A 68782-nucleotide genomic window follows, 5' to 3' on the forward strand; every position below is an offset into this window, starting at 1 on the left:
CAGGGGCAAACTGTGAAATCATGATGTTGGATGAAAGAGTCAAGCTAGTGTAAACGTTCCTTTGTTAAGCTCCTTTGTAATAGAAAAATCCTAATTGTATTTCGATATAGTATCACACTTTTACTTGTAAAGTTTCAACGTGTGTTTCAAAGTGTTTATTCATGTCTCTCTCGTGTATTTGTCGGTAAATGTACGTTTGATGGGTTTACATGAACTTTACTTGTATCCGTTGGGGATTCGAACGAGTGCGGGATTTGATCGAGAAAAGAAAAGTTTTGGCGGGAAACTGTTCATCGAATCCGGCTAGTTCTTGGCCAGATACTTGGCCGGATTGGTAGGAAAAGTTGAAAAAAATTTGATTTCGCTACTGCCTTGAATCCGGCCGGATTGTGACGTGACAGTCATTTTTCATTTTCTTTTCTTCCGTTTTCATTTCGTTTCGTGCTTGTGGGAGCGTACTTTCGACATATCATGGCACCGTGCGTTCTGGAAATCTTGTATTCGGCTTAGTAGTCCTGACGAGAGTTGGGTAGGCAGTCCGCTAACCCCTTTGGTTCGCCCTAGGGGAAGATGGGGCTGTCACAGTATGAATGTAGGCCAACTGTATTTTTTCTTGCAATGGTTGAATTGGACTTTTCACTGGCACCCTTATCCAAAATGTCGGGTAAGTTAGACAATTTTGGATAAAGGAATAATTTTTTAACATGTTTACCAATGACTTAAACCCGTGACATGTTTCAATACCGAAACATTAGATGGCTACTAACGTCTCCAATTGTGACATATTTGAACGTTGAATGACAACCAATGACTCCACTCGTGAACACTTATATATTTGGAGCTCCAATCCCAAATCACCAATATTTGAGCATTGGGAATTTTAAACCCAATCTCATAGCTAGTTAATCGAATTGAATCGGTAAAGATTTGGTCGAGAAGATTGACGAACCATGGGTACTTGTTTTGATGTGCAGGTCCGGTACAGGGGGATGATTGTAGAAACGGGATTGAAAATAAATAGTGGTCTACGGACATTATAATTAGTTAATGGAGTGTCAACGGAACCTGGACATGCTGTTGTGGAATCTACTCCTGAGAGTAGACTATATCTTTTGACATGCATGTGTTCTTTACTGTACATTATTGCATGATCTACTGTACATTATGTCATGATCTATATGAATATGACTTGCTTTTTGATATCTTGTAAATTGTATCATGCCAGCTAATTTACTTGCATTCTTTTTTGAAATCTCACTGGTCGTAAAACTTATAGCCAAGTTTTTTGCCAAATTTATCTGCTACAAGTTTTTTAAAAATTTTAACTACAGTAATCTCAAAAAACTTTTCAAAGTTTTTAAACTATACATTTCAAAATATTCAAAAAAAAAAAACTTCAATTTTTTTTAAAAAAACTACTACAGTAAGTTACAGTAAAGTTTTAGACAAACACCCAAAAAACTCACATTCCAAATGGGGCCTATATCATTAGTTTATTTTTCTTACAAGAGTTGAGATTCGGAACGAATAAATTTGAACTAACGTGTACTAATCCTCTTATACATGTACTTTTGGTAGACAAATTGTATTTTTGATCTTTAATGTTGTATCTTACGTTTCACTTTTTGGTTAAAATTAAACTTAAATTATTGGTTGAATTGTAGAATTCTGATGTTAATTTGGAGGATTGAACGGTTATTGAAAATTTATTGTAATAAATGTAGTGAATCTTGACGAGAGTTGGCAGGCGGTCTGTGACGCCCCGAAAGAATGAGTGTGAGAACCCGGAAATTTTTTAATTTTCTAGGGTTTATTTTATTTAATCGCCCGCCTTTTCTACATTTTCTTTATTAGAAAAATTCCCCAGAAAAAGTTTATGAGCAAAGATAGTTTTAAAATGATTTTTCTAGTATCGGTTAGTTTTTGAGAAATTAAGAGCGTATTTTGAACGTGGGACCCGCAAGTGCGGTAAATGCATTATATTTTTGACAACTTGTTGGAATTTTGTATTAAGTGATATTATTTTACAAAGTGTTAAGATATTTGTATTGGAGAGACAAAAATATAAGTTTTAAACCTAAAGGTGACAAGTGTCACCATCTAATTTACTCTTGACTTTGACCATTGAACTTTACCTTTACCTTTACCAAATAAATACCAAAAATTGGCCAAAATCATCTTCATTTTCTTACCTCTCTTGGCCGACTTTCTTGCTCAAAAAAAGAAAGAAAAGCTCTCAATTTTCTAGTCTCCAATCTTGGCCAATCTTTCAATTAAACCGATTAATCTTCCAATTACTCCATAAAACCTTTTAGTTTGGTGGAGTTGAGCTTGGTTGTGAAGTTGTTTGGAAAGTTAAGGTGACTAGTTGCTCTCTTTCTTGTGTTGCTAAGGTGAGTTGTGAAGGACCCCTCTCCTTCCTCTAATGATGTTCAATTCATGATTGGTGGTGGTATAAGATGCACTTTTATGGATTATATCTTGATTTTTGGTTGAATTGGTAAAGTTTTATAATTATTGGGGATTTTTCTGTTTTCATATGGATATGATTATGTGGTCATGTATGATGATTGGAAATGGTATATAATGATTCTAGAAGGTGGAAAAAGTGGATAATTGCAAACAATTTCTGTTTTGGAAGAAATTTTGGAAAGTTAGGGTTTATGATTGTGCGTTTTGCCCGAATTTATAACTCATAGATAGAGGTCGAATTGGCCTTGGATTAAAACATGAAAGTTGTAGGGAATGACATTTTAGAGGTGCCTACAAAATTTCAGATCAATCGGAGTAGTGTAGAATGAGAAAAATCAAAATTACTATTGTTGTTCTGGTTTTACCGGAATGTAAGAATTGCGCCTGTAATTGGTTGTTTTGGCTGGAATTGCTTCCGAATTGGTTGTTGAGATCTTCTGATGAAATTTATCCTTGTTTCTTAGCTTTCAGATGGTTTTGGAATTTCTGGATTTGGACTTGGATAGCCTGATTTATGATGTTTCCTCTAGAATGCGTTCTGTGAATTTGTTTTTGTGATTCTGGTATAGTATCTTGCATTTTTGACCTGGTTACACTCGAAACTGGGTTGAGTGACCTTCTGCAATATTGTAGCCCTATCTCTTAGCTTCGAAACGGTGGGTCTTACACTTTCATCCGACAATCGTAGCGCCTTTGGTACCATTACCGCAAAATGACGTCAAAACTATTTTTCTGGTTTTGAGCTTAACTTTCATTTCCGGACTTTTCCCTAGCTTGACTTGTACTAGTACTACTTGGAGCTTGCTGAATGGCTATTGGATGAACTTGTTGTTGTGTGTGTGTACCTTTGGGTTGGAATGAGGAAATAATGAAGCCATGATGGCTGGAAAAGTTAGCAAATTCAGGGGAAGTGCTGTCCGAACTTTGAAGGGATTTGTTTGCATTGAGTTTGTGATCTAAGACTTGGATTTGAGCAAGGCAATGTTATATGATGGATGATTTCTGAGCCGTGGAGGTGAGTGACCCTAAACTATTTCCAAAGTACTTGTGAAACGTTTCTTGCATTATTTACTTTCGAACTGTTTCCAAATTTACTTTTGAACTGTTTCCAAAGTTACTTTTGAACTGTTTTCTTGCATATCATGCGTGCTTATATGAGAGTGTTCCTTGTTTGATATATTTTCTTGACTTATTGGCTTGTTATTATGGATTGATAATGTGTTAAGTGCTTTCAATGATTGTTAAAATGAGTTTTCTGGGTGAGTGTGTACTTTATCGCACTCGACCTAAATAAATGTGAAATTTTCATGCTTAATGATTAAATGCTACTTGCGCATGAATGTAAGCCTTTTGGGCTGAACTGGCCATTGCCCCTTGTTACCGGTCGTCTCGAGCCAGAAGCGGACTCGGTCGGGCGATTAGGGACCTGGGTGAACGTTTGGTATACTCGAGTATTACCTTTGTAGGTTGGTGGAGGTTGGTGGAGCCTGGACGACGTCCGGGAAAGGTTGAATGAAAAAATGCAATTTCAAATGAAAAAAAAAAGGAAATGACAGGAGAACGAACGTATCCTTTTCATGAATGTTACTATCGCTTTCCATTGTTCATGTTTCTTGAATTATTGATACTCCATATTTAATATTTTGTAAATGTTGTAATTGTTTCTAGACTTATCATTTGATTTATGACATCATTGAAATGAACTATTGTTAAACCGATTTGATTACTGATTTTACCGGTTACTCGCTGAGCTTCTAGCTCACCCCAAAAATATTTTATTCCCCTCCACAGGGCTCAAAGCGAAGGAAGGACTTGTTGTGCTTATTCACATGTCTGGATGGCTTATATCTTGTACAGTTTGGATTTGGAATCATTTTATGTATAGTTGGGAATTGTTTCCGCTTCGCTTATGACATGTAATTTTTGGAGAATTTGATGTATATTGGAGATTTATATTGTAATATTTGAGGTTTATTCTTGTAATTCATTTGAGGACTATAGTGAACGACTGAGTCCCGGCGAGAGTTGGGCAGGCGGCCCGCCGAACCCTCAGGTTCGCCTTAGGGGGAGGTGGGGCTGTCACACGTGATGCGAGACGGATCTAGACGAACACCAAGTTGGGATGATTGACGGAACTTTGACCCTTCTAGAATCATAAGCCACGAACTAAGGAGATTCCTTAACCCTAGACTAGCAAATTTAGTGAACCAAAAGTATAGATAGAAGAACGCCACAATCAAGGAGACTACTTGATTGATAAGTTCGATGAACAATTTGAGATTAATTCTCAAGTATTCAAAGAGGCTCTCTTGGAAAGAGAAAAGTGAAAACTCACAATTTTATTGATCTTCCTAAACTCCTATGAAGGTCTCTTGCCTTGGCTATATATAGCCATACAACTTGAAAACCTAAAGTGACTTGAAAACCCTAACTCGGCTAGGCTAGGCCTTTGGCCCGATTCCACTACTCAAATCCACTATCTAATGGTCAGCTTATAATCGATCCAATGAAGGCTTTAAGCTGGCCCAGCATAACCCAATAAAAGCTAATTAACCAACTTAAGTTATAGTGAGCCTAGACTCTATAAATCGGATCCAACTCAACATGAGGTCTTGGACCGAATTTATTCCTAGCAAATAAAATAGAAATCTAGAAAATAAACTACTAACTATTACTAAAAGATTCAATCTCTTGCAGCCCAAAACATGGCCCATAAGCAGCCCATATTTCGTATCATTACCCTCCTCTTAAAAAAAGATTTGTCCTCAAATCGTGTTTGAAAATGAATGGTACTACAAGAGTTGGCAGTATGAAACTTCAAATCTCCACATATTGGCTCTCTTAGAATGGATGATACTTGCATACGTCGTGATTATTGTAATTCGCTACACATGTCTCTTGGTTAGCTTGAAAATGCTCACAATCCGCCATGGGAAACTCAAGGCTTTACTCCAACCACTCCAAAGCTCTCTAATCAGCATTGTGTCATGAATGGTCGAATTTGGACCTACACAATAAATCACACGATTAGAATTTGTAGGTATAAAATCACTTGACAGCTTACCATTCACATTCACAAGATAAGGATCTTCATAGTGATGCTCAATCAAGTTAGAAAAGTCTCGGACATGATTGTGCAAAGTTATAAAATTCATTGCAAGTTGTTGTGGGTATGGCCTATCTTGCACAAATGGAACAAGATCGAGATAGGTAGCTTTTGAACCCTCAAATTGAAGAATAAAACCAGGTTGTAAGGAATCAGAATTTAGACCAATGAGGAAAGGATTGTCACCAACAAAATAAGAAGGAAATTTATAACAAGTTTCAAGTGTAGAAACTCCCTTTGAAACTTCATTATTCCTCCCAACAAGCAAATCAGGCTCATGGTTGACGTTGAACATCAGTGGATGACAAAGAGAGACAACACTTAAGGTGCAAACTCCATGAAAAGTTTGATATTCACCAATGGATTTAGGCATAGAACATGCCAAGATCAACTCAATTTTTCCTTGCTTAACCTGCATAAAAGTAGAAACACTAAACAAAGTAGAGTCAAGATCGTTAGAAAAAACATATGATCTCACATCCTTTCTCACAATCAGCTTACTCTTAGAATTTTTAATCTCTTTTTCATGCTCAGTAGCTGACTTTTTCCTCTCATTATTCTCAACCTCTTTCTCCTTTTCAACTCCCTCGAATTTTACCTCTTCAGTCACAATTCTCTCCTCCAGCTCTTTCTTCATACTATAACGCTCATGCTCACTCTTCATGTATGCTAGATCAATACAAAGTTGCTTAGAGTTAAGCGACACAAGCCTGGTACGACGGCCATTAAATGTGAAGGAATACTTATTAGTATATCCATCATATTTGACTTCTCGATTAAACATCCACCATTGTCCCAACAGCACATGCGTCACTTGAATGGGAACCACATCACACAACACCTCATCCACGTATTGACCAATACGAAAAGGAACAAGTGTGTGCTTAGTAATCCAAATATCACCACTATCACTTTGCAACTTGTAAGGTCGAAGATGATCAATGGTTGGAAGATTCAATTTCTCAACCAAGACAGTACTTGCGAGATTAACTTCACAACGCTTATCAATGGCTAAGCTGCAAACTTTATCCTTGATATGGCAACGTGTATAAAACCAATCATTTTTTTGAGCTTTGATGATTTCCAATTGCTCAGTTATCTCACGCAATGCCACAGTATTTACTCCTTTAGGCACAAGATGGTGAAGCTCCAGTTGAGTATTCATTTGTCTCATACTTTTATTACCTGTAAAACTCAACAAAAATTAGTAGAACAGTCCTCACTCGCTCCCTTACGTGTTTCGCTCACTCTCGTGTTTTGCTCAAGTGTTTAAAAACACTCTAATGATCTCACCATTCACTTTCAAATCCCTTGATTGTTTCCTTTGAAGAAATCAGAAATTTTCTCAAAGCAGTTCAATCGAACCTTAATCAAATAGTATCCAATTGTACCAAAGGAACAAGAAGCAAGAGTAGAAACGGAAAGCTCAAGTAATGAATTCGATAAGGAATGGAATGTCCAAGTACAATGATGGAGTTTCCCAAGTGTTTACTTAGTTTCCTAATTGATTTTGGGAACCAAGTTAGGTGTTGGATTTATTTGAAAAATTCCTTATAGTCGGCTAACCAAATCAGAATTGTTACCAAAAAATTTCCAAATTTCGTACCCCTTAACCTTCCTCAAAATCGGCTATACCAAATCAGGGTTATTTCCAAAAATTTTCCAGATTTCCTTCTCCTTATGCCTTTCCTAAAGTCGGCTGGTCAACCAAGTGTAAAACAGATTTTGGTAGCTTCCTATTCTACCCGAAACTATCCTCCAAAAAATTCCAGAATTTCCTCTTCTTAAATCCCTCTCAAAGTCGGCTAGAACTTCCTAAAAAATTGTCCAGATTTGGTAGCTTCTAAATTTTTCAGAATTTCCTCTTCTTAAAGCCGATCCTTACCCCCCAAAATTTTCGTCCCTTACTCTCCCTCAACAAACATACAATTCGGCCCCCCTCCTCTTTGCTCCACACAAGGACAGTTTTGACTCTTGGTCCTAAGCAATGGCGTCACAAGATAATGCAAGTGATGTTACACAAGAATTCCCCAAGCGGCTTGCCCAAGAAACCTCCAAGAAATTTTCTCCTAAAACAAGAAAGCCATGTATGGATGCAAGAGCGTACAAGAAACTTTTTGTACGAAGGGAGGTACAAGTCTTCAAGAATCAAGATGATCAAGAATCTCAAAAATCTCAACGGGTGATACAAGTGATCAAGGCTCAAGGTGCTCCAGATTTTCAAGAGGAGGTTGGTCAAAACTTTTGAGTAGTCTTTTCTTGATGTAATTTTCTGGTTTGTTGGAACAATTGCAACAAGACAGAATTTGGCAAATAAAAGTGCGGCTTCCTTCTTTGTTGTTTGCTACCCGAATGCCTTTTCTCTTTTCCTTTTTCTGTTTTTGTTTTTGTTTTTGTTTTTGTTTTTGACTCTAAGAACACACAATTACTCGGCTATTTTTGGGTAAAAATTTCAGAATCTAATGTCAATCCAATGTTCTCCTTCAATCCTCTAATAATTATCAAGACATGTATCAAAGTTTCAAGACTTCAAGATTAGTTTCAAGAAACTCAAGAAACCCTAGATTATGGTAGTCCCTCTCCAAGATTCCAACCCCAAACAAGTTTAACCACAAAAATCAGTTTAGGAAATTAATGAAAACAACTTGGTGGAATAAACTAAAGTTTGGACAGATTTGGCAAGAAACTTGCGCCCAAGGAAACCCTAGTTGCAAGTGAAAACCCTAGCCGTCGCGACAAATTTTTTTTTTTTTTTTTTAATATTCAAACAGAATATGCAATGCACACAACTCAGTTACACTTGAAGACAGGCTTCAAGACAGAATCACACAACAAGTAATGCACGAAGTGGCTGCGAAGCAAAAGAAAACAAAGAGCTACGCAACAAGAACAAACAAAGGCGGACAGAATTTTATTTTATTTTGTAAAAATAATGGGACTTGACACAAAGAGAGACACAACCAGTTTTGCAAGATAAAATTTACTAGAAAGCTTACGAACAAACTCAACAGGATATACTTGATGTCGTCGACTAGCTCTGGATACCAACTGATGCGAGACGGATCTAGATGAACACCAAGTTGGGATGATTGGCGGAACTTTGACCCTTCTAGAATCACAAGCCACGAACTAAGGAGATTCCTTAACCCAAGACTAGCAAATTTAGTGAACCAAAAGTATAGATAGAAGAACGCCACAATCAAGGAGACTACTTGATTGATAAGTTCGATGAACAACTTGAGATTAATTCTCAAGTATTCAAAGAGGCTCTCTTGGAAAGAGAAAAGTGAAAACTCACAATTTTATTGATCTTCCTAAACTCCTATGAAGGTCTCTTGCCTTGGCTATATATAGCCATACAACTTGAAAACCTAAAGTGACTTGAAAACCCTAACTCGGCTAGGTTAGGCCTTTGGCCCGATTCCACTACTCAAATCCACTATCTAATGGTCAGCTTATAATCGATCCAATGAAGGCTTTAAGCTGGCCCAGCATAACCCAATAAAAGCTAATTAACCAACTTAAGTTATAGTGAGTCTAGACTCTATAAATCGGATCCAACTCAACATGAGGTCTTGGACCGAATTTATTCCTAGCAAATAAAATAGAAATCTAGAAAATAAACTACTAACTATTACTAAAAGATTCAATCTCTTGCAGCCCAAAACATGGCCCATAAGCGGCCCATATTTCGTATCATTAGAAATTTGTAAGCACAAATTTTGTTGCCTAAAATAAAAGACAAGAAAACTTGCACAAATATCAAATTTATTAAATCAAATAATAAGCGGGTTACAATCTCTGAAAATTCTTGAATCAAAGAAATTAATCCCCTGATTCTTTTCTTCGAATAGCTTCAATTGAAGGGCCGAAAAGACTTGTTCTCCAATCGAAAGGGTGTTTCCTACAACTTCGGCGTAGAAAACGATTGATTTGATGAAGGCGTCAAACACTTGGAACTTCGAGTCTTCAACACCGATAGCAGGAGGATTTGTTTGACTTGATTTGGACTTGGATTTGAGGAAGAAAGCTCTTGAGGGAATTTGACAGAGTTTCTCCGAATGTTAGGGATTTTTCTATATCTTTGTCTTGAGAGAAGACCTTTATTTATAGCCAAATGTGTAGGCTAAGTCTTCAAGAAAACCCTCCAGAATCTTCCTGCATTTTGGGTAACTTGTCCCTTAAGAAACCCATTTTACTTGGGCTTAAATAACGGGCCCATCTAAATAGTCCACTGTGAACTAATAAATTAATTAATTCACTCCAATTCAAATGGACTTTATAGATTTGATTTGATTTAATAGCCCATATAATATTGGCCCAACTTGACGGTCCAAAACATAATGGACTTCTGTAATTTAACTTAATTTAGTCAAGATCGATTTAATTTAAATAAATCTTAACTAAAATGAATTAAATAAATTTTCTTTGTCTACAAATGCCCCCACTTCAAGGCTCAATTGAAGCTTGCTTGTCAAGGATTGCAATTGAGACTTGAAGTACTTGATTTTTTTATTTATTTATTTTTTTATATAAAAGAAAGCCAATTCATTTGCCAATTTGAGCTTGGATCAATACATGCAATTCAAGATCATATTTATGATCAAAAGTCCCCACGGACCATGTGTCATATGAGGTCTATGGCGAGGTGCAATGCATAGGATCATTCCCTATACCATCACAATGAATTTTGTTGCTTCAATTGCAATTAGTCTCGGACATGTACTTGGGAATTGTCAAAACCAATTGTATTGCTCGAATTGCTGCTCTGTTGGTCTTTGGAATTCCATTGGAGACTAGTCCAAGTGACTACCATTAACTTAAAGCTGCAATACATTCAAACGTTCCAATCGGTTTTATTCCGACAAGAATGGTCCCATGTCCCTTGAAGACTTTGCTCCATAGACATTCTTCACCTGGAAGTTCCAATAGGCGCCATTAATTTAATTTCACTTTCAGCAACTTCAATGTAGCCTTATTTGCACTAGGAATCCTTCTATGACCATTGCACCGCCTAAACATTTAATAATCAAAGCATGGCTACCAATTTGTTCGGTGGAAACTTCCCATTCAATACTTATCATGAAACTTCCATTTTAGAGAGCCGAAACGTGGTGCAAAGATTAGGAAATGTCTTCACACTTTGGCACTCAAAATTACATGCGGCAGACTTGCTAAATCATATTGATAATCTCCAATTTGCATCTCAAGCTGCTAACTACCAAATCTTGTCCGTGGCACCTGGCAATATGGAATTTGCTAAGTTTCAACACTTCCTAAATCGCAAATGTATTCCCAAAACCAATGTTGGTAACTTCTGAATGCCGAATTTCGAGAGCTTCCCAAATGGACTTCCAGCTTTTGAAATTATTCTTGGGAACCAAATTCATGTGATTCCAAAAAATTAAATGATAATCACTGAATTTAGTAGCTGCCCAAAACTTAAAACTTCCTAAACTGATTCATTTGAGCGCCTTGTAGAGCTCCACAAGACATTCTTTCTCTTTTTTTTTTCTTGAAGCTGAGCAATTTGGAATTCCTTTGGCATTGCTTCTTTTGGAAATTGGATCCAAGTTGCTAAAATTCTCGTGGTGTGGCTTTGTACTCAAGTTGATTTGGGCATAGAATAATGATTCCCGTGGCTTCAACTTTTAAGGAATCATAAGACCACTTCCCTTTTGGCTTGCAGTTGATTCCATGAAACTAAGAAAACCACTTTCAATCATTTCCATCTTCCATGATGCAACAAACCAGTAATCGTCCAAATCGAGGCTTGTGAGGAAACGGTACCAAAATCCAAATTAGGCAATACAGGTTCAAACCATTTGATCTTTTGAAGTTGATATGTAACTTCCACATTAGCTACTGGACCCGTATTTCCAAGTTGCATGATTTCTAAGATAACCAGAACTTGCCAAATCTTGAATGAAGCATCAGTAGGAAGCTTGCTTAATACTCCAATTACTATAAGCAATCACATGCACGAGCTTCCTCATATTTTAAGCGTAGCCCTTTTTTTGGAAATCAAACCCAAGCTTTTGCAATTCCACTGGACGACTTCGGAGATGGAGCAAAAGAAGTAATGCTCCACTTTCTTAAATCGCTCAAACGTTTAAAGGAACCAGCCATGTTTGGAAATAAGGAAAGGAAACATCCAATTGAGTGTCAAAAAAAATTATATTTTTTTCAAAAGTGGAATCGATTTCCCCTGCTCCTTAGCTCCCAAAACCTTTATATACAGAACCTCTGCGTGCCCAAGATTTTCAAAACTAATAGTAATCTCCGGCCTTTCCCAGAGAGAACGATCGGCCAGTTCAGGTAACAATCAATCTTGCCTTCACTTTAATTTGTCCTCAACCTTGCTGAAATTTGTATGTTGCCATGCTACCTTTAGTTGCTTGTCGACTAAAGTCAGTGAAGCTAAGCACAAAGGATTGCATGTGTTACAACTATTTGGCCAGTGGTTTCTTCATGTTGCAATTTATTAACAATTGATCCAATCCCAAGGCCACTCAAGCTTTTGTTTGTTGTTTTACATGCAATACACGTTTCTTTTGTTTCAAGCCACGACACTTACAAGCGGGCCAAGTCCATAGTGCCACTTTTTTTTTTCTTTTCATGCCAACTTAATTGACAGTTGACACGAAGTGCTCACCAACATATGCCATGCATCACGACTTTCTTTTGAATGTCACTTTTTGCGAAGCAAAGGCAAAATTTTCGTTGTTAATGGACTTCCTTTTTTTTTTTTTGCAGCTGACGTTGACACTTCTTGCTGGAGCAAATTGACGTTCCAATTGTGTCCACAAGTTTAGGATCATAGCTCTTGGAATTCAAAACGCCAAGGTAATTAACATATTTTATGGCTTATATTTCTTGTCAATACCTTTTTTTTTTTTTTTTTTTTTTGCCACGAATGGAGGATCTCTCGTTACAACATACACGGTGGACACTCAATTTGAAGAAGGTGCAACCGCAAACTCCCACGAGAGCCATAATATGGCTTGAGGAGTATATGAAGGAGGTAGACCACTTAATTTGAAGAAGGTGCAACCGCAAACTCCCACGAGAGCCATATTATGGCTTGAGGAGTACATGAAGACGGTGCGACCAAGATTTGAAGAAGGTGCAACCGCAAACTCCCACGAGAGCCATATTATGGCTTGAGGAGTACCAAGGAGATGCAATTACCCACTTCAATAAAACTCACCCAAAATTCAAGAAGTCTTTTACTACTTTCAATCCTGCTATTTTAACCAAACTTTCTTTTTCCTTCCTTTTGCTGCAGGTTAGTCTTGATGCAATGGTGGTGTTCAATAAGTATCTCCTTATCACTGACAGCGATGGTGACTCTGGTGACAAAGGAATGAAATTATTGGTGCATTCCCCTATACAAGGAAGTTACTCGGGTAAGTGGCCTTCTCACCAGTACCCAGAGTTGAAGGATTGGTCATTCGAACTTCCTCAAGATGATGGCACGAAGGTTCACTCCTTGAAATTCCTTATTCACGATAAGGAACCAAGGACAACTCTTTTTCAAACCCTTGGCAGGCGGATCATGGATGGAGATGCACACTGGGGTCCTTCCTTGAGACTCAGTGGTGCATTCAGTTACATCGAGAATTACTGGGAGTGGTTGGAGGATATCCTCGGCAGGAGCAAACAAGTGCTCCGTGAAAATTGCTTGTTCGATGCCTTATATGTTTCGCTTTTCACATATGACAGGAATCCCCATGTACTTAGAGCATTCTGCGAGGCATGGTGTCCGGACACTAACACCTTGCATACATCTGTTGGGGAACTGTCTCTCTCACTTTGGGACTTGCACAAGTTAGGAGGACTTCCAATCATCGGGGGTATCTATGAAGAGGTAATCCCATGCGCGGAAGAGCTAACTGGGGTTAATGAAAAGAAATTAAGGCATATTCCACAAAGTTGTGAGTATCTGTTCGCAGCCTTACATCATCTTCAACATGGTGAATCCAATAAAGCTTGAGTTTCTGCTGACCAATGGATTAACTTCTGGTTTAAAGGCAAAACCAGGTACTCAAAGCCAAAGCAGAGAAGGATAAAGAGGGCATCTCGTGCTCAAGCAACCCAAAATCCGGATGGCGAAATTGGACAACCGCGCAAATTTTCAAGTCAAGACAATGGCGTATTTAATACCATCGGAGTTAAACTTCACTTGCGGGAAGAGAGTTATCTTGCAGCATTTATATCGTGCTGGCTCTGTGTCTTTGTTTTACCAGATGAGGACCCCCATTATATTAGACCATCTACTTTCAAAATGGCTAGTATGATGGCTGCCGGTCGTAAGACTTGCCTTGCTGTTCCTGTCCTGCTAAACATATACCGTGGGCTTGATAAAATTTCAAACTCAACTACTCCAGGGTGTGCACGTGCGGCTTTTCCGGTGCACTACGTATATGCTTGGTTAGCGAGTTATTTCTCTACCCATTATTCGACTCCAAATACCATGCCTGGACCCACCATGACCAACTATTCTGGAGAGGGTGGCGCACGATACTTTGATGAAAATAGTGCTCGCGACCTCATTCATCAGGGAGATAAAGTAACTTGGGGAATCACTTCTCTTGTGAAGAATCGCAATGAACTCTTTATTGACGATGGCAAACTAGCAAATCTCGAACTAAGTTATTTTGTAAGCGCCTGCTCAAATTACTTAGTTTTGCATGCTGAAGGGGATTTCCTTGTTGAGCCATATAGTCCATATAGATTCGGGCGACAATTCGGGTTTTATCAAGTTCCTCCACAGGAACTCGGGGCAGATGTGCGTTCCACAAATTATGACTTGAGTCGAATACTCTGGCGCACTGCCATTCGTAGTAAAACAGAGTCAAAGATACTTTTTCCTAGCTATCCCTTGAATGCTAGCAAGCACACATCTTCAGGCTTTCAAACATGGTGGTCTACGGTACATGATGATTACCTCCTCAAAGGGCGTGATACTTTGATTAAGAGTATCCAATCAAGTGGGGAGCAGAAGAGGTCAAAAGGGAAGGAACTTGCAAACCTGAACAATCTTTCCAAAGTTGATAACAGTCTTGAGATGAAGCAAAAGACTGTGAGAAACGAGAAGGAAATTTTGAAGAGTTCAAACAACAAGGTTGCTACCCTTGAGAACCTTACCCCTAATGAACAATTTTCGAAGGGTACTTCATTTCGTCTTCCTTCAAAAATTGTGAAAGCCATTGATCATGATTCTTGCAATTCACATGAGAAGAAGAGGAGCGAGCCTTTTGATGAGGAGGATGAACAATCCACTAGCACGGACCAGCATTGGAAGTGCAGGAAGTCCAAGGTAATGACTTTCCCTTTGGATGATATTGGTTTAGATCCTAAAGAACTCTTTAAAGACATTCCGGATATATCTGTGCCTGGTATAAGCCATGCCAATATTGTAAGGACCCCCCTTGCCTTCTTTAATTTAGCATTTAAAATCTACTTGTCAACTTCATATACATGATTTGTCTCATGACGTTTTCCCTACAGTTGGACGATCAAGACTTGATCTTCATTGATGATGGAGAACCAAGTCAAGTATCAGTTGAAGGACCTACTGCATTTGAACTTTTGGCCAAACAAGTGGTCGGTTCTACCCAACAAAAGGGTGCTAGTGAGAATTCCAAAAAGGCAGTCGATGATGAAAATGTGACTCAGCAAATCATGGCACGGAAGGCGGAGCATATGACTCCATCGGCCAAAAGAAAACTCAAAGTTTTTGATCCACCATCGTGGCCAAGGGCACCTCGAGTATCTGAATTTTGCCCCCAAAATGTGATCTCAACATGCCGTCGAGACTATATCCAAATGTTGTGGAATAACTTGAGAGTGATGATATCTCAAACAGCCTTGGAGCGCATGCCAGCTCTTGAAATAAAAGCCAACGAGATCATGGAGGAAATGCAAAGCTTCAATGCCACGGATATCTCAAATCTGCAAGGCCTTTTAAAGGCTTTCTTTGCAAATGCAGCTCGTTACGTTGCAGTGAAATCTTCTCTCTCAAATAAAATTCCAGCTGAATCATATGATGAGTTGCTTTCTACGGCCACCCAACATCTTAGAGACGCTCAGAGTAAGGAGAGACAACAAGCGGAGAAGATCTCAACACACATGTTGAAGCTTAAGGAAATCGATCGCGAGGAAGTAGAGTTGAGGAATCGACTTGAATTCTTGGATACTCACAGGAAGGAGACACTTTCACGGCTACGAGAAGAGCAAGATGAGCTTACCCGAGTGCAAGGCGTGATGGTCGACTTACAAAATGAAGTTCGAAAGATTGAGAATTCCCCGCCCCTACTTGCTGAGGAGAGTCAAACTTTTGACAAGATGCAAGCATTACTTGAAAGCAACCGAAAGGAGCTGTCGTCATTTGAATTCTAGGAATAGTTGCAATCTTTTACTTTGTTTCAAATTTCATTTTTTCGTTACCTGCTCAAAGCGTGTAGCTATGAGCACAAACATTTCATAATGAAGCTTGATCTCTTTTTTCCGGGTTAATTCCACTTTGTCCCCTCAAACTTTGGGCGATTACCCACTTCAGTCCCTTAACTTCAAAATGGGACACTTAAATCCCTAAACTTATGAATTGCTCCCAGTTAAGGAAAATTGTTGACAGAATCCTGATTGCCGTTGGTGGTCGAAGTGCGTGGCAAACACTCTCCGTTAATGAAGATGGGGGAATATTGTTACTGAAAATGATAAGGACATAAACGTAAATTTGGGTCGTAAATTAAGGACAAACAAAGACAAATTCCAGAGAAGGGAAAGTGCGAAACAGTCAGAGAGTGGTCGTTTCTTTCCTCTGTCTTGGATGAAAAAATAGAGAGGAGGGGTAAAATCAAAGTGTGTAAAAATCCGAATGATTGTTGCTGAAAAACACTGAAGATTGCAAGAATGGGAAGAAAGCGAGTCAATGTGAGAGAAAAAGCGTCCGTTTTATTTTGCAGATACAATCAAATTGGGCAGTAAAAGCCTCTGTTTTGCTAGTCCAGATGTGGCGAACTTTTGTTCAACTCATATAGTCCATTGGAACTAAGAATTTTTTTGTTAATATGGAATTTTTGTTAGCCTCTGTTTTTGGTAGCCTCTGTTGTGGAACTCATATAGCCTTTGTCTTGCTAGTCCAGATGGGTGAAATTTAGAGGCTGTTAATGTGGAATTTTTGTCATTCCTGGTATTGCTATTATGTATTGGATGATTTGTTGAATGATCAAAGGTTTTTGCTGAAAATTTTATGTTCTGAGTTGATTGCTGTTGTTAATGTGACATAGATTACTTGCAATAAACTTTACAAATTGGGACACTAAAATCCCTAAACAACAAATTCTGATTACAAAGCAGGTCCAACGTTCACAATTATGGGACATAGCAGGTCCACTATATCCCTAAATTTGATACAATACATTTAAAACCCATCTACCACCACTCAGGTCATTTCACAAATACATTCATCAGACAAAGCTTTCACCAGTCACAAAAATTCAAAACAATGTGGTACATGTTCACAAGCAAGATGGTTAAAATCCCGACTGTATAATAACGCTGAAACCCGCAAGCGGGATTCTGTGTTTTTCCTACTTCAACGTTACCTCGCATGCGGGTTAATGTTATATTTTATGGCGAGAAGAAAAAATTGGTAATTAGGATAAAAATATGGATAAAAATAATTGGAAAACGCAACCGACCCAATTAACCCATCTACCACCACTCAGATCATTTCACAAATACATTCATCAGACAAAGCTTTCGTCCTGTCACAAAAATTCAAAGCAATGTGGTACATGTTCACAAGCAAGCAGGTTAAAATCCCGCCTGCATAATAACGCTGAAACCCGCAAGCGGGTTTCTGTCTTTTTACTATTTCATTGTTACCTCGCATGCGGGTTAATATTATATTTGATAGCGAGAAGAAAAAATTGGTAATTAGGCTTTTTGGGCATTATAAGTCAATATTTAAATTAATGACAGTTAAAAAAAAGGGTTGTATAAATTGGCAGTTAAGTTTTCAAAATTAATTTAGACGAATTTGTAAAAAGTTAGAATAAATAGGTTGTAAACGAGCAATTGGGTTGTCAAACTCGTTTTTTGACATTTCCATTGAACTACATTTACCCATACCGGCCATGAATAGATGGGTATGCGAATCTTAAAATTTTACTTATGGATATAAATAATTGGGTAACGCGACCGACCCAATTAACCCATCTACCACCACTCAGGTCATTTCACAAATACATTCATCAGACAAAGCTTTCACCTGTCACAAAAATTCAAAAGAATGTAGCACATGTTCACAAGCAAGATGGTTAACATCCCGACAGCATAAAACGCTGAAACCCGCAAGCGGGATTCTGAAAGTGCTGGTAATTACATAGTCAGCAAAAGCAAGAATTTCCTTCCTGCACCACTCAAAAGGTCCACTACTTAGCAATGACAGACAAAGGTGGTCCCATATTTGAGCAAACAAAACGGGCAGTCCGGCATAAGCGGTTGCTTCTTCTACAACTCATTTTGGACCTTCTCCCCCAGATTTGAACAAAAACAACCACATGACAATGGCAACCCAGTGGATAATCAAGTACATCCTTAGCTTCCTTACTTTCGATTGTTGGCACCTTGAATTTTCTTTCAACCTATCCAACTCAGCTTCCATCTTGTTCATCGACCTTAGCAGTCCAGGTATTATTTCTTTTGACCTTTGACACATCTCAGGATCAACCCAATCCCAGTATATGCAGCCTCCTTGTTCCTAGTTTGACAAGAACATTATGTTTGCAGACAAGATTAGGTGGCTGCAATTCATACAAACCCAAAATAAAAAACAAGTATAAACACAAAACCCTAATTTCCCTTACTCTGTACTTGGCACATCGACAAAACCTTCTTCCTGGGTTCATGGCAGTCCATGATGTCATCATCAATGTTTGCTTTTCACAATCACAAAATTGCCTCACCATTTCTCTTTGTTTGTTGAACCATGCGTTGGGTTCTCCTTTTCTTCTTCCTGCCCTGTGGATAGCAGAATGACAGCTTGGGTCTCTCAGCATACCGACCTGAAGTGCCCTTTTATGATTTGGATCGGGTCTACATTATCCATCTGAAGTGGGTAGCATGGAGGGAAACTTTCCCTCCATATTTCACCATTTTTTTTAATCTATATATGTGATTTTTTGTGAATTTTCATTGTTGCCCTCAGTCAAAGGACAGTGTTTGCCACGCACTTCGACCACCAACGGCAATCAGGATTCTGTCAACAATTTTCCTTAACTGGGAGCAATTCATAAGTTTAGGGATTTAAGTGTCCCATTTTGAAGTTAAGGGACTGAAGTGGGTAATCGCCCAAAGTTTGAGGGGACAAAGTGGAATTAACCCCTTTTTTCCACATCCTTGCAGACGTCCCCGTCTTTCCTTATTCTTTCAATAGCCACCATTTTAAGCTATTAACTGCAATACAAACAATTTCATCTTTGCATAAGTTTGATAACACTTGAAAAGGTAATTATCCAAATAATTTAGTAATCTGAATAATACACTTTCAAGTATATGTCACAAAATAATTCGAACTGTCTTAAAGAGAACCGCTCTTTTTTTTTTTTTTTTTGCAACAAAAGAATCATCCGTACAAAGGATTTAGTTTTATATGATTGTAACTGAACTTAGAAGTTGCCCTCTAAGCTGTCTACGTATCCCAAAAGGGAATCAAGTCACACGTATTTCCTACCATTCACAGTTTAAACTCTTGCGGGTCAAGAGTATCCTTTTGTTTACCACATTAGACTTGGTGGAGTGTTTCAGCAGTTTAACCACGTGCTACACTATTGGTGGTTGTTGTCTACAGTTTTAGCTCATGCGGGTTTGGAGCAACATGCAGTTTAGACTCATGCGTCATGGAGTACTTCACTTTTTTTTTTATGGCATGTATAGCTTCACGAATTTTCCATTTATAGGACCAACTTTCACGCCATCTTTGTCCACCAATTTGTACGCACCATTCGTGTAGACTTCTCGAATAATGTACAGCCCATCCCATTTAGAGACGAATTTGTCTTTAGTGCGATGAGTCATAACTATTGGCCTTCGAACGGCAAGTACCATGTCCCCGACTTGAAAGGAGCGACGTCGAACTTTCTTATTAAAAGCTCTAGAGAGACGGGCTTGATAGTACTCCAGATTTTGTTGGGCCTCCAATCTCTTTTCATCCAAAGCTTCCAATTCTTCAAGGCGCAGGCGAACATTTTCTTCCTCAGTGAGCCCTTCTTGGATAGCAATTCTCAAAAAAGGAATTTGTTGCTCAAGGGGGAGAACAGCTTCTACACCATAGACCAAGGCATATGGTGTGGCTTGCGTCGGAGTTCGGTATGTGGTGCGATAGGCCCAAAGAGTTTCGCCTATCCTTTCGTGCCAATCCTTCTTTGACTTTGCCACCACTTTCTTCAACAAGTTACATAAAGTTTTGTTGAATGCCTCTGCGAGACCATTGGCGGGGGCATTATACATGGAGGACTTGCGTTGCTTGAGATTAAATTTCTCACATAACTTATCCATCAAGCCATTGGAGAAGGATTTTCCATTATCAGTGATAATGTACCGGGGAACTCCATGATGGTAAATAATATTCACACGAATAAAATTCACCACATCTTCCTTTCTAACTTGCTTGAGCGGTATGGCTTCAGCCCACTTAGAAAAGTAGTCGGTCGCAGCCAATATATATAAGTGTTGACCGGACGACTTTGGTAATGGCCCCACAACATCAAGGCCCCAAGCATCAAAAGGCCAAGAAGCAACGGTCGGGTGTAACGGCTCAGGTGGTTGATGAATGTAATTTGCATGAAACTGGCAAGCTTGACATCTTTGACCATATTCTATGCAATCTTTGACCATAGTAGGCCAATAGTAGCCCATCCTTTTAATCCGAAAATGTAACTTGGGACCGGATTGATGTGCTCCACATATTCCAGAATGTGCTTCGTGCATCGCCCGATATGCCTCGTTTTCGTTTAGACAGCGCAACAGTACACCTTCAAATGATCTTCGGTACAGCGTGTTCTTGTACAAGATAAAACGAGGGGCTCGACGACGGATGTCAATTCTTCTACGTTGCTCCTCAGGTAATTTTTGATACTTGAGATAATCAACGAGGGGTTGTCTCCAATCTTCTTTGTCAATTTCATAGGTTGAGACCACATGAGCGTCGCCTCCTTCAATATTTTCATCATCAATCAGTGATGGAACTACCCACTTTCGGCACACACGGACTTGTATCTCATGATCCGGCATGGTAAGTGAAGAGGCTAGCGCAGCTAATGCATCAGCTTGCTTATTTTCCCTTCTAGGAACATGCTTAATACTTGCACCTCCAAGCCGCCTCATTAGTTGCGTTGCATATTTGTGATACGGAATTAACTCGGACTTTTTGACTTCATAACTTCTCAAGAGTTGGTTAACCACTAATTGAGAGTCACCATAGATTTGAATGTCCAACTGTTCTATATCAACAGCTATTTCAAGTCCGAGTATGAGAGCTTGGTACTCAGCGACATTGTTTGAACAATGATGACTTAGAGTAAAAGAGTATAGCAATATCCCTCCATCAGGAGTCACGAATACAATCCCTGCTCCAGCTCCATGACGATGAGCCGCACCATCAAAATACATCTTCCATGGTGGACGAATCTCGATAAGGAGTACATCCTCATCCGGTAAGTCATCACTTAGTTCCCATTCAGCAGGTATCGGGTGATCAGCAAGAAAATCTGCCAGAACTTGTCCCTTCACAGCTTTTTGAGGCACATAAATAATTTCAAACTGTTGTAGTTGAAGATACCATCTAGCTAGACGGTCGGACAGCACTGGTCTGCTCATCACATATTTTATGGGATTCGCCCTGGAAATGAGCCTCACACTATGCGCTTGAAAGTAGTGCTTTAACTTCTGTATTGCAAAAATAAGGGCTAAGCACAACTTTTCAATTGGCGAGTAATTTAGTTCGTTGGGGGTCATCATTCTGCTTAAATAATAAAGGGCAACCTCCTTTCCTTCATTATTTTCTTGAGCGAGCAATGCCCCCATCGATCGTTCTTGGGCGGCAATATAAAGGAGTAAGGGCTTTCCATGAATAGGTGCAGCCAACACAGGTGCTTTCATAAGATAAGACTTAATGCTATTGAATGCATTACTACATGCCTCATCCCATTGAAATGGCACATCTTTCTTCATCAAGCGACTAAATGGCTGACACCTTCCTGCTAAATTTGAGATAAATCTCCGCAGATAAGCTAATCGTCCTTGAAGACTTTTCAATTCATGAATGTCACGAGGTTCAGGCATCCTCAATATAGCATCAATTTTGGCCTGATCAATTTCAACGCCTCGATGGCGAACCACAAAACCAAGAAATTTCCCCGACGTGACTCCAAATGCACACTTGAGAGGGTTCATTTTGAGTTGATACCTTCTCAACCGATCGAAAACTTGTCTCAAATCCTCCAAGTGATTATTTCTTTTCTTTGATTTCACAACTAAATCATCCACATAACACTCGATATTCTTATGAAGCATGTCGTCAAAGATACTTTGCATTGCTCTTTGATATGTGGCACCAGCATTTTTGAGACCAAAGGGCATCACTTTATAACAATAAATACCCTTAGGAGTACGAAATGCAGTGAGCTCCTCATCTTCCGGTGCCAATCGAATTTGATTATATCCAGAAGAGCCATCCATAAACGACAGAACTTCATGCCCAGTAGTTGCATGTCCGTCAAATCCTTGGATATGCTCTAGGGGGAAGTGGAGTTGTCTCAACAAATATAGCATATTACATATTAATGTATTAGTCAGTAATGTAATGTGAGCATGCGAGATAATTATTATAGTACTTTTTATGAAGTAAATATGCGAGATAAAGAGGTAGTTGAAAAAAATAAAAATGTGAGTTGAAAATTATGTTTATGATGCAATCTAAATATTATGTGAAATAATTCAGCTGTCATGTGAGCATGCGAGATAATTATTATAGTACTTTTTATGAAGTAAACTAGGGAGGGACAGCTCGCGCGACGCGCCGGAATTTGGTGCTTGTGATTCAAGATAATTAATAATTATTGTTTAATATTTTGTAGTATAGGAACTGAAGTATGATGATTTTATCATGTGATTTTAATAGAAAAATCATAAGTTACATAGTGAGTCAATAAAAATAATGTGCAATGAGACATCCTTATCGTTATACTATATAAGAATCCGTTGTGATCAAAGGTTATGTTTGAATTTCAACTACAAAGATAAGGGTAGTTTGAAAATGTAAGAATGTTTGAAGTGCAATTGAAAAGTATCCAAAGGTCTCTTCTAAAACTTATCCAAGATGATAAAACATTTTAAAGTATCAATTGGACCTTTCATCTCTCGAATCTATATATGTTCGTGAAAAATCCCTCAAGCAATGCTTCTGATTTCTCCCTCGACTTAAGCTCAACCTGAATTATCAAGTCAAATTTATCCATCAATCACTTTGCATCCAATCTAATCTAAAATAATTTTATTTTTGACTAACTATTTATATAATTTGGTGGGTATAATACGACTTAATCACATGTTTCTTACAGAGATAATAATGCCCAAAAATGATAGATAGATAAGAAACTTAAGTGGTCTTTTTCAAAGTTTTGTAGTAACTATTCAGATTTGGTGTTTTTTGCTAGGGGCATTTCTATATAATCTCATAAATAAGTTCAAATCTGCATAATTGTTAAAGATCTGAATTGAAACTATCTTGATTATAAAAAATTGGTGCAAATAATATTTTCTAAATTTGAAATTGTAGAAAATGGTAACTAAAATCAAAAGAAATTTCTCATATGAATTCGAATTGCAAACTATAGGTAGAAACTGCTTAATGATATTTTCCAATGTTTACTTGTATAAGTATTCAATATAACATCTCTACTTAATTGACTCGTTTGAACTATGGATAATAGTTGCTTCAATCAAATCAAGAAACATTATTTATCATTGTACAACATACAATTATGAGTAAATGAATTAATACAATGCAATCAAAATGGTGCTGTAGCTAAAGCATTTAAACTCATCAAGTTCCACTACAAATTCTTTTAGATAGCATAAAAAAGCAAATTTTTTGTATTTGAAACTATATAAACAGTATAATACAAGAACGAGATCATAACATGGAAAGCAAATAGAGTGCAAATGACATCTTAGTACTATGTAGCATGATTAATTTTCTTTTTTAGTTTCAATGAAGTACAAAATTCTAAGTTAATAAATTTTACAATCATAAAATTTCCAATTAAAATAAACACAAGCTGAATTCCAAATCATATTACATTAAAAAATAACTACTTGAACCATAACTGCTGGAATATAGTCAACAAATCCCTGGAGTCAAGAATAATAGGAGAAAGTTCATGAGAAATAAAGTTATTTGACTTAAATAAAGAGATAATACCTTGGCTAAGGAGGAGAAGATGATAAAATTACTTTTCTGATTATTTTAGAAAGTGACAACATTATCTCAAATTGTACTTTGACCAGAGACAGAATCTCTGGGATCTACTAAGAAAAACAATACAATTAGTTAGTTTTTGGAATTAGAAGTATCAAAAGGCAAACTATATGGAGTTCTTGAATAAACCAATCATCAGAAAAAAAAAACTACAATCGAAGAAGATAAATCCAAAGAACTCACCTCAATTTAAAGGAAAAGCTATGAATTCCACCAAATATTTAATAGTCATAATAAAATCAAAGAGGTGAAACCGAAAAAGAAGAAAGGGTATCGGCTAAACATGGGGACATAAATATGATAATTGATTGTTCAGATAATAATTAAGTTAATTAATTATAATTAAAATCCAATTATGTAAACATCCAATTAATTCCTTAACGGATGAGAAAGGTTTCAGGAAATTGGAAGGCTTGGATGTTAGTATAACAAATGATTAAAAGAACTTTTATGTAATTCTATCAAAATACAAGGTTTATTCAGTTGTACTTGATACTCAATTTGGTACCAAACATTGTAACATACCAAACTTGCCCCTAAACTTAAATGTCTGAAAGGTTATATAAGTAATTATACTGAAATTAAACCTATAATGACTTGTACTTAATGTTCCAATAACTCTTCAAACACTCTCACATTCCCAAAATAGCATCACCCCTGCAGTTGAAATCCAGTCCTAAACTCGTTCTTATATAGTATAAGGATATGCGAGATAAAGAGGTAGTTGAAAAAATAAAAATGTGGGTTGAAAATTATGTTTATGATGCAATCTAAATATTATGTGAAATAATTCAGCTGTTCAAACACTGCTGCATGCGAGTTTACTCACAACAAAAAGCAAAGGATTTGGTCTGATTTGGCGGGATTCAATCTGCTATTACAATTGAACAACTTTACCACCCACTTATGGCCTGATTTGAACGGAATGTATAAAAAAGGCTACAAATTTTTTTCCAAAATTTATAATCCAATCCTTAGATTAGATGAGTACTAAACAAAATTTTAATAACATATTTATCCAAAATGGTTATTATCACTTTAACCTTTTAAATTATATCACTACTATCTGTTTATTTTTTAACTTTATATTTTAGTTGTTTCACCACCATAGATAAATTCAACTCAACATGTTAACAAATTTTGGATAAAAGTACCATTTTATTATATAGTATTATTACATTGTTATTGTCACTCTATCTCTTTAAATTATAATAATACAATCACTTTAATTTCTAATATTATTTTCTAGATATTTTATCTTATCATCAATCTAATCAGCGTGGTAAAATTTTTTTAAAATGTATTTACCATTTTTTATATATAATTAAAAACAAAAAATGTTGGAATGGTTATTTTTCTTTTTGTTTTCACTTTAAGAGATATAAAAATATAAAAACAAAAGAATTTTCTCAAATTTTTCTTTTCAAACTTATTAATATGAGGAAAAGAAAAAAAGATAGGAGATAATGAGATAGAAAATTAGATTTTACGAAGGAAAAAATAAAAAAGAGTCTAACATTATCATATTACTTTAAAGTTGTGGGGATTAAAATTGGAATTGGATGGTCAACAGAAAAGTAAAATAATTTTAAAATAATAAAAATTATTTGTATTTTAAAAAAATAATTGAGTTCTCTATCTCTATCTCCCTCCCTATCTTTCCTTTTTTTTTTTTTTCAATATTAATAAGATTTTCAAAAAAAAAAGAGATTAATATGTTGACTTTTTTTCTCGATATTAAAAGGAGAAGAGTCATTCTAAATTTTTTATTATTTTTATTATACAAAAAGAAGGGTATTTTTTTATAAAATTTTTTAACTTGTAAAATTAGTTTAATAGTGGGATAAATTGCTAAAAAAATAACCTTATGAAGTAAATGAATGATGAGACTATAATTTATGGGGATAAAGTAATAATAATTATAAGGGCTAAACATGTATTTTTACTTTAGTTAATAAATATTTGATCATTAGTCTTGAGAATAAAGTAACTAAAAGATAATGTTAAAGGAAAATTGATACTATACCAAACATCAGTGGGATAAAGTTACAATAACCCTATCCAAGACCATCCTATTTGTTTCCTAAACTCCTAAACTCCCAAACTTCCATCCTATTCTCTTATTTTCTTTTCTTTCATAGCTAAGTTTTCTCGTCTTTTCTTCTGTATCCTATACTCCCAAACTAGCCATTTGTGAAGAAGGATGACGAGCATGACTTTTACGTCTTTGTAAAATCATTTTTTCTGGGTGTGGATATGGAGCTGGAGCTGGACTCTTTCCTTGAATCACACGGACTCGGAAATGGCACGGATGATGGTGACTCCGACGAGTACCTAAGTCCCTCCTCCTCTGTTCCTCATCATCATCGTACAGTCGACGAAATTCTCCTCCTCAACGATTCTTCTTCTTCATCCTCATCTTCGGCGGCAGGTTCACCCTCTCCCCCTTCTTCTCCATCTACTTCTGCTGCTACTGCTCTTTCCTCTCGGCGGCTGCATCGATTAGATCATCAACAAGAACCTTCTCTAGTAACAACTAATGATCCTAACTTTAGTGAGAGTAATAATTCTAGCACCATTTCTTCTTCCAATAGCACAATTATCTATGATGATAATAACAGCAGTAGTAATAATCACAACAACAACAACGATCTTGTTGCTGCTTTGTCTGCAATAACCCCCAGCATAAAAGGGCTATCTCTTGCGCATTCCTTGGATTCCAATAGCAACCACCACTTGAATACTACTTCCATAATTTCTTCTTCTAGGACTAGTAGGAATCTTACTGCTAGCATTAACAGTAGCAATAATAATAGGATAAATTTGGCTGAATTTGCTTCTTCGCGGTCGGTTATTCTGCCTTCGCTATTTGCTGCCGTCAAATCCAATGTCAAGCCCGGTGCCGCCCTTGCCGCTGCGGCCGCCGCGTCTCGTTCTTTTCCAACTCCCCACGCCGCTGCCATTAAGTCCTCCAGAACCTCTTCCAGTGCTGTGGCTCTTTGCTCCATTGCTATTGCGGAAAACGACTCCATATCCACCACGCCGCCGCCTCCGCCACCACCACCTCCTCCTCCTCCTGCTATTGCTACTGCCGCTCATTCAGAGCTTGCTTCCTGGGTTCCCAACGAGGTTGATGGCGAAGTTTATGATGAATGCGATAGCCTTCCATCTACTGCTGGAGGAGCTGGACTAGGTTTGAGCGTGAGAGAGGCTGATGATGAAGTGGACAGCTGCAGGCATTTCTCTAGGGTTCAGGACGAGAATTTGACGGCCAAGGATGCTGGAATACTGCCCACCAATCAGACTCCCAATCTAGAGGCTGCAACTTCTTTTCTTGTATCAAATGTTGATAAACAAAGAATTGATGACTCATCTGGGGCTATGCTTTTATCCATTTCTTCTTCTGCTGCAACTGAGTTCCATTTACCTGCCAAAGCTGAAGAAAAACATTTGGATGCAAACAGGAATCCCACGTCTAGTGAAGTTGCCATTCAAGCACAATCTTCATCAGTGGTGGAGGATGAGAATAATGAGGATTCTCGAATTAATTCTACAAACAGAGTCATCCACAAGGATATTGCTTCTATTGTTGCTGATCCAGATGAAGGAGAATGTTTTGAGCAGGAGATTACTGCTAAGACAGATGAAATGCATGGTCAGGAGAATGTAATATCACAATCTAAAGATGAGGTTTTGAGTCTCGGAGGACATGAGACCAATTCCGATGACGATGTTGCAGATATTGTACAAGATGTTGCTTTGCAATGGAAAAGCAACAAGGGTAGAAGAAAGACACGTAATAAATCACTCCATCCTTGCTTGACACCGCTTGAATTGGCTGAAGAGCTTGAGAAGAAACAAGCATTTACAGGCATGTACTGGGAGGAAGGTGCTGCTGCCCAACCCATGAGGCTTGAGGGTGTTAGGAGGGGATCAACTGTGTTGGGTTACTTTGATGTTGATTCAAACAATGCCATTACTCGGGCCATCTCCTTGCAAGCCTTCAAACAGGAACATGGATTTCCATCAGTTCTTTCAGTTCATCTCAATTACATTGCTATAGGGATGTCTAAAGGAGTCATTCTTGTCTTCCCAAGCAAATACTCTCCTTACCATTCCGACAACATGGACTCAAAGGTTTAATTCTACACTTATTTTCTTGAGCTTTGACTAGTTTCTGTCTATGAGATTTTCTTTCATGAGTGAACTCAGAATTTCTCCAAGAAAGCTAGCGCCTTCTTCCTTCAAAATGATGTTTGTGCTGAACCCAGATGTGATTGGATGTTTCGTTTCTTCATTGTTAGAACAAAGTGAGTAGTAACAGCAACTTTTGATAGAAAATGATGAAACTATTGGCTCCAAAGTTCTTAGACTTTAGGTAGTGGCACAACCTTGTTGAGAAACTCAGTATTTAAGTACCAAGAATATCCTTTTGCTTGGTATTTATTGACTGTTTATGTCTCCTTGACATATGTTCCCATATCTAGTTGTGCTACTTACTGAATTGTCCAAACATTATTTGTTCAGATGTTGATGCTTGGATTACAAGGGGAAAGATCTTATGTTCCTGTGACTTCCATGTGCTTCAACCAGCAGGGAGATTTGCTCTTTGCCGGTTATGGGGATGGCCATTTTTCTGTTTGGGATGTGCAAAGGGCATCAGCACTTAAAGTTATAAATGAGCATAAAGCTCCAGTAGTGCATATGTTATATCTGGGGCAGGATTCTCAAGCTAGTCGCCAGTTCAATGTAGTTAGTGGGGATAGCAAAGGTGTTGTTAAGTTGATTCGTTTTTCTGTGGTTCCTTGGGTTAACCGGATCTCCTATTCCAAAGCAACCGTAAGGCCTTTCATTCTCAATTACTTCATGCTTTTTAATAGCTAATACTGGACAGATTAACTCTTTCCAAGAATTTAAACCCTTTTTCCTTCAAACCAGAAACTTCTCGATGAAACAACTAGCATGGTAATTTGTGCATCTCCGCTGCTTTCAACTGAATTCCTTGGAGGCTTGTCTATGTCTTCCCAAGTGAGCAGCTCAGTTACAACAAGTGCTATTGGAAGCATGATGGGTGGAGTCATTGGAGGAGATTCTGGCTGGAAATCCACTTCTTTGGTTGAAAATGGTGTGGTGATATTTGTCACTCATCAATCCGCTCTGGTGGTATGAAGTTCTTGATGGATTTACTTATTTTGTGTCCTTTTGTATTGTTTGTTAGTTAACACATGTTTGAAAATCCTCCTTCCAGTTCTGATGTCATGCATCTGGTGCAGGCAAAAGTAAGTCCGACAGTGGAAGTGTATGCTCAAATTCCTAAGCCTGATGGTGTTGGGGATCGTTCAATGCCTTATGCTGCTTGGAGATGCATGTCTGATTTGCTCGGTTCTTCAACTGGTATGTCTGGAAGGATATGTTGAATATTCATTTTAAGTGTTTTTTTTCACGAAGAATTTGTGTTGTTGCAGAAACTGTACCTGCTGAAACATTAGAAAAATGTTCCTGGCTTGCAATTGCTTGGGATCGAAAAGTTCAGGTGGCTAAGTTGGTGAAGTCAGAATTAAAAGTATATGCAAAATGGACTCTGGATTGTCCGGCAGTGGGTGTGGCTTGGTTAGATGATCAGGTTATCTTTTGTTCTGGATATTGCATTAGTTATTCTAACATAAGTATGTATATCATTTACTCCTAAATTTATGCTGGCTGAGTACCTTATGTTATCTATTTCTTAATAGTAGCACATGTTTGCGCAGATGCTGGTAGTTCTCACATCAATAGGACGACTTGTGATGTTCACAAAAGAAGGAAATATGATTCATGACACAAGCTTTGCTGTCAATGGAACAGGAGGAGATGATATGATTACATATCATACCTACTTTAACAATATTCATGGGAATCCTGAGAAAGCTCATCATAACTGTGTAGCTGTAAGGGGCGCCAGCATATATATCCTCGGAACCTCCCATCTTGTTGTTTCCCGTCTTCTCCCCTGGAAGGAACGTATAGAAGTTTTGCACAGAGCAGGTGACTGGATGGGGGCATTGAACATGGCTATGACAATTTATGATGGCCAAGCTCATGGAGTTATTGATCTTCCAAGAACTTTAGATGATGTACAGAAGACAATTATGCCATACCTAGCAGAGCTTCTTTTGTCCTACGTAGATGAGGTGTTTTCGTATATAAAAGTTGCATCTGGGAACCAAGTGGGGAATTCAGACCAATTGGATGAGTCAAAGAGTAGCAGTGACTCTGATAATCCTGAAATAGAAGAGCAGTATATCCGTGTTGGTGGTGTTGCTGTTGAGTTTTGCGTACATATCAAGAGAACTGATATCCTGTTCGATGAAATCTATGCCAAATTTTGTGCAGCTAAACATAAAGGTATTTGACTGTTTTGACGTGCTTTGGACGTTCTAAATTAAGGCTAGAGCAATTATTTTAGTAGCTTGGAATGTTCCATTCAATTTCTTTAGGTATACATTTTTTCTCCTATCTTTTATTATTTATCTGTTGATAGTATAGAATTTATTCTAGTTGAACTTCTCCAAAAGGGTATATGGAAAGTAGGAATATCTAAGGTTCTGTTTGGGTGGTGGAAAATCACCTTTTCATCTGATACATCTCTCAAAAAAATACACCTTTAATTCAAAATAGACCTCTAAAAACACCCATTCAACCAAAACACATGCACCATCTATATGTTTTTTCATGTCAAGCAAGTCCTTACGATATGTGCATTTATTCTTCTTGTGGAATAATTTCTTGCACTACACATAACCAGCAGGTTTTGAATGCCTAGTTTCTAACCACTTGACCACTGCTACCGTAGCACTATGTATTTACAGGGTCTGCTACTTCATGTGTCGGAATATTATTGTAGTTAATATGCGCAGAATGGAAGGTAAAATTCTATGGTCCTCGGGGATAAATCTAGGGGTTCATACATAGTTTGACTCTCTTTCTGTTCATACAAGTCAGCACCAAGGAGCATGAATCTTTTTGGTCTTGCATTCTACTTTATTGTTTTCTGTTGAGTATGATTATGTCTTTTTTGTTGGGTGGTGAAATACGTTTGGTGGTCAATGAAGTAATACTTTTATTCTGTTCTCTAAAAAGGGAATGTTATATTTTTAAATGAATGTCCTGGATTCCTTTGGGGACTTGCACTACATCTTAAAATGTGTACTATGATGAAAACCATAGTGATATGTCACTGTTGCAGTTTGTTGCTATGTTGGTATCATCTATTATCCGGTTTTGAAGAAACTTGGGGCACAACCTTAAATCTTGTTAGATGTGGTGATCTCTGTAAGAGATTATGGTCAATGATTTCGTTAAGTTTTTTCCCCTCAGAAACGTTTGTGGAGCTTTTGGAGCCTTACATATTGAAAGACATGCTGGGATGTCTGCCACCTGCGGTACTGCTCATGTCTTTGTATTCTGCAATTAAGTGTCAAAAATGGTTTCATTTACTATTTTGTGTTTTCTCAACATGCCTGTTACTACCGCTCATTTGACCCTATTTTTTGGTTGTAGATTATGCAAGCTTTAGTTGAGCATTATAGTATGAAAGGTTGGCTGCAGCGAGTTGAACAATGTGTTCTCCACATGGATATTTCATCATTGGATTTCAACCAGGTATTTCAATTGTGCAAATTTTTATTGGTTATTACTTTGTTCAACTGGTGATTGGTATATGCTTATGTAGCAGTTTCTGATTGCGCTATGTTAAAGTACTCTTGCTTTCCGTAAAAAATTTTGCCATTTCTGAGAAATATTCTGATATTTTCTCTTTTAGCCCCCCTAATGTCCGTTTCTTTTTTCCCATCTGCTAATGAACTGTAATTTATGTTGTAGGTTGTACGTCTGTGCAGGGAGCACAGGTTGCATGGTGCATTGATATATTTGTTTAACAAAGGTCTAGATGATTTCAGGACTCCTTTGGAGGAGCTCTTGGTTGTCTTACAACAATGCGAGAGGGAAAATGCTTCAGTCCTTGGGTAATCTGTTTTATTGTGAATGAGCACCATAAGCTATTTATTTTCGTCAATTTCTATTAGACAACACTCAAAGATGTCCCGATTTGTTTCTCCTGTGGTAACTCCTAAATCTTTTGTTAGCTCAAAACAATCACATCTTTTACCAATGGAAACAGGTACAGGATACTTGTTTACCTGAAATACTGCTTCCATGGCTTTGCTTTTCCTCCAGGTAAACTGCAGTTTCCACCTGTAAGTTTTTGTTCAATCAAATGATGCTCAGGATCTTACAAATTATTCTGTATAGGGTCAGTACTAAAGCAAATTTTTTGAGTTTCATGTGTAACTGTAGAACTTATATACAAGAGAAGCAAAATGAGGAGGATAAGAGTTTCTCAATTATATGTAGCAAACCAAGATCTCTTTTTGCCTAGTTGCATTTATGGTCCCCAGTTATTGGCCTACGAACTCACATTTCCCTCAAGTTTCACAAGGAACAAATTGAGTCCATTACTTCCTATCTTGAATCAGTTAAGGGTTATTTACAGAAATTGACTTATCCATGTAGGAAATCACTCTGACTGCATTTCAAAATGGATGCTCAACCTTAGAGAAAACTTATTGTGCCATTTTCTACCTAATGTTCTACAAAATTCTTCTGGCTTCCTCGTACATCTATAACTGGGACATAGAAATTAGGACAGTTGCTAGAAAATTGCCTGAGATAATCTGCTATTAAAAAAAATTTTTTTTTTTGGTTCACCAGGAGTGATTGGTGGTGTCTGTCTGCATCTTCTCAAGTTTCATTACATTACTAATTAGTCAATGAACAAAAAGAAAAACTGAATTGTTCTGTCATATCTTTTGTTCTAGACTCTGTACAACATTTATACAAATGGAATTTGACTTTTGTCAATTCCATGAAATCTGTAATTTCCTAAAAATTAGGAGCTAATTTATTCTATCCTAAAATACATTAGGAGTAAATTATTCTATCCTAAAATAGAGCAGAAATCATGGGATATACATAGAAAAAGATATTCTAGATTTTCAACACTCCCCCTCAAGATGGTGAATAGATATTTTCCATTCCCATCTTGCACGTAATGTCTTCAAAGTTGGAAGTTGGCATTCCCTTAGTTAAGACATCTGCCAATTGATTATTTGATGCTACATATGGAGTGCAAATCATGCCACTATCAACTTCGATGTGCTTTGTGCGATCATGTTGCACTGGATTGTGTGCAATGTTGATGGCAGACTTGTTGTCGCAATAGAGTTTCATAGGTCCTTCCCACTTGATTTTAAGATCATCAAGTATTATTTTGAGCCATAGCAATTCACAAACTCCATGAGCCATAGCTCTAAACTCTGCTTCAGCACTTGATCTTGCAACAACCGATTGCTTCTTACTCCTCCATGTCACTAGGTTCCCACCAAGAAATGTACAATATCCTGAAGTTGATCTACGATCTACAACAGAACCTGCATAATCAGCATCAGTATATGCCTCTATGAGCAATCCTTCATTTTTCTTGAACAAAATTCCTCTACCCGGTGTCCCTTTGAGGTAGGATAGAATTCTATTGACAGCCTGCAAGTGTTTCTCTCTTGGATCATGCATAAATTGGCTTACTACACTTACAGCAAATGCTATGTCCGGCCTTGTATGGGACAAGTATATCAGTTTCCCAACCAACCGCTGATATCTTCCCTTATCTACTGCATTATCATCCTTCTCATCATTCAATCTCAAGTTAGGCTCAGTGGGTGTGCTTGCTGCCTTGCATCCAAGATTGCCTGTTTCTTTAAGCAAGTCTAAGACATACTTTTGTTGGGAAACAAAGATGCCTTTACTTGAGTATGCCACCTCAATGCCTAAAAAATACTTCAGCCTCCCTAGTTCTTTAATTTCAAACTCCTTTGCTAAGCACTTTTTGAGTGTTTCTCTTTCAATTGGATCATTTCCGGTGATGATGATGTCATCTACATATACAAGTAGAGCTGTAACACCTCCTTTTGAATGTTTTATGAACAAAGTATGATCTCCTTGACTTTGTTTGTATTGCATTGCTAGCATCACTTTAGTAAATCTTCCGAACCAAGCCCTTGGCGATTGTTTTAATCCATATAAAGCTTTCTTTAACCTGCACACTTTCTTTTCAAAAAACATTTCATTGAAACCCGGTGGAGGTTCCATGTACACCTCTTCTTCTAAATCCCCATGTAAGAACGCATTCTTAACATCAAATTGCTGTAAACACCAACCAAAGTTAGCAGCTAAAGACAAAAGAACACGCACAGTATTCATTTTTGCAACGGGTGCAAAGGTCTCTTGGTAATCTATCCCATATGTCTGTGTATATCCTTTTGCGACCAACCGAGCTTTATGCCTTTCTAATGAATCATCAGCTCTATATTTCAAAGTAAACACCCATTTACACCCCACTGTTTTCTTTCCTTTAGGCAGGTTTACAATTTTCCAAGTCTTATTTCTCTCTAGGGCATTCATCTCCTCTTTCATAGCATGTAACCAGTTCTTATTTCTAAGTGCCTCTTATAGTGTTTGTAGGATTGAAATGGAGTTAATGGTGGTAAGGAAAGTTTTATGTTGTGGAGAGAGTCTATGGAAAGACACGAAATTTGAGATTGGATGCTTAGTGCATTCTCATGTTCCTTTTCGAACAGCAATAGGCAGGTCTAAATCATTAAATTCACAAGGAGCAGAGTCAGATTGAACACACAAAGGAATAGAATTTTCAGTACCTGATTGTGGTTCAGATTCTTGGATTTGCACAGGTTCAGAAATATGAACTTTCTTCCTTGAGTAGACCTTGAGTGGTGTAGTTGGATTTAAACCAGATTTTCCCTCAGCTCCAAGATCAGGTTCAATTTCTTTACTGGCATGTTCAACTTCAAATTCAGGTTCAGGTTCACTGCTAGTATGTTCTCCTTTAGAATTTGGTGTATGGTCAGGCTTGAAAGACTTTAAGTTTAGTGTAGGACTCTGAAGATCAAGGAGAAATTCCTTATCTTCCCAAGAACTCTCCCCCTGGGGATGAGGGTTGTTACTTTGAGAGTAAGGTTCATTTTCAACAAATGTGACATCCATGGAGGTACAAAATTTTTTTGAAGGTGGATGATAACACTTATATCCTTTGTGTTTGAGTATCCCACAAAAATACATTTTAAAGCTCTTGGATCAAGTTTCCCTCTTTGGTGTGCATGAACATGTACAAAAGCAACACAATCAAACACTTTTGGTGACAATGTGCAAGAGACATTAAAATCAGGGTAAAAAACAGAAAGAGCAGCAGTGGGACTTTGATTATTTAGTACTTTTGAAGGTACTCTATTTATCAAATGTGCAGCAATTAAAACAGCCTCTCCCCAAAAAGTTTTTGGAACTTTATGTTGAAACAAAATTGCTCGAGTCACATTGAGTAAATGTCTATTTTTTCGTTCAACAATCCCATTTTGTTGGGGTGTATCTACACAAGATGACTCATGTATTATACCCTCTTTTTGGAAAAAAGATGAGAGAATTTGATTAAAATAGTCTCTTGCATTATCAGATCTTACTCTTTTAATCAAACTTCCAAATTGTGTACAAATCATTTTATGAAACATTGGAAAAATACTGCTTACTTCTGATTTTTCTTTCATAAGAAATAACCAAGTAGTTCTAGTACAATCATCAATGAATGTGACAAACCATTTTGCTCCAGAAATACTAGAAATTCTACAAGGCCCCCAAATATCAGTATGTATCAAAGAGAAAGGTCTAGTAGATCTTGTATTACTCAATGGAAATGATAGTCTATGATGTTTAGCAATTTCACATGTATCACAATGAAAACTACTAACATCTTCATTCTTGAAAAGTGAAGGAAACATGCTTTTAAGTAAAATAAAAGATGGATGACCAAGACGGAAATGATGAAGCCAAATTTTAGATTTATTATTTGAGGAGCAGGTGAGGGATAACTGATTTTTGTTCTTCTTGTTGCCACTCATCTCCTCAAGGTAATAAAGCCCATCATTCACCTTAGCAAGTCCAATTGTCCTCCCGGTAACCAAATCCTGAAAAACACAGTGAGTAGAATAGAAAATTACTTTACAGTTCAAATCTTTGGTAATTTGATGGATGGATATGAGATTGGAGGACAATTTTGGGACATGCAACACATTATTTAGGGACAAAGAATTTGATAGATTTACTGTCCCTTGGCCTGCAACAGTTATAGGAGATCCATCCGCAACAATAATTTTTCTATTTCCAGGACATGGATTGTATGTTTTAAATCTGATTGGGCTGTGAGTCATATGGTCAGTAGCTCCTGAGTCGATGACCCAAGAGCCTAGAGAAGACATGCTTGAGGCACTTAAAGCATAAGAGGTAAGGTACTTACCTGATTGAGCCAATGAACACGTACTAGAGGACTTTTCAAGGGAATTTAGGAGGTTTCTTAGCTTTTCGATTTCTTCTTTCTTGAATTCTCCCATACCAGCCTGGTTGGATTTTTCTTGTGTTTGGTCTTCTCCAGCAGTTAAGTGGGCTTTTCCCCCTTTGAATCCTCCTTTACGACTAAGGACTTGTTCCTTCCCATGGAGTTTGAAGCAATCATCTCGCGTATGGCGTGATTTTTTGCAGTACGTGCACCAAATTGTATCTTTATTTGACTTTGTAGAAATCATTGCCGAGCCTTCTAATGTTTTAGGCTCTAACATGACTTCTCGCCTATTCTCTTTAGCTCAAATCAATGATATTGTCTCATTCAGAGATGATAATCTTTCCTTCCCCAATATCTGGACTCTGACCTGATCAAATTCCACATTCAGACCTGCAAGGAAGTCATAAACTCTATCCTTTTCGATAAAGTTTTTCAAGGTGGCTGCATCTTCACTACACAACATCTGAACACACCAATATTGGTCCAGTTCCTGCCATAGATTTTGCAGAAGATTGGCATATTGAGTAACAGAAAGGTTGCCCTGTTTAGTGGCTGAGATCTTTGTTTTGATCTCATAGATTAGGGCAGCATCTCCTGCCTTTGAATAGGTCTGTCGAATAGTAGTCCATATATCTTGAGCTGTTGGTAGGAACATGCAAGTATCGCTTATTTCAGGTAACATGGAGTTCCACAGCCATGACATGACCATAGAATCCTCTTCATCCCAAGCAGCGAATTTAGGATCTCCCTTTTTCGGTCTAGTTCCAAGCAAGTGGCTGATTTTGCCCTTTCCTTTGAGAAATGTTTGAACAAATTGTGACCACTTCAAATAGTTTTTTCCGTTGAGCCTGTAGGCTGCCTGGATACTCTGCAAATCCCCTGTTTGTGGAATATTTGAGGTCTCTTCTGATTTGGTATTGGAGTGGATTTCTGATGTTTCAGTTTCAGACATGTTGGAGGTTTCAAAGAAAAATTGGCAATGAAGGCCTAATGAAAAAAAAAATCAGCAATGAAGGCTGGAAATTGCACTTGGCAATAAAGACTTGAAAAGAGGAAAGCACTCAGCAATGAAGGCTGACAAGAAGAGGTCCCAAGAGCAAAAGCTCTGATACCATGAACAAAAAGAAAAACTGAATTGTTCTGTCATATCTTTTGTTCTAGACTCTGTACAACATTTATACAAATGGAATTTGACTTTTGTCAATTCCATGAAATCTGTAATTTCCTAAAAATTAGGAGCTAATTTATTCTATCCTAAATTACATTAGGAGTAAATTATTCTATCCTAAAATAGAGCAGAAATCATGGGATATACATAGAAAAAGATATTCTAGATTTTCAACAGTCAACTTTCATGAAATTTCCTTTTTTAAAATAAAGTAAAGGTCACAAATGTGATTTTTCAGGAAACTTGAGGGACCAAATTGGTCCACAGTCCAAATGTAAGGGGCAAATGTACAATTGGCCCGGATTGATTTTAGCTGGTCAACTGCTTGAACATGTTAAGAGAGTATAAACTGGCTTGAATTCCTGGAGAAGTAACATGATTGCAACATTCTCTGAAAATTTCTCTTCAGAGAAGAAATTGAGTAAACCAGTAAGCTCATGTGCAGTGAAAATTTTTGCAGCGAGTTATTAACAAGAGCCATTAAAAGAAAATATAGTGGAGACAAGTTTAGTGTCATGCAGTGGTGAGAAAATTTGGCTTCAAATATTTGGTCCTTGCAAATAACCACTATCCAGCCAAGGCTTTTAATGCCCTCCTAGCTTGGCAGGATCCTCAAAATACGAGCACCAAAATTAGCTACAACCAAATTGATAAAATTGAGTAGTTTCTTTCTTCAGATTTCGAATAAGCGAGGTGACTAATCTTGCATAGGATTCTTATATTTTCCTAATTTTAAGTATCGTAGCACTTCCCTCAAATAGATATTTTCATAACAAGTGGAACTGGGCTGCATCAAAGTTATTTAATATTCAAATGGCAGCATCTTTTGTATTTCATATCACATTTTCTCTTGTCTTACCATATTAAAATGCCTGTAAATCGGAATTTTGAAGCTGTAAAACGGATATATGTGTTGTGGATAATGCGACAGCATTGAGCTCTTCAGAAGATTAAGACCTTTCTTTTTGCACGATGTGATACAATCGGATTTCTTTAGAGTGCTTATTGTCTTGCACTAGGATTTCTCTTAAATTGTGCCTTTCTCTCAATGAATTAGTTTGGATGTTTCTGGAGAGGTAAGATGCTTAGACTTACGGGCGGAATAACAATACTGTTAATTTAAAAGTTGAAAGTAATTTATTCCTATGTGCAATAGGCAGCTATTTCAATTTATACTTGATCTTATCACTTCTGAAATTTAAAGCCAAGGACTGTACTAGGAATTATAGTGACTCAAGTTATCTCTATTTTGCAGGACATGGGACACTTTCTCCTACACGGCTATTATCTATAAGAAAAGACATTCTGGCATTTCTATTAGAGGATTCTAGTATCCCAAATCCACAGGCACTTACAAACTCGATGTCTGATAAGCCATTCCCAAATCTGTGTCACCTGTTAGATTTGGATACTGAAGCCACTTTAGATGTTTTGAATTGTGCATTTTTAGAGGAACAAAATCTAGCATTTAACAATCTCTGTCACGACTTGACCAGTTCAAATGTGGGAGTGAAGGACTTGGGGGATGAAAGTCAAAATTTGGTCCAGAAATTAGTAGATGTTCTGTCTCTTATCCTTGAAGCAAGCTACTTCCAAAGGGGCTGTTCTACTAGCAGTGACGATGGTAGTTCATTGGAGACTTGGCCTTCAAAGAAAGATGCAGGCCACATAATTGAGTTTGTTACTTATTATGTTGCCTGTGAAAGAGCGAAGGTGTCTAGAGATATTTTAAGTCAAATTTTGGAGTATTTGACATCAGAAATTAGCTTTTCACCTAGTGTCTCTAGGCAGAATATTGAGATCCACAAAAGAAGAGAGAAGCAATTGCTTACACTTTTAGAGGTTGTACCTGACACAGAGTGGGATGCTCCATACCTGTTGCATTTGTGTGAAAGATGTCAGTTTCACCAGGTATTTCACATGCTGATGAAAATAATGTCCATTGTTAGGCAAATCCATGGATATCGAATGAGTCGATTGTAAAGTTTTTATCACCTTGTTCAGGTCTGCGGCTTAATTCATTCAAACAGATGTCAGTATGTTGCTGCATTGGATAGTTATATAAAAGCTGTAGATGAATCCATTCATGCTCTTTCTTTTATCCATGATATGTTGCGGCGACTGAGTGAGACTGATTCAGAAGCCTTCCAAGCAGCAGTCTTTTCAAGGATTGGTGATCTGGTCAAATTAGACAGGTAATTTTGCACAAACTCTGATGGTTTTGTGGATCTCAAAAGTAAAATTTGTTATGAAGCCTTGAAGTTCACGTTTTATCTTTTTGTGTGCATAGTTTGTTATTTATAGAAACCTACATCATTTGGTCAATTTGGCATTTCTTTTTATCTTATTTCTGCAGAGAAGGAACTTTCTTTCTGGTGGTTGTCCATTTCCATGGACAAAGTCAGGAAATTTTGTTTTCTCAGTTACACTCTCACCCAGAGAGCCTTTTTCTTTATTTGAAGACACTTGTTGAGGTTCACACAACTGGAAATCTCAAATTTTCTTGCTTAAGAAAAGATGGTAGTTTACATTTTCCGAGTGGAAGGATGGCAAAGCATCAGTCAGATAGAATTAAGACGTTCCTTGAAGAATTGAATGATTTCCCAAAATTGCTCCGCACTAAGCCAATTCAGCTGACAGATGAAGTGACAGAACAGTATCTTGAGGTGAGTATATCTTGAACTGTGGATGAAGTTCTTAAAAGGAGGGATGTATTATTAATCATGTCATATTCACTATTTCCTTAACATCAAGTATCATGCGTGTGGCAAGCTGCTGTCGCATATGCTCAATGGACTTGTATGTTTATTGTTGTGCAGTTGAACAAGCAAGCTCTGGGTTATCATGTTAACAACTTATAATTTATTTTTCTCCATTTAAAAGTTTATGGCTTAGTTAATCTTGTGTATCTATGGTTTAGTTATAGTTGTCACCATGTCTTTTGCAGCTGTTGTGTCGCTATGAGCGGGAATCAGTTCGAAAGTTCTTGGAGACCTTTGAAAGCTATAGAGTAGAGAACTGTTTACGCCTCTGTCAGGAATATGGAATTGTAGATGCAGCTTCCTTCTTGCTGGAAAGGGTTGGTGATGTTGGAAGTGCTCTTATGCTCATTCTTTCTGGCCTCAATGAAAAATTTATTGTGCTTGAAGCTTCTATTGGCCCATCTGATTCTCGTCCTAAGCACTTCAATTCAATTTTAAAGGAGGAGGAGGTTTGTCGTCTCCTTAACTTCTTTGCTCTTGGTGACAGGAGCATACTTATGTTCTTATATAATGCTTCAACATTATAGGTCAATGACATACTTGACATTCTGCACTCTTGTATTGGACTATGCCAACGGAACAGTCCGCGTTTGGATCCTCATGAGTCTGAGTACCTGTGGTTTCAGTTGCTTGACTCGTAAGACTTCCATTTATATTTTTACACTTCTTTTGTCACTTCTAATTAGCTATTATCAGTTTAGTTTTTCAGTTGTTATTCTAAAAACTAGAACAGTTAAAAGGGCTGAGTTAGGCAGTTGGTATGGTTTTTAGTTAGGTTGTGGGCTGAAATGAAACCAGACCTTGACGCCGTTTGTTGAATGGTCTGGGGTAATATTGGTACAGGTCATAAGTAACACAACCATACATAGAGGCATGCACCTGTTTCTATATCAACTCCTTAACTCTCTCTCTCTCTCTCTCTCACACACACACACAGACACTTTCTCTGACTCATTTTTTTAGTATTTAATGTGGGGTGTGTGCACGTGTGTTTATTTTTTTGGTTTTATATGTTTCCTCATGGCTGCTAGTGGAACTGACATATCTGAGAATATACCTGCAATTGTTACTTGTCCATTACCAAGATAAGTTGGCATGGCATTATTGTATTTCATTATTTTATACTTTCAATGTAGGTTTTGTTTGCCTCTAATGGATTCATGTAGCAGCAAAACAAGATCTATACATCAGCAAGACATGGAAGTTCTAGAAGTTAAGCAAGATCATGAAGATGACTGCATAATAAAATGGAAGATCTCAAAGTCTCACAAAAATGCATACATTTTGAAGAAACTGCTCTCTTTATTTATTAGAGAGATAGTCGAAGGAATGATTGGGTATGTTCACCTCCCAACAATCATGTTGAAGCTTCTTTCAGATAATGGCAGCCAGGAATTTGGTGACTTTAAACCTACCATATTGGGCATGCTTGGAACATATGATTTTGAAAGAAGAATTCTGGTTAGTCTGCAGTCTAATTTTTGTTTTGTAAATCATTGATTTGATGTTAGTTCATTTGTTCTTCATGGTTACTATGCTTCCCTGCACTGACCCCTTGAACATTCTGTCAACATATCTTTTCAAGTTTTCCCGATGCAAAACTATTTAGGACTGTGGTGTAGAAAGTGAATTGTTAAAGTTTGAGTCAGGCTTTATGCTTCAACATATATTCACATAGTTGACATCTGTGAAAGAACGAAAAAGTGTTAATTTTTTATGTTCATTTTTACAATGCAATGTCTGGAGGCCGGAACCCTTGTGCATTAGTTTGCCACAAAGAAAGGCTATTATATCTTGTGAATTCTTGCCAGAGTTGGGGTTTAAGTACTTGGAAGAATATTGATTTATTTGAAAATGGATCCAAGATACTTGTGACCATAGGTTGTCCTGAAGGATATGGTAACACCTGTTTCCAGTCTATACGGCTGGATGCAGAAAGTTTTAAGATGTTTCAAATCTCAATCTATGATGATGACAGAGAGTCTTCTAGTGGCTTGTCTGGTTAAGGAGCTACAAAATTTTCTTCCTTTTTAATGTGTGGATGCTTGCACTAATTTACTGTTGTGCATTGACTCGCTGGCCAAATAACCACCAACACACATACGTTGTCAGAAAGAATTAAACAGTAAAAGGGATGGTGAAATAACTAAAGATTGGGTGTAACAGAAGAGGAAAACAGAGGGAGCAGTGGTATAAAAGTGTAAAGCAGCAAAAGTTCATCAAAATGTGAAGGATCTCTTGACACTACAGAATTCTAATTATTTTCTCCATTGAGGACTATATCTGAATTCTGCTTGACTTGTGCATGAAAGCTCCATCTTCTTTGTTGTTATTTGTTAAGCTCTTTACTTTTTATTAAAAAATTGACTTGGTTGAACTGTCCGGAGTTACTATATTAAAAGCCAGTAAAACATCTCATATGGGAACTTCTAGCTGTGATTAGCTTGACTTGAATTCACGAGTTTATTATGTGATATTAGACTTTTGATGCTTTCTTTTTTTGAGAGTGATTTTTGAATAAATTACTCTAGCATTTTACGCATTTAGTGACTTTTTCTGATGTCATGTCAGGACACTGCCAAATCCTTGATTGAGGACGATACCTACTACACCATGAGCTTACTTAAGAAGGGTGCTTCCCATGGTTTTGCCCCTCGGGGACTAACATGTTGTGTATGCAATGGACTCCTTACAAAAAGATCCCACAGCTCCAGCATCCAAGTTTTCAGTTGTGGCCATGCAATGCATGTCCACTGTGTACTCCAGGAAAATGAGACTTCAGTTTGGGGCTCATCAGCTGGATGTCCCATTTGTGTGGCTGGGAAGAAAGCTCAGAGATCAAGAAGCAAATCTGTGGTTGTCGCGAATGAGTTGGTGAGCAAAGCTTTATCAAGATCGCATAAAGTACCCGGCACAAGTGTTCTTCATGCACCAGATAATGATGTGTCAGAGAATTCCTATGGTTCCCACCCAATTTCTAGGGTAAATCTGATTTTGCATTTTTAATATTGCAACCCTATTGCTTGATTGACACATTGATTTACACATTGGTTTTTGGTTGATCCAGTTTGAGCTCTTGAACAATCTTCATAAAGACCAGAGATCAAGCCAAATAGAGAATATGCCTCAGCTGAGGCTTGCTCCACCAGCTGTTTACCATGAAAAGGTGAAGAAAGGAAATGATCTAATGACTGAAGAAAGCAGCAGGGGATCAGCTAGTGCAGAAAAATCAAGGAGTAAGCAACTTGGAGACGTAAAAGTGAAAGGGTCGTCTGTTAGGTTTCCCCTGAGATCCAATATTTTTGGCAAGTTACCATTAAAATCTTGATCGTCGATGTTCAGTTCTTGATGTTCAATTTTGAAGCTCCACAAAGTTGTCTGTAGGGAAAGAGGACGGGTAAGCGTTCAATGTTTGTCAATCCAGCACGTAAATCCGGCATTTAATGATCGATCCAGCTTGAGAAAACCTTTTGCACAGTGTTTATTACCCTTTTATTTTTTAAATGCCTTCAACCGTGTCCATAATATGGAGTAACTTTTATTCTTTTTTCATGCATAGAACGGGAGGAAAAAAAAAAAAACATGTCCCAAAAATATGTAGCATGAGGATGTTTGGAAATTTTTTTTGGAAAAAACACAATCATGATGCAAATAAAACCATTTTGTGGGGCTATTCAATTTTTTAATTTTGAATTTTACACAGAATTGTTGGCAAGGTCTCGAGATCGAATTGTATGTAGGACGTGGTAGGAGCATCAGACGGACCCTGTAGAAATTGCGAAATAAAACTTTTTTACAGTATTTTGAAAAAATTCCCTCAAGGTTTTTGACTATTGCTGTTAATTCTTTTCAAAGTTGAAAAATTATGCTTAACTTTTTGGAGTACCAAAACTCACCCAAATAAGGCCGTTGGCGAAAAAATTTTATGAATCCGCTCAATTAATCTTTCACAGCAGAATTTCATGGTAACAAAATTTGTTGTCCCGGCGTCAGTTATCCCTCCTCTTTTTCTTCTTCTTATTATTATTATTATTCTTTTGGTGAAAGGTACAAGTGCTCGTCACATACTTTCGGACGACAATAATAATCTCAACAGTCTTGATTGAGATGGAGATAGGAAAGGGATTAAACTGACTCAAGGGGATAATGGGTTGTGACTTGTGAAAGGGGAGGGGTGGCGAGTAGCGTAATTACTGATCTGTTTTGGGTGCTCAATGAAATTGTCCACAACATCAAGAGAGGTTTTGAAATTATCCCTTTATTTCATTTGTTTGGATAGTGGTTTTTTTTTTTTAGTTGCATCATGAATTCATTTTTTTAATCTCTCTTTTTTTAAAAAAAATTTTTCCAACTACTTATTTATCTAGTCTCATATAACCCAGATCCTAAAAAAGTGCTGCACCATTATTTTAAATTTTTTCTAATTAATTTTCTATATACATTTTACAAAAAGGTGCTATAGTTCTATTTTTAGTTAATAGAATATATACCGATTTTTAATAGTCTAACATTTTAGAAATAATAGCAGTTCAATTAACATTGGAATGGAGTTAGATGATTTTATCCTTTTAGGAAAGAGATTTAGATGATTTTGAATAGGATCAGAATTTTGATAACCGTGGATTTAGTACACACAAAGGACTCTAATTCGTGGTAATTCCAGATGACTGGGGGTGGCCTGAGGCTAGTAGTTTAGCGGTAGTATTTGTAGCATCTTCGTTTTGATGGCTATTTGCACAGTTGGCTTACTTGTAGTGAGGCATGTCAATAGGTGGAATTTTACCCAAATCCAATCCAATACACTTGAGTGAGGTTTGAGTTTTATTTGTCAAATTCAAATCCAAATCCTGTAAGAAAGTTATGAGTTTGGATAAAGTTTGATTTTTTATGACTTATACCCAAATCCAAATCCAAATCAAACTCTACCCAAAATTCATATATATATATATATATATATATATATATATATATATATATATATATATATATATTAAATTAAACTTATATAGACTAACAGTACATACACTATCACGATTAGAGAGATGTCACATATGTAAAATTTAGATTTTAAATTTAAAATAAATTAGTTGTCATATATCTAATGGTGATAGCACATACATTGTCAGTGCATAAAATATCTATATATATATAAATTTTTAATATATTGTCAATGTATAATTTTTTTTAATATTAGCAGATTTAGATCATGCTACATAACATGAATTCAAATTTGAGATTTAAATCATGCATATGTGGCATATATTTAAAATTGTTAGTGTAAAAAAAATCACTATACTGTTACTGCATAAAAAGTTAATCCATATATATATACATACCTACATGCATACATACATACATACATACATATATAAAAAGTGTAGTGATTTTTTTTACACTAAAAACTTTGAATATATGCATATATGCATTATTTGAATTTCAAATTTGAATTTATGTGTGTGTGTGTATATATATATATATATATATATATATATATGATTAATTTTCTATACACTCACAACACATATACTTTTATCATTAGATGCGTGACACATAATTTGAATTTAAATTTGAAATCCAAATTTTGCATATGTATTATTCATCAAACCATGGGTAATGTGTATACTATTAGTGTGTGTGTGTGTGTGTATATATATATCAATAAATTTATAAAATATGGATGTACATAAAGTCTTAAAAATAAATAGAAATAGTTGATAATAGTTCTTTGAGTTTATAATATTGCATTCAACTTTTTAACTGTTAATTTTGTTATTTGAAAATAAAAATTGGATGGTATTAATGTTATTTTTAAATTTTATATATTTTTAAAATATTTTTATTTTAGTTCTTCACTATATGTTCAGAAAAATACTCATGAATACTCATTGAATATCCAAATTTATAATCCGGGTCTGAGTTTATTTTTTTAGACTCATAAAGATTTGGACATGGGTTTGGATCTGACTAACAATTTAATCAACCTACACAATTCGAATTTGTGTAATATATTAATTGAAAAATCGAAGAATCGGCATCTGTGATTAATTATGTTATGTAGTTACGACTTAAGCAAGAGTTGGGTGGCCTCCCTTTCTTTGCCCGCCGAGCAATTAACCGACGTTCATGAGTAGCATAGTATTTGACGCGGAAATCAAAAGAGAAAGTGCAAGCTGGTAGGTACTGGTAGTATTTGTTGTAAAGAAAGCTGCCCTTACGAAACAGGAAAGCAGCCAACGCTCCTGACGGTTATTTCCACTGGTGACTGGGCCCGCCTTCTTCTTCTTCTTCTTCTTCTTTTCCCCTTTCCAATTCCTTCGTAAACTCCGCCGTAAATGCAAAACAAAAACAAAGAGACACGTTCCCAATTTCCCACCCCCCTTCGCCTTTTTATTTCTCAGCCCCAATTTCCCTCTCTCTTTCTCTCTCAATTGCGAGATCATCTCTTTCTCCTCTCTTAGACGCACATCTAGCAACTCACATTCGATCTTCAGCCCCTCTCTCTCTCTCCAAGAGACCGTCTCTGCATTCCCCATTCGCTTTCCTCTCAAACCCAGAACGCACATACCTATGCATACATATATACTTATATAGTCCATCAACGAAGAACAAAGAAACAAAGCAATTGCCCATAGGACGAAATAAAAAGAGCAGAGAGTCCGTTCCTATTTCCCCACCATGGCTGCTACGGCTTTTTCCGCTTCCAAATTCACGCAATCTTTCTCTCTCAATTCCACCAGATCTGTCGACAGACCCCCCCTCTTCCCTGCTTCTCATCCCCTTAAAACCACTCCCTCCTCTTTTCTCGGGTCCACCCGCAAGCTCTCCCTCTCCAGTCCCTCATCCTCCACCTCTCGCCGCCGCCGCCGCCGCCCCAGCCGTTCCCCTGCCGTCGTTGCCGTCTCCGAGGTTGTCAAGGAGAAGAAGTCTAAATCCAACGTTTCCCTCTCCAATCCGGTTCCTATTCTCAACCCTCGTCTATCTATTTCTATCCTGGTCCTGTTTTTGTGACATGACTTGCAATGCGGTATTATTTTTCCATATCAATTGGTACTAGTATTCATTCAGGTACTTGTAATGTGGATTTATTGTTACATATCAACTGCTACTAGTATAAAGTCAGGTACTTGTAATGTGGTTTAATTTTTCAATATCACCTGGTACTAGCACTAATTCAGGTAGGGTGGGCTGTGGGGGATGCCGCCCTCTGTCTCTTCACTCGATTAAAACAGAAATGAAAACGAAACAAATTCAGCTGTAAATATAAATAATACGGATGTACCTTCCTGATTGTTATTGTTTGGTGGTGGTGCAGTTGATTACCAATGAAGAAGGATTGGAATTGTACGAGGACATGGTTCTTGGAAGATCCTTTGAGGACATGTGCGCCCAGATGTACTATAGAGGCAAAATGTTCGGCTTCGTGCACTTGTACAATGGCCAAGAAGCTGTCTCCACCGGCTTCATTAAGCTTCTGAAGCAGGAAGATTGTGTCGTTAGCACCTACAGAGATCACGTCCATGCCTTGAGCAAAGGGGTCCCTGCTCGTGCTGTCATGAGCGAGCTTTTTGGTAAAACCACTGGCTGCTGCAGGGGCCAGGGTGGCTCCATGCACATGTTCTCCAAGGAGCACAACCTTCTCGGCGGCTTCGCCTTTATTGGCGAAGGCATCCCTGTTGCCACCGGGGCTGCCTTCACCAGCAAATACAGGAGGGAGGTCTTGAAGGAGGCTGATTGTGATCATGTCACTCTGGCCTTCTTTGGCGATGGCACTTGTAACAACGGCCAGTTCTTTGAGTGTTTGAACATGGCTGCGCTCTGGAAACTCCCCATAGTGTTTGTTGTCGAGAACAATTTGTGGGCCATTGGGATGTCCCACTTGAGGGCTACCTCAGACCCCGAAATTTGGAAGAAAGGCCCTGCCTTTGGTATGCCTGGTGTTCATGTAGATGGAATGGATGTTTTGAAGGTTAGAGAGGTGGCCAAGGAGGCAATTGGTAGGGCCAGGAGAGGTGAAGGCCCTACTTTGGTTGAATGCGAGACTTATAGGTTTAGAGGACATTCATTGGCAGATCCGGATGAGCTTCGTGACCCTGGTGAGATCTTCATTTGGCTTGTGTCTTCTTTTCTTTTGGCACATTCTATATATGAGTATTCATTTTTAAAAACTTGTAGTAGTAAATTTGTTTAGGTCCTGTTCACGGTCAAATATTTCTGTGTTCATAATGTCTGTGGAGGTCTAGCCTGGATACAACTTAATTAGGGGTTGCTTAGTATAGTCCTGAAGTAAACTGTTATTGTTTTGTCTAATTTTAGGTTTGGAGATTTGTATAAACACAGTCCATTAACCTGCCCCTTTTTGTATAATTGGGCCTGAGGAATAATAGGTAAGCTATGATGATTTTGGGATTTTTATGGTGTCAAAGTGATAACTTACAATACCAATTGTATGTGATTTTGTTGCCAAAATGCAAGGGCATTTCTATCGGTTGGCATGGTGATCTATAGTTTGCATGTTTGTGCTGCTCTATAGTTTGCATGTTTCTTATCTTCCATAGAAGAGGACGTCTCAGCATAATTATTTTCCCTGGCTGATAGGGTTCTTGTTAGTGAAATTTATATTTTCAGGTGAACTTATATACTTGGGCCCCGAATTTGTGTACCTGTGCTAAATGAATAGACTTTCGTTCAGCGATCATCTGGGAAAGAGCTTTAGATAACATGTTAGTTAGGAATTCAGTGGTGCCTTCCACTGCTGTCATTTAAAGAAATTAGCAATTAATAGGAAACCAGAAATTAGAAGTAACTAGTAAGGGGCTAAATGAATAGATTCTCGGTCAGCGATCATCTTGGAAAGAGCTTTAGATGAATTGATAGTTAGGAATTGAGAAGTGCCTTCCGCTGCTGTCATTTAAAGAAATTAGCAACTAAAAGGAAACCATAAATTAGAACTAGTAAGGGTATGCTTGGTTCAGACTGCAGAAGCAATTAGTTTCGTACATAAAAAATTAGTATGGGTTGTGGGTGGTAAAAATTCATAAGGATGGGTAGTTCCATATCAAATCAATTTGTTTCTTTTTCTTAATAATTTTTTAACTCAATTGAAACCAACTATTGCAGAAGATCTCGTACCAACAGATCTTAAAACCAATTTTGAGCTTCAAGTGGGACTTCGTTTACTTTTTGATGCATCTTTGTTTCTGGACTCTTGATATTGAACATCAAGCACAAAACAGTAGGAGATCAGCGATAGTTTGAGGAGGGTGGAGATGAGCAATGGCTGAAAAGGGAGAAGAGGGGAGGGTCATCAGTGAAAAATGATCAGCAATGGTGGGTTGGATTGAGCAGTAAGAGATAGGTGTAGAAGGGAGATTGGTAGTGGTGAGTTGATTCCCATTGTTTCCAACAAAGCACCCCCTAATTGTCATTTCACCTAGCTAATTCAAATATGAACTGCTTTGGAGGTGATAGTACTTGTTTGATGCATCTTTGTTTCTGACATGGGTTGGTTGGACTTTGGCATTGTCAATGTTCAATTAGGATAGTGCAGATTACAGTTTGGGATGAAAATATCCTGGTTTGGGGCATGAGATACTTCTTACAGATAAAGATAGGGCAAATTTCTGCAAGATAAAGTTGTTAGGAATCTGTCTGCATCTGTCTGGAGGCCATTAGGTGGTTTCCAGTTTTTGTGAACTGTTTTACACATTTCCATGTCTACTTGGTCACTTCCTGGTAGCTTCATTGTAGAAGAACTGATTCTCCTGCACCTCAGATTGTCTTCATTTCTTGTCAATACTAAATAGATTGTAATTAAAATTGTTTCCATTACAGCTGAGAAGGCTCGCTATGCTTCTCGAGATCCCATCTCTGCCTTGAAAAAATACATGTTTGAAAACAATCTGGCGAGTGAAGCAGAGTTGAAGGCTATAGACAAGAAGATTGATGAGTTGGTCGAAGATGCTGTAGAATTTGCTGACGAGAGCCCTCTTCCAGCTCGCAGTCAGCTGCTGGAGAATGTATTTGCTGACCCAAGAGGCTTTGGAATTGGACCTGATGGGAGGTACAGATGTGAGGACCCAAAATTCACTGAAGGCACTGCTCAGGTCTAAACTCTTTTTGCTGAAATATTAGCCCAGAGTAGTTTGATGACAGCATGATTATGTCTAGCAATAACTGAAAACAATCATAAGCTTATTTGTCATTTGTATTATTAGTGTTGCTTACATGAGAAGCATTTTTTTTGTTTGGGCCACTGTTTCAATTTTGTCTTACCTCTAATATCTCTCTAGTGGTACCGCCTTGTTGATTGGATCGATGTATGTTGGGAATGACAAAGGCTAAGGGACCTAGTTTCCACTTTGAGCTTTCTACATATAGTCATTGTTTACCTCTAATAACATAAACTATATAATTTCTCTGGTTTAGGTTTATATTCTTATAGACTCCAGAAAATTGTAAGCAAGTTCACTTCTTTACAGAAGGAGGGGTGGTTCTGGTGATTTTTAGGGTGCCTTTCAAGGTTCCAATTGCATGGGTGATTTTAACAGTGAATCAAATATCATACACATTGGGACTGTATTGGACATTTTCTTCCAGAAGTTCAATATTGTTCGATGGACTCTTCTTCTTTACCCTTTAGTTCAAGGCTTTTAAAAATACGCTTGAAAGAAAAACAAAACCTGACTAGCATTGACATTTGAACCATCCCAGAACGATTGATAAGGTAAAATACACTGGATCAATTGATAATTTTTAGTCTTCCAAAACTCAGTAGTACCGTACGCATGCATTCTAAAGCTGTGCTTGGAAATGAGAAAGAATGAATGAAGCACGTGGAGAGAATCAAAGTAGTCTCCAAGGGGGATAATTCAAAGTTTTAATCACAGCATCAGTCACCCAAAGTTTAAACTTTGCTCTAACTGTGGCGTATATATAGCCGTGTCAAATGTGTTTCTTGCTGTAACAGTTTGGTACAGCTCTTGGTGTTGCTTGCACCACTTCAAAGCATTCTCTAGTTTTTCTCCGGTCCAAAAGTAGATTAGATTGGAGATCCACTTTTACCCGGCAACAATGGGCAAAAGCACCAGGCGGCTGTCATACAACCGGAACCTTTCCCCCCTGCGCCACCAAAAGGATGAAATTAGTAAATAAATAAATTGTTCAGCAGCATGACAGTTGGATCCTCTCCTTTTACAGCCAAGCGATGAGTCAATTCACTTACAGTACACACTTCACACACACACACGCACGCAAAAAAAGAAAAAGAAAAAGAAAAAGAAGTTGACCTTTCCAATCATCCGTACATCCCGGGTATGCGACTGGCCCACTACTGTATCTTCGCACTGATATTTCAGTCGATTTGTGAAGTAGCGCATCTTATCTTATGGACCTACTATGGAAACTTTGATTTGGGGGTTTTTTGTTTTCTTCCCTTTTTACGTATTGTTTAATTGATAATGCCAGTCAGCCATCACTGAACACAGGATGGTCCACCCTCCACTAAGCCACTATACAAAACATAAGAACCACAGAAGCATTGACCGTTTGTCAATACGCTAATATCAATGACCGAATGAATTACCAAAAGAGAACAAGAAAATTGAATCCCCTTTTTTGATCCTTTCCTTTCCAGCCTTTCATTGGTGTGTCGGCGTTGGCTGCATCTATTCTAGTAGAGATTGGAGAGAGAATTTGAACGAACCTTGCTCGAAACATCCCACCGACGACAACCCCTCCTCGAATAACTACGCTGTCCCCCCCCCCCTCCCCCCGGCCCGGCGGGGATAAACCTATATAACTTCACTTTCTCTAATATTCTTCCCGCTTTGTGTCGGCAACCACCGTCCCAGCTTCGGGACCGGCCTTAAGATTCAAGAAACGAAGACCACAACAATGAACCGTGTTTCTTTAGTTGAGTATCATTGTATATACCTAAATATATAGTTGCCTGCCCTCCTCGACCTCGTCGCATCATGTATGATATGACATAGCAGTAGTAAGTAATATATACAGGAGTGCTATCATATACAAGTACTAGTGGAATTATATATATATATATATATGTATGGGGAACTGCGTGTTTAAAGGTTTTGGAGAGGTTGAACACATGGTCAAAGTGGTGACCTCAAATGGTGGAGTCATGGAACTCTACGCCCCCATAACAGCGGAGTGCATTACCAACGAGTTCCCCGGCCACGGCATCTTTCGGAGTCGAGATGATCAAGACCCCTTCTTGTTGTCGCCGCCTCTACACCATAAAGAAGAGCTTCGTGCTGGAAAGTTGTACTATCTCCTCCCTCTCAACAACAACAGCAGTACCAGTAATATTACTACCAATAATCACGTACGACAGCAACAAGAAGAATACTTACTAGAAGATTCTGCTGCAAGAAGCTGCAGCAGTAAGTTGAGTAGTACTAGTCAGCAATCAACGGGTGCGGCCGCAGCGACTACTTACCGTATGTCCTTGGATAACCATGGGAAAGTGTCGAAGCGATCCTCAGAAGGAGCAGAGGTGTTCCCCAGGTACAACAGCAGTGGAGTTTGGAAGGTAAGGTTGGTGATCAACCCTGAGCAACTTTCAGAAATTTTGTCGCAGGAGGCCCGCACTGAGGCACTCATCGAAAGTGTTAGAACGGTGGCCAAGAATGGTACTACTACTACTTGTACAACGTCTGGGGTTTCCTCCATTGACCGCTCACAATTTATGAGATGAATGCAGTGGTTTGTGATTAATGAATTCAACTAGTACCAAGTTTTTTTCTTGATGATATATCGTGGATAGCTCTTCATCACCTAATTATTTCAACAAGTTCTCTCCCCTTTTCTTTCCAAAAAACTACTAGTAGCGTACACCAGTCCGATTATTCTATCCTTTTGAAGATTGAAGAACATGTAAGATGAGTCTTTTTGCTTTTAACCAATCATTCTGTCCTTTCGATACTCTGTGTGTGTGTGTGTTTTTTTTTTTTTTTTTCTTGGGGTGGGGTGGGGTGGGGGAATTGAGCGTCAGCCTGAAGAGTGCAAGACCAAATAAAGCTCAATGTACATTATGCACCGGCATGCGGATGAAGGAGCATTACTACAAGAAATCATAAGACCGACTTCTTTAGTGCTCCAGGAGGAGTTCTGAGTATTCTCTATCTAATTGTAGTTTTTTCCTTCTCTTCTGCTTTTATGCCATGGTCTTGTCTCAATAACGTAGTAGTCTAGCTCTGTTCGGATTGGATAATTTTTGTTGTAATATTCTTCTCCAACCATAATTTATATTTTCTGAATTACCTTTTTTATCTTACATATATATATATACACACATGTATATCACATCAAATACCAAAAATTAAGGAAACTAGCATTGAAAGTCAAGAAATAAGTATCTAGAAATACAAAATCAGTACTTTCTAAGAGAAAAATATGTATTCCCTTCTCATTCAGTCCACTAGCTAGTGCTTGGTTTTTTTTTTTGGCATTGCCGATTATAAAGTAGAGAGTGATAGAGAAGGGGAAATGAAGAGAATGTTTTTTTTTTTTTTTTTTTTTCATCACAGTGGATATCTGGGGCCAAGGACTGGTTACCGTACGCCCCAACTAATCCCACTGCGTGACCGCGAGAGGCTGCCCAACATCATCGGTCAATGTTAACGACTGGGATTCGATCCTTGGTTGGTGGCTCTCACCCAACTGGGCTACAACCACCGGACCAAACCCAGACTGGGCAAGAGAATGTTGTATTAGATAAAATTATATGTTTACAAGTACATGAGGTGTCTTATATAGGTATGGTAAGATATGATAAATGTAATGATTGTGATAGTTGGTAGATGTTGTAAATACATGAGATTGGTGGATGGTAGAATTGAATACACTAGATACAAGATAGAATATCACAATTCATTCCGTCATTTTTCATAGAAAAATTACTGTAGCGATTTGATGTATGTGAGGGAAAAAGGTAATAGGAAAATGTGATCACGGAAAACGACGTAATTTTTCGACGGAAAACGGCAATCCAAACAAGGTTAGTATAGAAAACTCTAAAAATATGAGTTAGTTAGTAGTTATATTTACATATAAGAGCCGAAATTTTGCAGTGCGATAATGCATACAATACATCTAAAACATGTGTTAGAATATCATTCCAAACAGAAACGGGAGGATGTAACAACCTTGTTGCGTGTGCTTAATGTCATAGATTTCACTCGTTGTCGATGGATCTAAGATTGATCAAATGATCCGCGAGCACTAAAAATACCGGACGCTTCTACCATGCACAAGGGATTCTCCTGCTCATGATGATTGATGGACGGAACCAGTAGAAGTTTAAGGACCAAGCATGGGATCCACTTAGATGATTGTGGGACATGAATCAGAAGGACGACGGTGTCAAATAAACATATACGATGGGCATCGATGTAACGCTCAATTCCGGGAACTAAACTAAACATCAGGACACTGAAAAAAAAAAATTAGCATTTGTGGATACAATGTAAGTTTCGTAGAAACCAATCCGGATATTGAGAGGAGTATATGTCATTAAGGTAGGGTAATTGGAGAGAATTTTCTCTCCATTACATTTAAATAAATATCATTATAATACTATTTTTGAAAATCAAAACCATCCCTATTATATTTTTTTCAATTGTTTAAAGCATATACAAAATTGAAATTAAATTTATTAAATTTTGCCTATAGATCAAACTTTAAAACCTTTATCATATTTTGACCCATTTTGCACTATCAATTTTTTTTTTTTTTTTTTTGCAAATTGAATAATAAATTATTCATAAATGAGTTTGATATTTAAGCATATTGATCTACTCTTGGAAACAAAATTATGCACACAAGCAGATTATTATGGAAATTTTAAGTAGTATAACTATTAAAAAAATGGATAGGTAAATGGAGAAAAAAAAAAGTAGTAATTGAGAGGATCTCAGTAATGGTATTAGTAGCCAAAGACCACCATAGTAAGGGCAGTGGGATACTGGGATCCATTAAAACCTGTATATGTATATATATATATTACTATATTGTTAAATGGCCAAAATACTCTATATTTGTTGGATAAAATCAAGTATCTGTGTCTAATTTTTTGGAGGCCAAGGTAAACGAAAAGCACGAGACGCCCGAAATAGAGGTTTATGCCAAATTTCGGTTGGAGACCTGCGTCCAACCGATAAGTTATGTTATCGGTTAAAAGGTATTGTTATGTTAAAAGGTATTGTCCTCTTCCCTTATTCTTCTTACTGTGCAGTGCACAGACGATTCAGCTTTGCACTATAGATGAATCCCACTCAATTGCAGGTGGCGATCGACATCAAGGTTGGAACACGCAACGTACGTCTGCCTCTAGTTTCATAGTAGTATTAAGCAACTGATCCCATTTGAGTTCGGTGATGGGTTTGTTGTAGCTTGACTACTCCCTAACCGTAAAACTGTTTATTGTGATCCATCCATGTGTTCCGCGATTTTAATGAAAGTGATCAGTAGTTTTTACCATAAAACTCGAGTTGGTTACTTTGATTCAATCTCGGATTACCCATTTTAACACGTTTATGTCTGTCGAACAGTATACTTGTTGCTGTTGAATGTGTAAAGTCAGCAATTTTGGTGCATTGGAACTAAAACTAATGAAACTGCACCAAAAACATTCAAGTTGGTTGCAGACCCAGGTGATTGAACTCAATGGTTCGAGTTAACCACTGACAGGGAAAAACTTTTTATTAACACGCATGATCACATTTCTTTCCTTTTTTTTTCCCCCTTGCATATCACATAGTTATGTGAATAATCTAATTAAACTTGCTTCCATATAATACAGTGCCTGTAGCAAGGAATAAAATCCTTTCGACAAAACACCACCCATCTAGCTAAGACGGCAATGAGTCCCACCACTGGACGTCCTAGGTTGGGCTCAAGCGCTCCCGGCAGCCCAAAACAAATGGATTTGCAGCAAAGAAGAGCCTTTGGCAGGAACCCCGGCGGAGCCTATAAGTAGCATCAAAGGTGCTATAATCCTTGTTTTCGGTCCCCGATCTTTGAATAATATGGCATTTTCTTCGTAGGCAGCAGCGACATTAAGGTTGAGCCACACCATTGGCTCTTGTAGTAGCATGGACGAGGGCTTTGTCTCGATGCACAAGCAAAATGGATAACTGAGGGGACCTCAACCAACTCCTTAGCCCATTTCTCGGTCCAACTACTCCAATGCTCGCGTAGTTGGTCCCTTGCAATCAAATGAACGCCTGACAAGGTAACCTGAAACATAGATTTCAAAAAGGAAAGTGCTCTTAATAGGATTCATGTAACTTATGCTGGCTAACACAAGAAGGTGCTAGGCCTAGGCCTGTCAACGGAGGAGGGGCAGGAACGTAATCGTTCCTGAAGATTTATGATCAAGATTTGGTCAAAAAAAATATAAGGTTCAGATTGTATCTTGTATATCGTATTTTATATTATGTGTGGGATTCACAAAATTTTGTTTTATAATTACAAGTTGTTAAAAATGAAGTACCGTGTGTGTATACAAAGTTACAAGTCGTGCATTTTGCACAAAATCTCCAGAAACGGTTGCCCTGTCGAACTGTCAACACCAAGCTACCCCTACATGAGAGGATAGCTTCTAGACCTAGTTCCCTAGGCTTCTCTCTCTCCGTCAGTAGTATAAATATCTCCCATCTTACGCCGCTAAGATGGACAACCCCACTTCGTGCCTTGTTCCTTGCTGTGTTTTTAAACTTGAATTGGACCGATCGAACCGGAAGTCGGTCAAGTGTCCGGTCTGAGTTATTCTTCAAAATCGGAAGACTAAAAATCCGGTCAAATCCGGTTTGGTCGAGAAAAAATCGGAAAAACCGGTTCAACCAAAGATTTTTTTTTAAAAAAGGTCAAACTTTTTCAATATTATGTTTTGACCCCTAAATTGTTAAAACTTATTAATATATCTCAAATATTTCATACTTTATAAATGTTGTCCTAAAATTTGATGTTATTTTTCAATCAAATCCATAATTTTAATTCTAAACTTGTTAATGTTCATTAAATAATATAAATTGCTACTTGATTGTTCTAATTTCTTTGTATTTTCTTGTTAAATATATTTGAAACATCAAATATATATGAATATACCTTTATTAATATTAACATACTTTTAGATATTTTATATACAATATTTTAATTTTTAAATAATTTTTATTTATGACATCATCTGGTTCAACTCCGATCGAATCCATTGACCCCTGAGCTCGGCCGAATCGATACCCGGTCCGAGTCTGAAAACATAGGTTCCTTGTTATGTTGCAGGCCTCGACTCAAGCTGTATATTGGCTCGCACAATAATGATGAGAGATCTGAATTTAGAGTGCAATGTCATGATTATAACAACAATCCCCGACAAAAAGTTCGCCCTAACTATAAAATGCGCATCGTCAAAATTTCAATGAGATTGGGCATTGCTAATTGCTATTGCTGGATGTCTATAACGAATCCGAGGCGATGACGACTTCCTTTTTTTTTCCCTTTTTTCTGGATAAATTACACTTATACCTCCACTAGTTTTGCACTTTTTCACATAACTCTCATATATTTTCAAAAATTGTACATCATTTGGCCTAAATCGCATAGTGACAAAACCTGCCTTCTGAAACGGAGTCAACGAAAATATCAATTTCAAGTATTTCTTAACCACTTATGGTTTGTGTAGGTTTCAAAAATCACAAAATAGTTATGTGTAAAATCACTAAGCTACAGAGGGTACAAATGTAATTGATAATATTGTATTAATATCTTAACTACTTCAATCACTTTAAATTCTAAACAAGAGAAATTTTGACATTTCAGTTACATGTATTAGAGGCGACCATATTCGTCTCTTTAATACTTTAATTCAAAACCATGATAAAATCATATACAGCATTTGAGGGTTATGCAGAAAGTGCAAAATCACTGTAGAGAAGTGTAATTTATATTTTTTTCCCTGTTGTTGGTTAAGCTTTGCTTCATTTTATTGATTGGCAAGCAAAGGTGGAGTTAAATGCTCCTGAGGGTGGACAAATGCTCCCCTCCCCCTTGATTTGGACATTGGACGTGATCGTGATTTGGACCCTGAATATGGTCATGTTGTAGATGGATTAATGATTATAGTCCTATTATATGCCGACAGTTTGCAGTCGTTGAATTCATCACCATCACCTTCTTTCCACTTCCAACCTCTTCTCCGTAGGAAGGACCGCAGCCTGGCTGTTACAACCTGAAAAAAAAAAAAAAAGAAGAAAACTTGAGTAACATGATTACCAAATAGGCAAATACTGGTAAGTTTTAAGTAAAGTACTTCTGTCATTGCAGCCATGCACAATTAGCTCAACTTTAACATGTTCATTTGTTTGCCAGAATAGTCATGAATCCTAGATAGCATCATCAAAAAAAAAATTTATGTAGTAGATAGATCGATATAGAAGGGTGTTTAATGTTTCAATATCCAAGGGTATAGTTATCTAAATTAGAACTAGTGTTACTGTGTTTGAGTCCTACTCCCAATGTAAGTGCTTAATTGGTGATCAAAACTAGAACTACTGTTATTGTGTTTGACTCTTACTCTCAATGTAAGTAATGTAAGTATCGTGTTGGTGAATGATCTATAAGAACCAGCGATTTATATTTTTTTGAATGCATGCACTAACACATGGTGATGAGCGGAGCTGAATTAATCCACCCACATCTTTTTCCTGTAACAAAAATAATAAAATTATTGATTTGACTCATATAAAACCATTTTTTCGGAGAGGTGTTCGTTCCGCCGGTTGCATGTAGAACAAATAGTATATGGACAAGTGTATAAAGTTACAGAAGATTAACAACATTACTTCCACTTATTATCGTCAAGTGATTGCTGAATCCCGTATGCTTGTCTTTGCTAAACTTACAAGCCAAATATTTTGAGCTTTTCTTCCCCTCACCACACCCTTTTATTAGGCTCACAATTTGAGTTCAGAGTAAGAGAACTTCTAGTATATGTCTACGAAATATCATAAATTTATTTATATGTTAGTGTAGGATCTTTATATGGAGAACAATAAGCCCCTAGAGTTCTTTCTATCAAGAAAATTACTACTAATAGGTAGCTAAAAATATTATTGAATAACATATTCCTAATATTTTAACTAATCGATTGAAGATACTAATCAGTTATTGATAAATAGTAAATACTAATAAATTAATTAGAATATCAATCAATTACGAAAAGATCCCAATTAATCACGTAACTCACTTTATATCTCTAGGTAAGCCTTACATTGCAAAGCCAAAATAAAACTTTTAATGGGGGCAAGAAAAAAATAATTTTTCTCATTTTTTTCAAAAAAAAAGGCTCCTTTAGATTGGGTGCTTTAAAAAAAATATGGATAAAATACCATAAAAACTCCATGTAGTTTGACAAATGTTCAATTTAACTTCCTCTGATTTAAAAACCTACACTATAACCTCCTGTGATTTTGACTAAATTAAAAATTGGATATTGGACAGAAAGTATCCAATCTAATAGTTGTGTGTGAAATGTCAATATTGCACCTATTATACGTGAGATGCTTTCCATTCAATTTTCAATTTAATCGAAACTGCAAAGAGTTATAGTGTAGCTTTTCATATCAGATGGAGTTAAATTGAACATTCGACAAACCATAAGGAGTTCATTTACATTGGGACAATATTTGAATTTTTACGTATAATCGTTAGATTGGATACTTTCCATCTAATTTTCAATTTAATTGATATCACAGGAAGCTATACTGTAGGTTTCCAAATCAGAGAGAGTTAAATTGAATATTTAGCAAACCACAAAAAGTTTTTTGGTATTTTATCCAAAAAAATTTTACTATACTTTTTTTTTAAAAACTTTTTTAAAGCATTTTCAGGATGTTCTAAAATTAATTTTGTAGTTTTTTTTAAATATTTTTTATTTATCCAAACAGTAATCAGAAAGTGACAAAACAGGACATGAATACTGACAAAAAGGGCAAAGGTGGGGGATAAAATAGAGGTGATAGCCAGGGGAGGGGTGATGGTGACGAGCTTTGGAAGGGGAGGGGAAAAGTGGAGGAGTAGGGGCCGGTGAGAGGCCGCAAGGGTAGGGGAGGGCAATGGGCAATGGGCAATGAGGGGCCGGTAAGGGTGACTAGGAAGGGCGACTTAGGTTCCGTTTGATAAAACTGAATCTGAATTCTGAAGTCTGAATTCTGAATTTGAATACTAAAATAATTAATTTGTTGAATTTTAAACACTGAAAAGAAATATATGAATGTTTGAATTTTAATACTAAATCTATTTATATTGTTTGATAAATATTTATAACAGAATGTTTAATAAGTTAAATTTGACAATTTTGCTCTTATATCTTTTCATCCAAAAAAGAAATAGAACCTATGATTTAATTAGCTAAAAATGTTAGGTATGAAAATGACAATATTTATTTTTAAATCAAATTAATATAAAAGATGAAATATATTATATAAGGAGTATGCAGAAGATGTGCAAGTCATTCAAAAGGGAGAAAAGAGAAATAAAAAATCATTAGATAGAGAATATTAGGTTGTTTAATTGGATAAAAATTTTGAACTTAATTTACAAACAAGGGTAGATTTGGTAGATAAGATAAGGTAATTGAAATAATTTTATTGATTATTATCAAAATTAAACATTCAGTTAGGATTCTTGTGCGGAAAAAAAAAACACAGGTTTAGCAAATGGATTTTCATTTATCAAACACTCAAAACATCTGAATGTCTGAAAAAGTTCAGATTCAGCACTTTTTTATATTATCAGACAGACCCTTAGATAGAGTAAGGCAACGTGATATGGGGCGCATGGTAAGTAGAGGTGTTAATGGAGTTTTTTGAGCCGAGTTTTAGTAAGCCTAAGGTCGACTGAAATTATATAGACTTTTGGGGTTCGATATTCGGGCTTCGAGCTTATATTGAAAGACTCGATCTCAACTCACACTATTATATGAGATTTGGGATCAAAACGGGTTCGGTTCAAATTCATAATTAAATACATAATTATATATAATATATATTTTATAATTATGAATTAATACAATTTTATATATAAATGATTAACATTTTATGTTATAATATGTATAATTATAAATTATAAATATTATTTTATATATTTTACATATATAATTATACTTATATATGGGCCAAACTTTAATTGAATCTGAGTCTAGTATAACCTAAACTTGGCTCATATTTAATTCGAATCTAATATTTAATCCCAAGTTTTGCCCGGCCAAATCTATTCTTAGCTTCAGTGAATTCTTTTCGGGCCGAATGGGTTGAGATCGAGTTGGTTCAGCCCATTGACAATCCTAAATATTGGTAAGGGGGAAGGATGATGATACAGGGTTGGTATGCATTTTGGGTGAGTTAGTCAGTGAGTGTTTTTTTTTTGGAATTTTATTAGGTGTTGTTCAGCATTACCTCTAGGTGTTGTTCTAACTTTCGAGGATTGTAGACGTCACCGTTCATCGTATTATAATACTAGGAGGGGTTCACCGCTCATATGCGCGGTGTAAAATTATATAGGTGATATGCCCAGCGTAAAGCTCATTGTAGCTGTATTTTTTTTTCTTGAAAACAAAATAGATAATTCATAATTAGTAGTAACAACTTAAATAACTTAATAAAGAAATATAGTTAAAAATATTACAAATTATTGTAAGTCGTATGCATAATTAGCTATTAAAAAAACATTCGTGGTATGGATACATATATTTTTTGATAGAACATGGCAATAATTATAACAAAGTAATGACGGATTAATATTGATCCAATTGTAAACATTATCAGTTTAGAAAGGATAAAGAGAGAACTTGATGAACATTGGAGTAGAAATTATATAAGCCTTGTAAAAGACAAGGTAGGACACTACCGAGTAACGAGAACTTTTTGTGATTACATCTTTAACAGACTTTATTTGTGAAGCAACAACATACATTGGCAAGTAGAACACAAAAATAAGAATTCCATGGGTAAAAGAACAGAAGGATGATGCAAATGACTTCCCTTATCTTGGCCCATAATGCATACTGAATATCATCTACTAATCAGATTGGCATTAAAATGTCATAATCATCCAGTCTCATAACAAATTGATTCGGATAAGTATGTCCAACACAATCGACTTTTTAATTAAGAAACAAAAGGTTCCTGGTTTTGAGGATACAAAGTTATAATAAAGCAAGCATGGCAATTTGCATTAGATGTTCGCTTGGTGAAAACATGGAAGAAATAAAGGAAAGTGCATCTAGTAATCCAGCAAGTGATACAATGAACTGATGCATACTATCACAAGAAGCTTCAAGATAGCCATCACAATTACAGTTCAATCCTTCACATCCAAGTCATCAATATTTGGACATTCACGTCATGCAATAAGCTCTTTACTTGATCCCATAGTCAGTGATCAACAACAATGAGAAGATGTTTGTTAACACCTTTTCACCCATACTTGTCTATCGTGAAACCAAAGAATTAAGAAAAGGAACAGTGAATAAGTATCGATTGATGTATTATTCTAGCCTCTAGAATTCAACTGTAAAATCATCATTGAGACTAACCAAACGGACAGTTAAAATGTCCAATTGAGTGCTAAATCAGACTTTTGAGAACCAAAAGAGAATACCGTAAGCAGGCTATGATGCTAAGAAACACCAAAACAAGCTAAAAGTTTTCTCACTTAATAAGCATATTGAGTTCCTTAGAAGAAAATTGCCAAAATTGTCACATCATTCAGCCATAAATGGTTCTGAGATCCTCCATCTAACAACATTCTAATCACCATGTTTCCTGGTCTCATTTCACATTTCCATGTCCAAATAAATTCTCTCAATAGCAGACCTAAAGTAAAAAAGTTTGTATGAGGCACAATACTTGGGCAGTATTTAATCCTCCAAGACCGAGCATCTCTAGAAAACAGATACCTCAACCAATTCTATGCAGACATGCATATGAGAAAGCAAAGAGAAAAGAAGCAAAAGCAAGATGACAAGGATGTGTAGTTCTCATACTGAGTAACCAAAGGACAGAAAGGATAACCCTCAATGTAAAGTTAAGTCAGTAAATTGAACTAAAACCTAGCATTCTATGCTAATTTATTATTTTCTCTCTTGCTTTCCATTGATGTTTCTTTTAACAAAGCCACAACAACTATCCAATTGAAAACATGTAAAGGACAAATGCATGGACACACAAGCCACCTCAATACAAAAACATGTAAATGACAAATACATGGACATATAAGCCACCTCAATACAAGTGTCACCATGACAACAGTTGCAATAGCCCCTCAAACCATACTCATTTACCAAGAAACTTGTAAATCTCTACTAACATCAACAAGGATAAATTCACCATTAAATATAAGTCTCAAACTTTCTTATCATTAAAGAGAGACTCCAAGTCTTTCTAGGTTAGTCACTTACAACTGACAAAGCATCAAGAACCGAAGGGTGTAATAGCATAACTATTCTAGGTCCAATAGTAGAACTCAGAGGATCCACACCAAACAAAGAGCTAAGTAGAAGCCTTTCCAGTTCCACACCTGTTCATCTCAGCAATGGCTACCCTCTAGGGCATATCCATGAGTGATAAAAGAGTATAAGCAAACTGCATAATCCTCTAGTTGCAAGTGAATCATGGTAGTCCTGAATCCTTTCTCCAAAAGAGCAATCTTCGAATGAGGAGGCTTCAAGTCCAATATGTTCTGATCTGACAAGTCCCATAGACTTTGAATTAGAGTTCACCGCGTTGATGAGAGTGCAAACTCCTTATAAATATATATACAGACAACCAGACAGATAGAACACTAGTTCAGTACAATCTCAAGATCTCTAAAAGAGATCAATAGGCATGGTTGTAATCATCAAATATAGGAAACTACAAGTCGTAACTTAGGAAATCACGAACATTGAATTCTTGTTCTTGCATGTCTTGATCATCATCAGCTCAAGTGTAAAACATTCTCAAGAGCAAGAAAACCGAACCATTACCATAATCCAAGCTAGTTACTTAGAATTCTACATATTACAATTTAAGGCCACTAATTGCATGAAATAATTTAAGAATCCCAATAAAGATCTTATTTCGATTTCTATGATTGTACTCAAGCTATCCGAGACACAAAAAGAAAAGAAAAAAGGACTGGCGACAAATGGATCTAAGGTTTTTCTGTAACAAATTAGCAAGTTCTACCAAGTCATCTTCAAAGGTAACATGCCATTCCTTTAAGTTCTTTCCTGCATAAAGACTTTAACACAAGTTGAAGGTCTGCATTACATTCATCTCTTTGAACCTATCAATTGGAATGCCACCTTCATGCTTCTCACACAATTTTCTGTTTAGGCTAACCTCAATTAAGTTCAATTTTACAAAGTAAAATAAGCAATTGTAAGGTTCAATATTCCAGGCTTAACCTCACTGAGATGTTACAAATCTAAGAGAACATCATGTTTTGTAAATACATACTTAAGTAAACCAAATCTGATTTTTCTAATGAGAATTTCCAAGCTATTAAACATTGCAGTTTATCATTAAAGAGGCAAAACTACAGTTATGCAGCAATTTAATTCCTTTTTTAGTCAAGGAATAGAAAATTTAAGGTGTTTAATTAAAATAGTAACTTACTCACAATTTCAAGTGGGTGCTTAGAATTTAATATTTGAGATATAGAAAGGGACCAAAAAGTACTAAAGGTGCTGAAATAAGAAAAGAGGTTTTCTGGATTATTATGAGATGAAGGGCTAAATGGATACCTGAACCCACTTGAAGTCACTATAACACCTCCGGAATTTGCATATATGTCTGGGAGTATAACAACTCCCTTCTTTGTTAATATTTGTAAATTAAAGCCAAGGTTAGTTAAGTTGCTTCACTGCACAAGTTATTTTGCTCCGAGACACTGCCTTTTGACCTCGCATACTAACCTCATCTGCTTCTGGATCAATACGATGATTAGCTGCGTCAATTATAAATTTGGCTTTACTATCTGCATTATCCCTTCAATCAATTCAAATGTCCATTTGTATTGTAAGTAATAAAATCACATAAAAGCAAGATACCAAGTGTCGGACAAAATCTATGTTAAGGCTAGAAGAACCACCTATTGATAACACCTTTGAGGGCTGCAGGAATAAGAATATCAGTCTTCAAGCAAAATAGAATTGGGATCAACACTGTCAGCACCACTCCATGGTTTTCCCTGACATGCTTCCATAGGTTTGGTACGTCAATTCCCTTACCATGCTTTATGGCTCTTGTTATATTACTTACGCCAATTACCTTTTCCCCTTGTTCACTGATAAGTTGAGCAGCCCAGGATCCGACATTACCAAATCCCTGAAATCAAGAAGAAAATTCTATGATCATATGACATTCGATAATTTTTGACTTTTTAACTTGCTTTCTCTTCTCACGAGTCATGAGACATTTTGTGATGTAACTTCTAAGTCCTCAAGGAAGGCTCTTTGAATGAGCTTGTAGTTTCAACAAAATGCATCCCACAGTATTTGAGCATATCAGAAACTAAAGGTACACTTGAAACTACAAATGCATCCCACAGTATTCAAACATATTATAAACCGAAGGCACACTTCCCAGTGGTGTTACCTGCACAACAAATCATTGCCTAGCAATACTCTTTCCATATTCATTAAGCAGCACTTTAGTTGCAAAGAGTACTCCCCTCCCTCTTGCTGCATCTCTACCGAGGGATCCATCAAGATCCTGTCACCAAAGAATTTTAATTTCTTCCGATAAATAAAAGTGGAAAATTTTTATACATTGATCCTTATACATTTGGAATTGGATAATTTACTACAGGTTTTCCAGTTACTATTGCAGGTGAATAGCCATGGAATTTAGAGTACTCATCCAGTATCCAAGCCATTGTCTGCTCAAATGCGAGACATTTCAAATCCAGTTAATTGGATGAGCTTCATAGACAATGTTGTGTTTATCACTATCTTTTTCTCCAAAAGCAAAAAATGCCACCTAGATATGTACTCCAATCATATCATGTTGTCGAAAACCAGTTTTGCACTGACCTGTGCATTTGTTCCCATATCAGGCGCAGGAACATCAGTGTGAACTCCAATCAAATTATTCTTAGTGCTGCTAGTGTAACTCAAAATTTTGGTCAATGACCAACTTGAAATGGAAGTTCTTGATTCCTACAAGAGAAATGTATTAATTCATCAAGTGCTGAAAACCCAATGAAGAAAGGGAACTGGAAGAACTGAAGCAAATAGAAAGACATTTTAAAGATGAAAAAATCTATTTTAAACAACTGATCTTTTTAGTTACCATGTGGATTGCTTTTTTTGAGCAGGAGATCAACAAAACACTTGCATGAAAGACACCAAAAAAATGACTAAAAAGAAAACTCAAAAAGAGCAAATGCCAAAGAAAATGGCTACAAAGAAAAGCATACCATCATTTGAGGTCTGAAGAGAGTAATTTAAAGGCAAAAATTAAATCAGAATAATAAAACAAAACTTACATTTTCCCTCAGCAGTTGTCTTTCATGGGTGGTTATTTTTCCTCCCTGCTGCAGAAGAAATCCAAGAAAGGCAGAAAGAGTGAGGAAAAATTGGTTGTTTTTTAGCCAAGGAAATAGCAGAAAAAATAGAAAAAATTAGCTATAATCACTCGAGGGAGGGAGGGAGGGAGGGAGATGAAGAAGAACAGGAGGGAGAAATGGGAGAAATCGATACAGGGAGGGGAGGAAGATTAGTAGCCCATTTTCCACCTCGAGCCCATCGTCCAGCAATTCTATCAGAAGAAACAAATCTGGCCCCTCCAATTGAGATTATAACCTCTTTCAAGTACAATCAACTGGCAGAAATTCAGAGGAAACCTCTGGAGTCTCATGAAGAAGGAATTTTGTCCAGCGGATAATAGCAATAGGAACTGGTCTTTTAAGAGTTGTTGACATCGACAACTGCCTGCGCTTGAATGAAAGAGAGAGAAAGAAAGTGAAGAAAAAAAGTGGTTGAAGATTCATTCACATACGACGCCGTTTGGTTGATCAAAGGGCAAAAAAAAAAACCAAAAAAGAGAAGAAAAACCGGTCCAACATCAGCTCCATATCATCACCACCGACCAATCCCCACGCACCACATGGGCGGACGACCATCCTACGTGACAGGGGGCTTTCCCTCTTTATCTATATGGTTAATAAATCAATCTTTAATCCAATCTTAACCTTAGCCCTACATTTTGAAAAAGTGGACGACGTTTTTTCTAATGAAACTATTATCCTTTTGAGAAACATTCCAATAACAAAGCGCGTATATTAGCAAAGTTCACATAAAAAGATAGATAATACATGAGATACTCAGCTAGTAACAAAGTATATTTTCACTTCTAAACAATTTAGCGGGGACAAAATTAGAGAGTAGTCGATCCACATCTCACCGTCAGCCAAGTCTATGGAAACGAGGCGTGTCCAGTTGAGTTCTGTCTAGGTTGATGTAATTTCCTATAACATTGGGCATAAAATCACAGAATTTTAGTAGAAGCATGAATTTTACACTACTTAATTATATGAGTTAATAAATTTCACAATTACATCAAAGGTGCCCAAGTATGAGTATATGCCAAAGGGTTAATCATATTTTGCCTCCGTGAACTTGGGAGGTAGCCACACTTTACTACTCTCAATCTTAAACGTGTATATTTTATTCCCATGAAAATTAGTCAAAGTTAGAAATAACAGCAACACTAATAATAATAATAAGTGCAACAACATTATTACCCTTTTATTTATTTATGAGAAAATATTTATAACTTACCATTATTATTGCCCTTATATTGCTAGAAGATATACTTTTTCTATACGGCATCTACTTTACAAAAATATCAAATTGATACTAAAATTAAGAAAATTTACATTTAATAATTACTTTATTCAATTTATTAAACCTTAAATCAAACAATAAGAATAAATAACACATTTATGACAATAGATAGGGTTAGCAAAATTTTGGAAAAAATAAGATAATATTAAACTTCTTATTTTTTTTAAAAAAATATTTTTTGTTATATTAGTTTATATATACTGCTAAAATAATAGTACTGTTATTTTTTATTTTTCAAATCAGTCAGCTATTAAATACTTAACCAAAATTGTTAAAAAAAGCTCGTATGCCCTGTTTTTTTAACTTAAAGGAAAATAAATATTAAATCAAACTTCAAAAAAATTTTTTTTTTTTGGGCAAGAGAAGGACAATACTAGT

At 36.9% G+C, this 68782-nt stretch overlaps 3 protein-coding genes and 3 long non-coding RNA genes across 10 annotated transcripts; 3 read left to right on the forward strand and 3 right to left on the reverse strand.

Annotated features, from left to right (window-relative positions):
- Window positions 1-17904: 17904 nt before the first annotated feature.
- LOC140037389 (uncharacterized) lies at window positions 17905-18743 on the reverse strand. The gene is made up of 2 exons (XR_011841311.1): window positions 18457-18743; window positions 17905-18350 (listed from the first exon to the last, which is right to left on the reverse strand). It is a non-coding gene; the product is annotated as an uncharacterized lncRNA (long non-coding RNA).
- Window positions 18744-26197: 7454 nt separating this feature from the next.
- Window positions 26198-43960, forward strand: LOC140037145 (uncharacterized). Of its 3 annotated transcripts, XM_072081350.1 has the most exons (19): window positions 26198-26559; window positions 26945-28265; window positions 28656-28967; window positions 29067-29291; window positions 29402-29522; window positions 29594-29751; window positions 29879-30512; window positions 31485-31549; window positions 31668-31769; window positions 31989-32131; window positions 32287-32342; window positions 38988-39643; window positions 39737-39927; window positions 40089-40398; window positions 40680-40943; window positions 41022-41131; window positions 41631-41955; window positions 43066-43476; window positions 43562-43960. In XM_072081350.1, the coding sequence occupies exons 2-19, from the start codon at window positions 27510-27512 to the stop codon at window positions 43820-43822; spliced, it is 5100 nt and encodes a 1699-aa protein (XP_071937451.1). In that variant the 5' UTR covers window positions 26198-26559; window positions 26945-27509; the 3' UTR covers window positions 43823-43960. The 3 variants fall into 3 exon arrangements, 2 of the variants coding, with proteins under 2 accessions (XP_071937451.1, XP_071937450.1); XR_011841087.1 differs by having other exon boundaries at window positions 26198-28265; window positions 41078-41131; XM_072081349.1 differs by having other exon boundaries at window positions 26238-28265.
- A 2712-nt stretch (window positions 43961-46672) lies between these two features.
- Window positions 46673-50739, forward strand: LOC113728221 (pyruvate dehydrogenase E1 component subunit alpha-3, chloroplastic). The gene is made up of 3 exons (XM_027252783.2): window positions 46673-47448; window positions 47807-48587; window positions 50326-50739. Exons 1-3 carry the CDS (start codon window positions 47170-47172, stop codon window positions 50601-50603), a joined length of 1338 nt encoding a protein of 445 aa, XP_027108584.1. The 5' UTR covers window positions 46673-47169; the 3' UTR covers window positions 50604-50739.
- A 416-nt stretch (window positions 50740-51155) lies between these two features.
- Window positions 51156-52252, reverse strand: LOC140037146 (uncharacterized). Its single transcript, XR_011841088.1, has 2 exons — window positions 51780-52252; window positions 51156-51612 (listed from the first exon to the last, which is right to left on the reverse strand). It is a non-coding gene; the product is annotated as an uncharacterized lncRNA (long non-coding RNA).
- A 306-nt stretch (window positions 52253-52558) lies between these two features.
- On the forward strand, window positions 52559-53209 carry LOC140036475 (uncharacterized). Its single transcript, XM_072077916.1, has one exon. The coding sequence runs from the start codon at window positions 52559-52561 to the stop codon at window positions 53207-53209; it is 651 nt and encodes a 216-aa protein (XP_071934017.1).
- A 10685-nt stretch (window positions 53210-63894) lies between these two features.
- LOC140037147 (uncharacterized) lies at window positions 63895-67117 on the reverse strand. Of its 3 annotated transcripts, none has more exons than XR_011841090.1 (5): window positions 67045-67117; window positions 66590-66715; window positions 66153-66269; window positions 65647-65882; window positions 63895-65543 (listed from the first exon to the last, which is right to left on the reverse strand). It is a non-coding gene; the product is annotated as an uncharacterized lncRNA (long non-coding RNA). The 3 variants fall into 3 exon arrangements; XR_011841091.1 differs by having other exon boundaries at window positions 63895-64314; window positions 65300-65882; XR_011841089.1 differs by having other exon boundaries at window positions 63895-65882.
- Between the last annotated feature and the right edge of the window lie 1665 nt (window positions 67118-68782).

Source organism: Coffea arabica, chromosome 2e, assembly GCF_036785885.1.
Source record: "Coffea arabica cultivar ET-39 chromosome 2e, Coffea Arabica ET-39 HiFi, whole genome shotgun sequence".
In the NCBI taxonomy this organism is placed as follows: Eukaryota; Viridiplantae; Streptophyta; class Magnoliopsida; order Gentianales; family Rubiaceae; genus Coffea; species Coffea arabica.

What these genes read in the sequence shown, in the direction of transcription:
- LOC140036475 (XM_072077916.1), top strand. Translation starts at nt 52,559, where the DNA reads ATGGGGAACTGCGTGTTTAAAGGTTTTGGAGAGGTTGAACACATGGTC.
- LOC140037145 (XM_072081349.1), top strand. Translation starts at nt 26,385, where the DNA reads ATGGAGCTGGAGCTGGACTCTTTCCTTGAATCACACGGACTCGGAAAT. An exon ending in CATCATTGGATTTCAACCAG is followed by an intron (nt 31,770 to 31,988) that starts GTATTTCAATTG and finishes TTTATGTTGTAG; the next exon opens with GTTGTACGTCTGTGCAGGGA. An exon ending in AAAGATGTCAGTTTCACCAG is followed by an intron (nt 39,644 to 39,736) that starts GTATTTCACATG and finishes CACCTTGTTCAG; the next exon opens with GTCTGCGGCTTAATTCATTC.
- LOC113728221 (XM_027252783.2), top strand. Translation starts at nt 47,170, where the DNA reads ATGGCTGCTACGGCTTTTTCCGCTTCCAAATTCACGCAATCTTTCTCT. An exon ending in ACGTTTCCCTCTCCAATCCG is followed by an intron (nt 47,449 to 47,806) that starts GTTCCTATTCTC and finishes GTGGTGGTGCAG; the next exon opens with TTGATTACCAATGAAGAAGG. An exon ending in GGATGAGCTTCGTGACCCTG is followed by an intron (nt 48,588 to 50,325) that starts GTGAGATCTTCA and finishes TTTCCATTACAG; the next exon opens with CTGAGAAGGCTCGCTATGCT.